The sequence below is a fragment of the Myxocyprinus asiaticus genome, chromosome 34, assembly GCF_019703515.2.
Source record: "Myxocyprinus asiaticus isolate MX2 ecotype Aquarium Trade chromosome 34, UBuf_Myxa_2, whole genome shotgun sequence".
Classification (NCBI taxonomy): Eukaryota; Metazoa; Chordata; class Actinopteri; order Cypriniformes; family Catostomidae; genus Myxocyprinus; species Myxocyprinus asiaticus.
Genome location: NC_059377.1, coordinates 7,175,445 through 7,247,533, shown reverse-complemented (window position 1 = coordinate 7,247,533; position 72,089 = coordinate 7,175,445). Strand labels below are relative to the sequence as shown.

The 72,089-nt window shown below is 38.4% G+C and overlaps 4 protein-coding genes across 7 annotated transcripts; all 4 read right to left on the bottom strand.

Annotated features, from left to right (window-relative positions):
• Window positions 1-16,340: 16,340 nt before the first annotated feature.
• LOC127425718 (syntaxin-12-like) lies at window positions 16,341-29,609 on the bottom strand. Of its 2 annotated transcripts, none has more exons than XM_051671981.1 (10): window positions 29,459-29,609; window positions 27,422-27,614; window positions 26,477-26,546; window positions 26,305-26,404; window positions 25,772-25,909; window positions 22,681-22,724; window positions 22,475-22,580; window positions 21,663-21,735; window positions 21,219-21,301; window positions 16,341-17,274 (listed from the first exon to the last, which is right to left on the bottom strand). In XM_051671981.1, exons 2-10 carry the CDS (start codon window positions 27,513-27,515, stop codon window positions 17,182-17,184), a joined length of 801 nt encoding a protein of 266 aa, XP_051527941.1. In that variant the 5' UTR covers window positions 27,516-27,614; window positions 29,459-29,609; the 3' UTR covers window positions 16,341-17,181. The 2 variants fall into 2 exon arrangements, with proteins under 2 accessions (XP_051527941.1, XP_051527942.1); XM_051671982.1 differs by having other exon boundaries at window positions 29,547-29,607.
• A 3,724-nt stretch (window positions 29,610-33,333) lies between these two features.
• Window positions 33,334-38,655, bottom strand: trnau1apa (tRNA selenocysteine 1 associated protein 1a). Of its 2 annotated transcripts, XM_051671979.1 has the most exons (9): window positions 38,512-38,655; window positions 38,264-38,361; window positions 37,800-37,899; window positions 37,622-37,674; window positions 34,749-34,880; window positions 34,545-34,664; window positions 34,138-34,309; window positions 33,993-34,026; window positions 33,334-33,755 (listed from the first exon to the last, which is right to left on the bottom strand). In XM_051671979.1, the coding sequence occupies exons 1-9, from the start codon at window positions 38,533-38,535 to the stop codon at window positions 33,577-33,579; spliced, it is 912 nt and encodes a 303-aa protein (XP_051527939.1). In that variant the 5' UTR covers window positions 38,536-38,655; the 3' UTR covers window positions 33,334-33,576. The 2 variants fall into 2 exon arrangements, with proteins under 2 accessions (XP_051527939.1, XP_051527938.1); XM_051671978.1 differs by having other exon boundaries at window positions 37,800-38,650.
• A 2,988-nt stretch (window positions 38,656-41,643) lies between these two features.
• LOC127425727 (SH3 domain-binding glutamic acid-rich-like protein 3) lies at window positions 41,644-48,218 on the bottom strand. The gene is made up of 3 exons (XM_051671992.1): window positions 48,053-48,218; window positions 44,421-44,588; window positions 41,644-43,737 (listed from the first exon to the last, which is right to left on the bottom strand). The coding sequence occupies exons 1-3, from the start codon at window positions 48,095-48,097 to the stop codon at window positions 43,672-43,674; spliced, it is 279 nt and encodes a 92-aa protein (XP_051527952.1). The 5' UTR covers window positions 48,098-48,218; the 3' UTR covers window positions 41,644-43,671.
• A 1,703-nt stretch (window positions 48,219-49,921) lies between these two features.
• Window positions 49,922-58,030, bottom strand: paqr7a (progestin and adipoQ receptor family member VII, a). 2 transcript variants are annotated; one of them, XM_051671962.1, is made up of 2 exons: window positions 57,814-58,030; window positions 49,922-56,303 (listed from the first exon to the last, which is right to left on the bottom strand). In XM_051671962.1, exon 2 carries the CDS (start codon window positions 56,068-56,070, stop codon window positions 54,988-54,990), a length of 1,083 nt encoding a protein of 360 aa, XP_051527922.1. In that variant the 5' UTR covers window positions 56,071-56,303; window positions 57,814-58,030; the 3' UTR covers window positions 49,922-54,987. The 2 variants fall into 2 exon arrangements, with proteins under 2 accessions (XP_051527922.1, XP_051527921.1); XM_051671961.1 differs by lacking the exon at window positions 57,814-58,030 and adding an exon at window positions 57,020-57,169.
• Window positions 58,031-72,089: the final 14,059 nt, after the last annotated feature.

Sequence of the window (72,089 nt, the reverse complement as noted above, 5' to 3'; positions counted from 1 at the left end):
AAGGAAAACTGGAAGAATGTATGGAAGTCCGGAAGAATGGAAGGAAGTCCAGAAGCAAAACTGGAAGCTTGTTAAGGAAGTCCAAAAGGAAGGAAGGAAGGAATGGGGTCATAGCAGTATGAAATAACAAGCCCAAGTTTGCTGACCTCACTGACACTCTTGTATGAAGGACGATCTAATAACAGCTCAGAGCCAAAGGCCTCATTGTGTCTACACCTTATTTTAAATAGAGGGCTCAGACATACCATTGGCTACATTCCCTAGTGCAATTCCATTGGCAAACTATTGTTCTGTGTTTTACAAAAAGACTTGATCAATGTTATTTATTTGCTATAACAACATATGTTATGTAATTCTCTTCAATTCACAGCAGTAGAATGAACACTAACAAAGAACTACCTAAAACTGCCTTGGTATGGTTTTTGGACATGTACAATAGTATTCTGCAAAGTACCATGTAAATACCATAATACATGAATTCTCAGTACCATGGTATATATCATGGAACAAAATTGTAAGAAATTTGTATAATAATAATTTATACAAATAATTTATAAAAAATGTTTTCATTATGAATTACCCACAAACCCTATTTTAAGAGTGCAAGTGATAAGTGCAACACAATGTCTGAAGTCATAAGTGCAAAGTCAATGGGCATGGCCATTAAGTTTTGGTATTTTCATGCAACAAATGGTAAGTGTAGGCGCAAGTGGGTGGGCAAGGCGCTAATTGGTTCAAGGGAGGTTCTTCTCTGGTCCCGTCTCCGTCCTATACAGTCCATTCCCTGTCCAGCACCAGCGATATAAACAAAGATAGCACATTCATAAGAAGTTGGTAGTGTAATTGGACTGTATGCAATGAATTAGAGGAATAGAAATATGGATTTACATTATTTTACAGTAACTGTGTCCTTGTTAATTGGGACACGCTCCTTTAAAGGCTCTATTAAATTACAGAGAATTTAAGAATTATTCATAATTTTCATCTACTGACACACAAATCATGGCTAGTATTAACAGTGATTGAATCGCACACACTTTACTTCTACTGGTCGACACTGATTTTAACAAATTTAATTCATGTATTGAAGCGCAAACATTTTTAACAAAAAATATTTCTAAATTCAAATTACACTTCAAACAAAACGAAAATGTTATCAAAATAAAAGTCGTCAAAAAATCATACTAAATCCAAACATTTTACTCTCACCAACTAATAATAATAATAATTGAAAAAATAAACCATGACCTCCATGACATAAATCTTATAATTTTTATTTTCAACAAACGGCTTCAACAGCGATTGAAGGGACATAATTTGATGTTCTGTACTTAGAACTTGGACATTAACTTTATTACCAGCTGCTGGTGAAATCTCCAAACTGCAAATGTAGGAACTGAATTTGGACTTTGTGCTGAGATAAGATGTGGTACTGAAACGTCTTAACGCAATGACCAAATTCTGAGGAAAATAGCAAATTGTGCTTTGCGCCACTTCATTTAAATACAATGCACCCACAGTTTGCACGCATATACCCACTGTAGCGCAAACACTCCCACCCACAGCCATTTGCGCTGGCATGAAAATTGTGCTTTGAATTAGCGCTCTCACGAAAATAGGATAAGACGTTGCTCACGTTTGTAGCGCGTTGCGCTGCACTTTGTGCACTCATGAAAATCGAGCCCATAATCATACACAAAACATATAGGGTATTTCCAAAAAGTATAAATGATCCTTAAAATCAATGTTAGAAATGCCACCTATAGAGATCTACAAACATATTTATATATTTAATTTATATACATTTCATTTTATTTAAAAAAATTGTGAAAGAATTTACTAAGAATTTACTAAGAATGATGCTCGGAGTCAGATTTTCTCTTTTCCAAAAGATTTAATAACAAAATGGTAGAAGTCTCAAATCAGCAAAGGGTACATCACATAATATAGTGTTGTTTGCTAACATCAATATAATGTTTGTGGCCAGAGGCTTAGCAGTCATTTTAAAAGTGGGGGGGACACAGCTGTCAGTAGGTGGCTCGCACAGACCCAACACTTACAGTGCAGTATTAATATATTACTGTATACACTGATCAGCAACAACATTAAAACCACTGACAGGTGAAGTGAATAACATTTATTATCTCGTTACAATGGCACCTGTCAAAGGGTGGGATATATTAGGCAGCAAGTAAACAGTCAGTTCTTGAATTTCATGTGTTGGAAGCAGGAAAAATGAGAAAGCGTAAGGATCTGAGCGACTTTGACAAGGGCCAAATTGTGATGGCTAGACGACTGGGTCAGAGCATCTCCAAAATGGCAGGTCTTGTGGCGTGTTCCCATTATGCAGTGGTTAGTACCTACCAAAAGTGGTCCAAGGAAGGACAACTGGTGAACCAGTTACAAGGTCATGGCCGCCCAAGGCTCACTGATGTGCATGAGGAGCAAAGGCTAGCCTGTCTGGTCCGATCCCATAGATGAGCTACTGTACACAAATTCCTGAAAAACTTAATGCTGGCCATGATAGAAAGGTGTCAGAACACACAGTGCACTGCAGATTGCTGCGTATGGGGCTGCGTAGCCGCAGACCGGTCAGAGTGCCCATGCTGACCCCTGTCCACCATCAAAAGCGCCTACAATGGGCATGTGAGTGTCAGAACTGGACCATGGAGCAATGGAAGATGGTGGCCTGGTCTGATGAATCACATATTCTTTTAGATCATGTGGACGGCCAGGTGCGTGTGCGTCGTTTAACTGGGGAAGAGATGGCAGCAGGATGCACCATGGGAAGAAGGCAGGCCTCTGGGAAATGTTCTGCTGGGAAACTCTGGATCCTGGCATTCATGTGGATGTTACTTTGACACGTACCATCTACCTAAAGATTGTTGCAGACCACGTACACCCCTTCATGGCAGTGGTATTCCCTGATGGCAGTGGCCTCTTTCAGCAGGATCATGCGCCCTGCCACGCTGGAAAAATTGTTCAGGAATGGTTTGAGGAACATGACAAAGAGTTCAAGGTGTTGATTTGGCCTCCAAATTCCCCAGAACTCAATCCGATTGAGCATCCATGGGAAGTCCAATCCATAGAGGCCCCACCTTGCAACTTACAGGACTTAAAGGATCTGCTGCTAAAGTCTTGGTGCCAGATACCACAGGACACCTTCAGAGGTCTTGTGGAGTCCATGTCTCGACGGGTCAGAGCTGTTTTGATGGCACGAGTGGGACCTGCACAATATTAGGCAGGTGGTTTTAATGTTGTGGCTGATCGGTGTATATTAATATAGAAGTATGATATAAGTATTATATTAATATATACGTTTATTTACTTTTAATATTTGTAGTATTTTAAAGATTCAAGTATTACAAAATAATTGCAAAATTAGCTGCAAAAATAAAGTGCATCTTGTGGAGCACTTGCTTCTGTTTCACACATGACGATAAAAGACGGAGCAGAAGCTGGTCCTGAATAAATTATTTAATCAATTACAATAATGACAATTGTGCACGACTGACAGGGGCCCAGTGAAACGATAAGCCCCGGGGCCCAGGACCACCTTAATGCTGCCCTGCCAATACGGTACTTTTTTGTAAGGTATGGGCGAAAGCAAGTCAAAAACTGAACCTCACACATGGCAGAGAGTAATATCATGACAGCTGATGTAGCAATGCATTCAGGGATATAAATGATCAACTCGCTTTACTTTTTACCACCCAGCAATTAATCAAGTTCTTTGGCTTATGTTCATGACAGACAGAGAGAGAGAGAAAGTGAGTGTAGGGAGTGGCTGATGACAGCACTTTGGACAAGTACCATTTTTGTGGTTCCACTACTTTATTAAGAGTCAGCGATCTTTGAACAGTTATAGTCCTAAAAAAATGCAGACACATCACACACCAGCACCTATATATACTGTGACTGTTGCTGTGTTTCAGAACAAAATAATTTCTTTTTTCCAACGAGCACATCTGTAGTACTTTAATAATGATAGTGACGTCTGTACAACCATTACACTGAATAATCCCTAAAGCATGTTTCACATGTGTCTTTTATAAATGCAGTTCCCTCAGTATTATGTGCTTTTTACCATTTACACCAAGACCAGCACTAAGTCTAATATGTGATGATAATATCCAACTTAGAAAATGTGGTATCCTCTAAACAATGTTAAAAACTGATTGGATAAACCATGTTTTATGCTGTTGTAAAATAGCGGATATACTGTACACACTGTTGTATACACACGTCAAATGAATTCTATATTCATATGGCAAGTATATTCATCTACAATAGTCACCTATAATTAGGCTGTACTACTATATAACTTGGTGGAATAATTTTGAATTGTGATTATTATTATGAATCGTTTTAATTTGTATTTGAACAGTGGTGTATGTTCAATATAAAATGTAAAAATCTACTGTATTTATACAATCAATCTCAAGATGTGTAAGACTACAGAACTTCTGATATATCATGTATATCTATAAAGACTAAGGGCAAATACATACTTAATGCACGTATGTGAACACAGATGCATCTTGCAACGCAAGCTCGATTTCTCATGTCATTGGGTTCTGAAATGTGTCAAGAGCTCAATTCATAAACCAACGCAAGTATGTGTTGCATTCTCAGTGTTGCCACAGGGGCGATATAGCAAGATAAGTGTGAACTGTCTACTTCTATTTCGAGTTGTCTCTTTTAAGTCAACTACTGTTCAGATGGAGCAACAGTTCAAAGAGATTTTGCTGAGCAGCTAAGTAAAAGTCAGTATATTTATAGCAACTTGCCTTAGGGTTAGGGTTAGATAAAACTAGTGCTGTTAGTTGATACAATTTTTAAATCACGATTAATCACATATTTTGAAAGTGTTGAAAACTGACTCGATATATACTTCTTTTCCAGTCAAAATGCATTTAATTCCTTTTTAGGAAAGAAAACAAAACAATGTGTAACAATATAATGCTTTATTAACATTTTCCAAACAAAGACTTCCAAACAAAGATAGAAATGCACTAAAATAGCATTAATTTAAGTAACATTAAATGTTTCCCAAAGTCTAAGTGGGAGGTTGAATAACTGAAAGATTTAGTCCCCATAGGTTTGATTATTCATTGCAATGGGCATTCAATCTCTTAAACTCTAATCCTCCTCATCCACAATATTAATCAGCTGGCAGACTGTGGCTATCCGCTTTGCGACAGGAATTGTGAAGCCGCCAAGAGGAAGCCACATTCACTATTTGCGTCAGGGTGTCAACGCCAGCATCAAGCACCACTTAGAACTCCACATGAAAAGCACTTGCAGACAAAAACATCTCATTCTGCATTTTGGTGATATTTAAGACTTGGTGTGCTTCTGTGGTAATTAAAATGTGCCTTACATAGGCTGAAAAATACTTGATTTATGTCACAAGTTCCATCTAGGCATGTTTTGTACAACAAATAACATTAAGAGCTCCTTTCTCCATCAGTTTACCACAGACACTGAATCACTACTGTGTGTATTTGTAGTGTGTGTGCATCAGTGTAATGATTTCAGGTGAACACATCACAAAGATTCCACCCTTCCAACCACTGGTTTGTGCTGTATTAACGGTAAATGCATTAATTGCAATTAAGAAAAATGAACGCGTTAAAGTTTTTAAATTAATCACATGCGTTAATGCGTTAATTTTGACAGCTCTAATAATAACATACTGTTTAATGGCACAGATGTTTGAAGGTAACTCTATCGCCCCTTGAGTACTGAGGTTGGGTCCCGCCACGGTAATGCAAGAACACGCGTTAAGCATGTTCAACTGGACCACGCATTGGTAATGCAGTGGCAAAGTGATCGCGTCTGCGTTTACGTACTTGCATATAGTATGTATAAAAACATTTCACCGTGGGCAGACTATAGAATGCAACAGTGCCCGGCCACTTTTTCAACCATCTGGGTTCTGGAAATATTGTCCCCATTCATTTCTTCCATAGACTTTTCATAAAATCCTTCATAAAAGAGTTGTAAGGCATAAACCAAACCAGTCACCTCAGAGGTAAATCACAACATCACAAACTTTGTTTTGAGGCAAAAATGTATTGGAAAATCGAACAAAAAGACAAAGGTACAACACTGTACTTACTGTCTTTAATGAAGGTACGAACTACAATACCATGAAGCACTGCGAATGATAAAAAACAATGGGAATATATAAAACTATTGATTTTAGGTTTCTGATTATAAGTATAGAAACAATATATTTTATGTTTATTACAAAATATTCTGATATGTACAAAGAGGTCAGTAGTTTAAGGGTGAAGAAACAACGACTCGACTGTGACTCGATTCACAGTGTGTCATGGGAGTGGGCGGTCGCTCTGAGGCACGTTTCGTGGGATTGGTTGGCCGCGGTTGTCTGATTGGTGAGACTTTCTCTGCTAGACCATGGATAATGTAGTTGTTTACCATGAATTCCACTATCACGATTTTAAAACAATGAAGTTGAAATAACACAGGTGGATGAATGGGATGAATGGGATTTTTACTTCCAGAACCAGAATGTTGCACTCTATTCCATGCCGCATCGTGAGGCAATGGATGGCTTTCTGTGTTTGGGTGGTTTGAGTTGTTACATATTAATATAATAATGTACTCAATAATGTCTTATACTGTATGTCATTACACTAAAGTATGGGCGTCACTAGAGGAGGAGTGGAAAGACAGGTCAGAGGTCATCTGTTAAATTGTCTGAAACATGGAGCTTAGTGAAGTCAGTGACAAAATTGGAGTGGGCACCCATGGGCCTATAGGATCCTTACACAAACCAAGGTGTAACCAACATCTGCAACCCATTGCAACCCCAATTATCCTCGGGTGAACCTCATGGAAAATACAACACAAGCAGCTGGAATGTAAACACAACCCAATGGGAACTCCCATTTATTTGCTCTCTTGCGTGAGCAGCAAACTCTATTTTCTTCTGTTTTTCTTCCTCTTTTTGCTGTCGGCTGTTCTAGTTTTAAAGTAGATAGACATCACAGTTCCCTTTCATTTGCACATATCCCATTGCAATTATCCATATATAGAATTGCTCCATTGTTTAGCAGGTGTTACCTGATTCACTCTCTCCCCTCTTTCCAGGAACTGTTGTATACTTAGCACACAGTGTTTTCAGGTTTGGTTACCGTTCCTTAATATTCAAGGTACATTGACTCTAAAATATCGAAACTCTCCATAGCAGTGAACCTGTGTTTGTTTTGATATTGGAGTCAACACCACGGTCTGCAGGCCACCTGTCTTCGATGATGGTCTTGCTTTTTAAGACCTAAAGATCTCACAGACACTGGCACATTTATCCCAGCAATCCAAACAAACCTCAATACCGGATTGTGCAAATCCCAACAATTCCAAATGCTGAAGTAATTATGGTGTGTTGACAGGGTGTGAGAAAGCATCGTCAACCAGTTCAGTTTGATTAGACTAACGGTTTTCAAACTGGGGGACGCCAGAGCATGTTAGGGGAGGCGCGGAGAATGATGCCTTTATTCACCAAGTAAAATCAAAAGATAAATAAATAAATAAATGTTGAAGACAAATGAAAATTAATAGCTTAACCCTCCTATGGTATTTGGTTATTTTTGACTGAAATAAATTTAATGGTTTCTCTTATCTGATTAGTGCAAGACTTGATGACGTTTCCTCCATTTGCCATCTGAACATAAAATAATAATAATAAAAAAAGTGGTCGTAACAAAAAAGTGACACCTTTTGTATTTGTGTTCAAAACTGCCCGACCATTAAAAATGAATGGGAAAGACCAAAAAAACGGAGCAATTTTTTTTTTGATCTGTCAAATACGATCAATAATTCAGCCACAATGCAGACATAAATTACAGGGTGAGACTCTAAAACATCCTCAGTGCAAAACATACACACCCACTCACATACATAAACACTTACATACTCCCAAAAATAAACTGGTGGGACTAACACAGAGGTTTTTTTTTTTTTTGTCAAAAAGAGCCTTAGTTTAAATACATTGCACTTAAATAAAAGATCATTGATAGAATGAAAAAGTAATGATGAAAATCATTAGTATTTAGAGGGAGACCACAAACTGATTAAAGCATAGTAATTAAGAAAAGAATGCAGAAAACAGATGCCTAAAGACCATTAGCATACATGATTAATGCTTTAGCAATTAACACAGGTGTGACTGGGAGTACAGCCACCTATATCTCATTTAGAAGGTTCAAGTATTTCTGTGTTTTCATATCTGATTTGGCCACAATACTATAGAACGTCTATGATGATCCTGTCTGTTGGAATGTAAGAGCTGCTTTTAGAGCAGCCGAAATGGCGTCAGCTCATATAATATTTACACAGAAAGCAACCAAGATGCTTATGCAAGTACACCTGGAGTTGACCTACTATTGTGTTTTACTAATGTTGTCATGTATTTAAAAATGTCCTTTTGAGTGTAGTTAAGTGTTAAGCGTTAATAAATAAAATTACACTATTTTCCATATCAGCTTGCTGTGTAAATATGACTAATATATTTACATTTTATATTACATCATCCTATTTGCATTTCCAGTTTAATTGTATCTAACTTGATTATGTTATAAATGTATTTGACACACGTAATGACAACTGAAATGTCAAAGATGTTTGAGGTACAAATTCAAAGTGTGATTCTGCACACCTGGCCCCTAATCAGGCTGATCAAGCCCGAAAGGGATAAAGGCGACCGGAGGCAGAAGCTCGAGAGAGAGAGAGAGAGAGAATTACAAGCAGCTGCCCTGTATGTGTTTGTCTTTTTGTTTAAGTTAATTATTAAATCATTATTTATATTGTCAAGCCGGTTCTCGCCTCCTCTTTTCCATTGAACTGTTACAGTGATGCTCACAAGATCACAAGAGTTTTGCATTACTAAACACAGGAGTGCCTCAGGGCACAGTGCTGGGCCCACTCCTTTTCTCGATATACACAGTTTCACAGGGCCTGATTAAAAAGGCAAAAGGACTCACTGCTTTACAGAAAATATGCAGCTCTACCCATTCTTCCAGCCTGATAACACCAAAATCTCAGATCAAATCTCAGAATAGAGGAAGGATCACCACCTTCATCTCAGTCTTGCGAAGACTGAACTCACTGTTATCCTGGCCAGTCCATCAATCGACCACATCATCACTGAACAACTGGGCTCAACAACACTAACACCAGCCAGGAGCCTAGAGGTAATGTTTGACAAACAACTTAACTTCACTGACCGCATATCAAAAGCCACCCAGTCATACAGATTAGTGTTTTACAATGTCAGGAAAATCAGACCTCGCTTGTCTTGAGGACACTGTGCAATACTTTACATCTCAAGACTGGACTATTGCAATGCCCAGTTAGCTGGCATTACAGCTAGTATGATTATGCCTGTGGCGGTGCATCGTCATACTCCTCTTAGTTTTGCTCCACTGGCTACCTGTAGTTGCCCGCATCCAAATTCATTGTGTATTATGTTACATTTTGTATGCTACATTTATGAGTATAAAGTGGTTTAGTTCCAGTTTTTCAGTTGTGATGTGGGAGTCAGTGGGTGTGTACCTGAAATCAAGTTCAAAAGAGTTTTTGAGTTCTGGTGTAATACTCCCAAGTGCTACCCCTTTAGGGAGTCCTGATGGCCTTACTCTGGTCTTAACCAACCATCCACCAAAAAAGAACAACAGAAAATCCTAGACAGAAGAAATGTGGGCGAGACCCAGGCAAGATGTGTGAGCTCCCTGTGGATAACAGAGTCCAGTAGCAGTCTTTCATCTCTCCTCTCACGCATCCATCCTAAGGGACCGTAATTAGATGTGTCAGAGCTGCAAAAAATGCATGCTGTTAGCCAATATTTGTGTGTGCCAGAGAAAAGCGAAGGGGGAAACGAGACATGATTGTTATAATGAAAGGGTCTGGACAACAAACCAAACTTCAGACAATCACTTGTGGCTTGGTTATGTAACACTGCAGCAGGAGGTGTGTGTAGCTCGGGTGTGAGTCTCTGTTCTTACCTCAATTAAAGCGAGAGAAAACGCCAAGATGAAACAGAGAACCAACTGCAAGCCAAGGTACAGATGGAAGAAAATGTGCAATGTCAAAAAGTGCTCATTGTCTATTACAATGATTTAATTGTAGCCGATACCAAAAAACACAAAGTAAATCTGTTGATTTAGCAGTTTTAAAGTTATCTTGAATCTGCAAAAAATGAAAAATGGATGTTTGAAAGCAGTGTTTCCACAAGTAGTTTGTCATTTAAGGTTATTTGCAATGTGATATTATTATTGAAATAAATGTGCCAGTTTTCTTAAAGGTGGTATATTCTTATCAGCTGACACCTCAAGAGCAGTACAATTAGGAAGTGATGTAATGCTGTAATGCCATCGTCCTATAAAGTCACACCCATGCTGGATCCCTGCTACAGATATTTATGTATATTCTTCATCAAAGAGAGGTAACACAATACCTCCCCTAATAAAAGAGAATCAAGCAAGAATCGTGCCTTTAACCATGAACAGACATGAAGGGCTTCAACATGCAAACCACAGTTGAAGGGCCTCAAAGCTGCACTAAAAGGTTAAAACCACTCCAAATGTGTGGAGAAAGTAGGTCAGTGCTGGATTCCTGCACAGTCAACACTAGTCATTCATGATATAGAGGTGCTGAGCCATGAAATACAATGATAAAATGAGAATGCAAGGAATGGGAATATGGAAAGACTGCCACAAAGAAGTGGGTTTGAATTATTTTTTGATCACAGTAAAAGCAGAAGTTTATTTTTCTGTATAGAATTGGATCTGCTGACCAATATGGCCTACCGATGCATTTGGATGAACACGCCAGTTGCCACTCAAAGATCCTGTCCTAAATGCCACCCTCAGCCCTTTCGATCCACCTCCAAGTCCACACTTTGGGGACATAATGCTGCTTATGGTACTTTTCCACTGCATGTTACGGTTCGACTCGACTCGACTCTGCTCGCTTTTCTGAGCTTGCTTTCCACTGCAGTTTAGTGCTGCCTCAACGTGGGTGGGATTATAGGCTGATCATCATAGTTGCGCCGCCTCTACTGCCATGACATCATCTTAAACGCAACACAAATATTACTGACCATAAACAATAACACGACCGCTAGCTGTTAGCAACTAACTCATTGTGCTGCATAAAACAGTGGTTGCATGGTGATTTTACACAAGTGTAACAGTTAAATTGGCCTGGTTGTTTTAGAAGCAAGCTTTCCAATAGCTGGTCAACTAAATAAAGTGAAGCTTTCAAGCAGAATATAGAGTTAACGTAACAAAACGTACCATCCTCCATCGTGGACTCGAACAACGCTGAGTCCAGGGCACTCTCCCATCCATTGCTTGCCAGTCTATTTCCATAGATAGCGTCCATTTGGTCGAACCACTCACTTTCTTCTGTTTGAACCACTCCGGCTGTTGTGGTCCTTGATGGTTCTGTAGTCAATTAAGTTTTTTTTACTTTTCCCTACACTGTTGGTAGGTCCAGTGGTAGTTGTGTGCAGCCAACAGCTGAGACACTTCCTGAAAGACTTTTTCGTTTTGCGTCGTTTTGTTCGTCGCTAACGTGAGGAACGTCTGCACCTCATTTATTGACCACGGCGTGGTTTTGCGCACAGCCATTTCTTTGTACAATTCGAAAGTCGCGTGAACAAATGATATTGCTGTCGCTGTTGATAACTTTAAAACTAGCGGGTTGATGTCCCGTGTCGCAAATCCAGTGACGCTGGTAGTGACGATTCTCTCTGACCAATCAGTGATCTGCAGGGTTTTGACGTCACATTTAGTATTGGCTCGGCTCGCTTGGAACCTCGACCGAGGTGGTACTAAAAAAAGTATCATGTACCAGGTACTATCCACAGTGGAAAACCCCCAAAAAGCGAGCAGAGTCGAGTCGAGCTGTATCGTGCAGTGGAAAAGCCCCATTAGACTGTCCAGCAGTAGTTCGCTGCAGTGTGCCCCAGAGCGGGCTTTACAGAAGTGTGCATTAAGGGCATTTGGCCCTGTCCCAGATGGCACATCTAATGTGGACTTGCGGTCTTGTGGATTTGCAATGACTGCTGCATCTGCATGTCCCTGAAGTTCACAAGACTTTAGGTTGTCCCCTTTGTCATTTTCGGTTTCAGTAAGTTGCTCACAAGTGCCCCCTTTGCAGCCATTATGCAGCCACATTGCGCACTTCGGCCAAACCCACGCTGATGCGCGATCTACAGCAGACTTCTACCCGACAGTCTGTGCAAAGTTACATCTCCAAACTGCAGACTCGGAGGAGAACCGCAAGGGTTTAAGGTGCCATTTGGAACAGGGCCTGTAATGGGGTGCTTATCAGCACCGTTCCATGTCTAAAATGACAAACAGGACACCCTGCACTTTCATGGGCTTCACAGATGCATGCAGGCAAAGGCCACAGGACTGCAAGTCCATATCAAGTGCACCATTTGGGACAGGGTCCAAGAGAACAGAGAATCTGAAGAAACCAAGATGACAATTTTTGATGACTTTCATAACCCAATATTCACTTTTTCTTTGTTAAAATAGACTCCTAAGTATCTTAAACCTTTGCCCAGGGGGAATGAATGCTTTTGGCACAAGTAGAATTTGAGCAAGTTTGGTGTCATTGCTAGACTGGCCTTTTGGAAGGATAATACAGTTTTGCAGTAAATACCCAGTCTGTCCTTATGAATCCTGAACTTCCAGAAAGATGAGTTTGATGTTCTTGGTGCACGCAGGGAAGGAGATCAAACAAGTGAGCACTCGGGGCCTATGGTGTCTGCTCAGCTGGAGGTTTGGAGGCAGATTAAGCAACAGATGCACATGAGGAGAACTGACTATCAAAGTCTTGAACCGGATCCATACCCATTATCCAGCCTGATAGATCCCACACCATTTCCAGGATTCGTTTGTGGACCCTGCTCAGCTATGGGGAGCATGACATGAGCAACACTGATGGGAAGTCTCAGACAAAGCTGAATAAGGTCTCCCCTGTGGCACACATCACAGTGTAACCAAGCCAGGAAATTCCCCTGCCACACCGACTTTTCACAGACACTGTATTTTGCTTCATCTGAAAGCTTTACCATGTTGTTCATATTTGCTAATTGCTACATGACAAGACCAGGAATAATAAAAGAAGGACTTTGGCAATCTTAGACATTTGGCGATGCTTTTCAATCTGTAATTGTTTTCTTCCAACATTAACTCATTGGACTTGCATAGTTTGCTGAATAATGACTATTTTTCTTGAACATCATTAGTCACTGACAAATAACTAAGGGCAGGATACCATATATCACTTGCATTTATGTATTAATGCTGAGAGTGTTTTCATAACCATCAGTCATCTGACAGCAAAGGGCAAGCTGCTCCTGGCATTAAACATCACTGCTCCACCACAGAATGTGAGCAGCACATCTATCATGAGTTCTGGGTTCACTCAGAGGCCCAGATCATTGACTCAGTCACAATAATATGGTGACAGTCGTTTTATTAAATGGCACCATTTAGGTTTATGCATCTGTTTTTAATTTTAAGAGGCAAAAGCATTTAAACATTACTTTTTCAGGCCCAAATATAGTCTGAAATTGGTTGGAAGGTGTCGGGTTCCCCATCCATCACATTAGCTGGAGTTTACCATCTTAAGTAAAAGTAAAATGTCCTAAGTACTGAGAGACATGCATAATAAGAAAAGCTGGTCAGTCCAGAGAGTTAGACCTTTAGTATAGGCAATGTATAAATAACCTTTTTTTCCCCCAAAGACCTGTGTTACACTGACATCTGCAGTTGAGTCTGTATTATTTATATTCTGACAGTATTAAAGTGTATATGGGTAGATTTTTAAATTTTCTGAAGAGAATGTGAGAGGTGCTTGCCCATGCAAAACAACGATTCTAGGATGTTGTGGGTTAAAAAGGAGGTTGCAATGCTGTTGCTGGTTTTCAGGGGTCTTTAGTCCTTTCCTATGTGGTTTCAAAGGTGTTCTGAAAGACCCCACCCCCAAGACAGTTTTCGCACCTGTAGTTCTTTGGTTTGTTCCAAAATGGGGTTTTAAATTGTAACAATGTTGCATTCTTTCCTTGTTTCTGTTCGCTTTTGCAAGGCAACATTTCAAAACAGACCAAAATTTTGTTAACTCATGTGAGCAAACTGACCACTAATTACTCAGAATGTTGTGCACTGTTCTGTGGTTCAGCTCATATACAGTATATATCGGTTAAGACAATATACCGGTAACAAATTTGTAAATCTGAACAAATTCTAGAGTAGGCCTACTATTTATATCGTGGTTTTGCAAAACGTCATCACAGGGAATCGTAGGCGCATTTCAATCAGAGCTACAAATAAATACCATCCAGCACTCAGACGGAGACGAGTTGTAAAATATGGTTATTTTTATCATTAGTAATTTTTGCATTATTTCCACATTAAAAAGTGCAATTTCTCATGGTCATTGAGCGTTTTCTCTCTCCCTCCCTAGACAGAAGGTCTACTGTGGCTCAAGTCAGAAAAGTTTAATGACTGTTATGGGAGGAATGTGTCACAAAACACAGTGCATCGCACCCTGCTGTGTATGGGGCTGCGTAAGCGCAGACCTGTCAGAGTGCCCACGATGAACCCTGCCCACCGTTGAAAGCCCCTACAATGGGGATGTGTCAGAACTGGACCTTGGAGCAGTGGAGTTAGGTCGCCTGGTCTGATGAGTCCAGTTTTCTTTTAAATCACGTGGACAGCCGTGTACGTGTGAGCCATTTACCTGGGGAAGTGATGGCAACAGGATGCACTGTGGGAAGACGTCAAGCCAGGGGAAGGAGTGTGATGCTTTGGACAATATTCTGCTAGGACACCCTGGGTCCGGCCATTCACGTGGATGCCAACTTGACATTTGCCATCTACCTAAACATTGTTGCAGACCAGATATACCCCTTCATGGCAATGGTATTCTCTGATGACAGTGGCCTCTTTCAGCAGGATAATGCGCCCTGTCACACTACACACATTGTTAGGGAATGGTTTGAGGAACATGATGAAGAGTTCAATGTGTTGCCCCTGGCCTCCAAATTCCCCAGATCTCAATCCGATTGAGCATCTGTGGGATGTGCTGGACCAACAAGTCCGATCCACGGCAGCTCCACCTTGCAACTTACAGGACTTGAAGGATCTGCTGCTAATGTCTTGGTGCCAGATACCACAGGACACCTTCAGGGGTCTTGTAGAGTCCATGCCTCGGCAGGTCGGCACTGCATATTAGGCAAGTGGTCATAATGTTTTGGCTCATCAGTGTATATAGTATATACATCGATCAGCCACAACATTAAAACCACCTGCCTAATATTGTGTAGGTCCCCCTCATGCCACCAAAAATCCCTGGAGATCAGCAGTTACAGAAATACTCTAATAGCCCATCTGGCACCAACAATCATGCTTTGATGAGAGTGATCAACAGAGAATGGCCAGACTGGTTTGAACTGATAAAGTCTACGGTAACTCAGATAACCGCTCTGTATAATTGTGGTGAGAAGAACAGCATCTCAGAATACCAGTCTGAGATGCGGGTTGGCGCAGTTTTGGTGGCACAAGGGTGACCTACACATTATTAGGCATATGGTTTTAATGTTGTGGCTGATCGATGTATATACTATATACACTGATTAGCCAAAACATTATGACCGCTTGCCTAATATGCAGCACTGACCTGCCGAGGCATGGACTCTACAAGACCCCTGAAGGTGTCCTGTGGTATCTGGCACCAAGACATTAGCAGCAGATCCTTCAAGTCCTGTAAGTTGCGAGGTGGAGCCGCCGTGGATCGGACTTGTTGCTCAATCGGATTGAGATCTGGGGAATTTGGAGGCCAGGGGCAACACCTTGAACCCTTCATCACGTTCCTCAAACCATTCTGCTATTCTGAGATGCGGGTTGGCGCTGTTTTGGCGGCACGAGGGGGACCTACACAATATTAGGCAGGTGGTTTTAATGTTGTGGCTGATCGGTGTATATACAGTATATAAACAGAAACCAGAAAGAGCTGATTGCTAAATTCAGTTATGCCTAAACAACCCGAACTAAGGGAGAAAACACACAAGGTTCCAAAACAAATGCTCCAATATCCTGATTGATCTCATTAAGTGCTTCTTTCACCGCTAAATGTAGCTTGAATCTTTTTTAAGAGAGAATCCAATATACGCAGAAATGGTTAAGACATGGTTTTTTTTGTTTTTTTTTACTCATGTACTCAAATAGAAGTCATATAAATCAATTTTTTAAAAAAGAAAATAATTTTAGCATGTTTTAAAAGTACAGGTGCAATTCTTTTTACATCATTTTAATGCATTGTGCAGATTTTTCATGTTGTAATATTCAAATCTGTTTCAGTCATATTGATTACAAGTTCTTATACAACACATTTACAGCAATATGATCACCATATAATAGACCTATATAATAAACATGAGTTAACAACATGTAAGGGATAAGCAAACAGTAATGAATCTGTTTAGAGATGTTTAAAATTGAGCTTGTGCATTAGGTATCATTGCTGCTTCATATTTTACCACTGGTCTGCTGTTATACGGTATCAACAACAAATGTTGTCAAGTTGAAAATGTGCGACTGATTTTGCAGCTCATCTAAGCATTTTATCTTTAACTTATTGGAGTGTGGCAAACTTGAAAACTTTAAAGGAGCTGAAATGTACAGTTCACAAGACATCTCCCCAAAGCCAAAATTATATTACAATAAGATGTAAGAAAAAAAGCTTCCACCCATCAAAGTGCCATTTTTACACCTTATCTCTGTACAATGAACTTATCAACATGAAATAACCTGCTTTTACTTCGAAATGTAGTGTTAATGCCACAAATACACCACAAGAATCAAAATCAAATCTTAGATTACTTAATTATTTTTTCCCGCCCATTCGCGAGCTCATCCTCTTTCATTCTGAATTAAAGGTCATGGGGGAAGGGACTGAGGAATGTTACATTCTGTTTAGCCACATCATACTGCATCTACCCCTGCAAACTTACACTGACAGATCTACAGGTGCTGTGAGAGCCTCTGATCTTCCTCCCCAAGTGGATGGCACTGGGTTTGTAAGCGAGAAAATAAATTAAATAAAGTGAAAGAAGGGCGTTTTGAGGAAGGTTCTTCACTTGGAGGCTTGCCAGATGATGATGCCGATGATGACGAGCAATAGGGAGAGGCCCAGTGCCAGGATGCACATCTTCTTACGGGACTTTTGCTGCAGTAGAGTAAAGGGCACAGAATATTGAGCATCATAAAACAGTCATATGTTTGCCATAAATATTTTAGTATCTGCCATCTTCCTACACACTATTCAATGGATCTCTGGAATACTTAATTCTGATCAGCCAATCAAGGCATTTTATGGTCAAATGCTGTTGTATTATTGACCACTGACCCAGTCGACCTATTTCCTACATTGTGGGGCTAATTTATGTCTCTCTAATCAATCCAAGGTCTCTTCTCACATAAAATAATTTCAACTCAGATGAATATTTCATGTCTATTTATTTATTTGCCAAGTAGTTAAGTTATTTACTACTTTATTTGGTAAGTAGTAAATAAGTTACCATACTTATTTGGCAAGAAGTTTCATAAGAGGAATCTGTCTGTGTTTATATCAGAATAAGGATGAGCTTTATTGCCAAATACACTTACACAGACAAGGAATTTTTCTTGGTAACAGAAGCTACCAGTGCACAAACAATACAGCAACAAGACATAGATAATAATAAAAAATTGTTTTTAAAAAAAAGCCAATAGAAAATAAGTATATATAGAAATACATGACAAAATATATAAATACTAATCAGATATATACAGTGCAAGGGAATGTAATGCAGAAAAGGCAGGATATGTTAAATAAATATAATTGACAAAGCTGTGTATTGCACGTAATTTTACACAATGGGGCAGTTTTAAATATTCATGAGATGGATAGCCTGAGGGAAAAAACTGTTCCTGTGCCTGACGGTTCTGATGCTCAGAGCTCTGTAGCACCAGCCAGAAGGTAACAGTTCATAGAGGTAGTGGGCAGGGTGAGTGGGGTCCAGAGTGATTTTTCCAGCCCTTTTCCTCACTCTGGAATTGTACAGGGGGGCAGGGGGCAACCAATAATCCGCTCACCCATCCGAACTGTCCTTTGTGGTCTTCTGATGTCCGATTTCGTAGCTGAACCAAACCAGACAGTTAATGAAGTGCAGAGGACAGACTCAATGACTGCGGAGTAGAACTGGATTAGCAGCACCTGTGGCAGGTTGAACTTCCTCAACTGGCGAAGGAAGTACAACCTCTGCTGAGCCTTTTTCACAATGGAGTCAAATTGGGTCTCCCACTTCAGGTCCTGTGAGATGGTAGTGCCCAGGAACCTGAATGACTCCACTGCTTCCACAGTGCTGTTTAGAATGGTGAGCGGGGTCAGTGTTGGGGTGTTCCTCCTAAAGTCCACAATCATCTCTACTGTTTTGAGCATGTTGAGCTCCAAGTTGTTATGACTGCACCAGTGAGCCAGCCATTCAACCTCCCTTCTGTATGCAGACTCATCGTCATCTTGGGTGAGGCCGATGACAGTAGTGTCATCTGAAATCTTCAGGAGCTTGACAGAGGTGTCCTTGGCAGTGCAGTCGTTGGTATACAGGGAGAAGAGTAGTGGGTAGAGCACACATTCCTGGGGGAATGCCAGTGCTGATCGTACAGGTGCTGGAACTGAATTTCCCCAGTCCCACTAGCTGCTGCCTGTCCATCAGAAAGCTGGTAATCCCCTAACAGACAGACTTGGGAACAGAGAGCTGGGTTAATTTATTCCATAGGAGATCTGGGTTGATGGTGTTGAAAGCCAAACTGAAGTCCACAAAAAGGATCCTTGCATATGTCCCTGGCCTGTCCAGATGTTGCAGGATATGATGCAATCCCATGTTGACTGCATCATCCACAGATCTGTTTGCTCTATAAGCAAATTGAAGGGGATCAAGAAAGGGTCCAGTGATGTCCTTAGGTGGGCCAACACCCATCTCTCAAATGACTTCATGTTGGTGTTTGTGTGAAGTGAAGTTCAGAGTGGGTGTGGGGTGTGAGACTGGGCTTTTCAAATCTACAGTAAAACACATTCAAGTCGTCAGCCAGATGCTGATTCCCTACAGTGTTGGGGGATGGTGTCTTGAAGTTAGTAATGTCTTTCAGGCCTCTCCACACTGATGCAGGGTCATACAACCTCTGAAAACTTGTTTTTCAGCTTCCCAGAGTAGCTTCTTTTAGCCACTTTAATTTCCTTAGTCAATGTGTTTTTGGCCTGATTATACAAGATTTTATCCCCGCTTCTGTAAGCATCCTCTTTGGCATGACAAAGCTCTCGGAGTTTCGCTGTAAACCATGGTTTGTCACTGCTGAATGTTAAATAAGTCCTTGTAGAGATGCACATATCCTCACAGAACTGATATATGATGTTCCAGTATCTGTGAACTCGTCCAGATAGGCATCTGCAGCTTCAAAAACACTCCAATCAGTGCAGTCAAAGCAGGGTTGTAGTTCCAGCTCTGCTTCATAGATCCATCTTTTTACAGTCTTTACTACAGGTTTAGCTGATTTTAGTTTCTGCCTGTAGGTTGGAAGATAAACCAGACAGTGATCAGAGAGTCTCAAAGCTGCTCTAGGAACAGAGCGATATGCATCCTTTAATGTTGTGTAGCAGTGATCCAGTATATTTCTGTCTCTAGTGGGGCTGTAATGTAATGTGCTGTCTGTATTTTGGCAGTTCACAGGTGAGGTTGGCTTTGTGAAAATCACAGAGAATAATAATAAGTGAGTCTGGGTATTGTTGTTCCGTGTATGTGACCAGATAATACCTGGATGACTGTACATTTCTTGCATGAACAGCTCTCTTCAGGTCATGCCACAACATCTCAATAGGGTTAAGGTCTGGACTCTGACTTGGCCATTCCGAGACACAAATTTTCTCCCTCTTTAGCCATTCTGTTGTTGATTTGCTTGTGTGTTTTGGGTCATTGTGTTGTTGCATTGCCCAACCTCTTTTAAGTTTCAGATGACGTGCCGCTACCCAGACATTCTCCTGTACAATCTCTTACTACAATTTTAAATTTATCGTTCCCTCAATGATTGCAAGCTGTCCAGGCCCTGATGCAGCACAGCAGTCCCAAACCATGATGCTTCCTCCACCATGCTTCACAGTTGGGACAAGGTTTTGATGATGCAGCACACTTTTTCCTCCAAATATAGTTTTCTTGGTTTCTGCCAAAAAGTTAAATTTTTGCAGGGCACCCACTCCCAGGCAAACTAGCAACAGTGCTGAATTTCCTCCATTTGTAGACATTTTTTCGTACTGTGGATTGTTGAACATCCAGGTCTTTAGAAATTGTTTTGTAGCCTATTCCAGCTTCATGCATTTCTACAATTCTTATTCAAAGATCCTCTGTAATGTGTTTTGATCGGGACATGGTTCACATGCTTCTTTAGAAGTTCAGACTCAGTACCAAGACTGTGCTGTTTTTATAAGGCAACGCATCTCTACAATCCACACCTACAATCTAAGCTCATTGACTGAAACACCTGCCTCCAATTAGCTTTATGGAAGTCGTTAGCCTAGAAGTTCACATCCTTTTTTAACCCTAGACTGAGAATGTAAATGTGAAGAACAAGTCAGATTATTTGTTTGTCATTACTTAAAGCAGACTGTGTTTATCTAATATTAGGATGAGCAGACCACATTTTAGGAATAATAAATGCAAAAATGCAGGTAATTCCAAAGGGTTCATATACTTTTTCTTGCCACTTTACTTTAGATACTTGTATTAATATATTGTTTTATTTGTGCAGTCATGTAATATCTTACCATTCAATGAATGAAGAAGCTGGTCATCTAAATGAAAACTCAAAAGCCATTTCTATGAGTTGTTGTACTAGACATGTGACACAATCAGTGCGAAAGGGACTGAAACTGATCCGGCACATTCGTGGTAGTTTCAACCACGAACCAATTATGATATCCTGATGCATTGCCATATATTGAATCATTATATATCTTGCGATACCCAGCCCCCTAGGCTTTGAAATAATTAACTGAGATAGTACTAAACCTGTGTGTTTTGCTGCTTTGACCTCCAAGTGTACATGCTCTAGTGTGTGTGTGTGTAATGCTGAAGCTCTCACCTGATAGTGAGCTGCTCTCTGGAGCTGCTCTGCTCCTCTCTCCACATGCACCTCTGCACTCTCCACATTAGCCTCTATGCTGTCTGTAATCACATAAATTACATCGGTAGCCAGAGGTTCATTCGCCTAGAACAGTAGTTGCACTGATAAAAGGACAATTTAGACAAGTTTACAAATCAAATAACAAACATCGTGTACAAGCTTCCTTTTTTGTGCATTTAAACCCTCTGGTACAATTGCACTTCAACTGTCAAAGCATTACTTGTTTTAAAATATTAGCTTGTTTTAAATTAACTGAGGGACAAGTTAAAGCACGTCACAGATGCCGTCAATAGAACTTCAGTTGTTTTGAATCTGGAACATTCCTTGGAAGTTGCAGTGGTGTGGAAATCCCAAACAGTTCTATCACTATATGCTGTTAGTTTATAATCAGACTGTACTTACCTATCATTTCACCCTGATCGTGGATCATCACAGCAAGATCCTTGAAAATCTGATTCACATCCAAAATGTCTGACTGCAACCACACACCGCAGAAAAATTTAGCAAAAGCACTCATGACTGCACAAAAACATAAAATTGCACTTCATGTAACAGCTACTGACCACAATCAGAACCGTGTTTTTTACGATCCTACGAGTGGTGAAATATAAAACATATTTAACTGCTTTTCGGTACTTCCAGTAAGGAGTTAGTTTGCATATACAGTGGCAAGAAAAAGTATGTGAACCCATTGGAATTAGCTGATTTTCTGCATTAATTGTGATCTCATAAAATTTGATCTAATCTTCATTAAAGTCACAAGTATAGACAAAGCACAATATGCTTAATCTAACAACACACAAACAATTATAATCTTTCATGTCTTTATTGAACACATCCCATTAAACATTAACCGTGCTGTGGAAAAAATAAGTGGACCCAAGGATTTAAGAACTGGCCGATCCTCCTTTGGCAGCAATAACCTCAACCAAGCGTTTCCGGTAACTGTGGATTAGACCTGCACAACGTTCAGAAGGAATTTTGGACCATTCTTCCTTACAGAACTGCTTCAGCTCAGCCATATTCTTAGGATGTCTGGTGTGAATGGCTCTCTCGAGGGTAAAGGGTTCACATACTTTTTCTTGCCACTGTATGTGATGCATTAATTTTAATCTCAAACACAGCCGTTATGAAACACGAATTAGACAAAAAGAAAAAAAAAACTGAGTAAAAGTGTGTGGGCATGTGCAACAGGAAGTGTAGTGGAATCAAACCTCAAGTTGTTGAATGGCAGTTTCTCTTTCTTTAATGAGCTCCAGATCTTCTTCTGTTATGGCCATATCTTCTGTCTGTGTGGTCATCTTCCCCCAATCATCATTACTGTAAACACACGCAAATCTGTTTACCCTGTGCTCAATTTTGATCTCGCAGCACTGAATGAATTCAAACTCTTAAAAATATTATCTAAAACTTTACTCACTTATCAAGGGACACCAGCTGCTCATCATGACCTCCATCTTCAGCCTGCAGTAAATCACAAATCAAAATCCACTATACAAGGTTTCTTAACATTAAATTCAATACAGGCGCACATTTTAACAAAGTGTTTAACTTCCGAAATGTCACACATTTCCAAGGGAAACATAATAGTGGGGTTCGGTGGGAAATAATGTAGGGTTTATATTAGTGATCAGTATTTGATTCGACTGTGTTTATTACGCTATGATTTTACTGATTAACCCTTCAAGTTTTGACCCTGTCAAAATATAATTATAATTATACAGACTCATTGAGTTAAATGGCACTCATTCTGCAAAATCTTATTACTAAAATCATATCTGCATGCTATGCAAACTTTTAGTCATTGTTGTGTTTGCATGTGTTATTAGTTGTTATGTACAATTATGTTTTATTTGTTTGGAGAGGCTTTTGCACACTTTTTTTGTACATTAGGATAAATTATTTTTTTAATCCTTTAACTTTTGCTTGCTTTGTCGTATCATCACATAATTTTACTCAGTTACAGGTGACATGATTGGGAACAAAACAAAAGCAGTTGTTCACAGCCACCTTATTAACACCCAGAGGTATATAATGTCAAATCTGATATTGTGTTATTTTGTATGTGTTTGAGATTTTTCAGCAGTTTCTTAGGAGTCTCAGAATTTATCATAACCTATATCACTGAAAAGTTTGCTTTACAATGATACCAAACACTTGACCCACTTTGTTGTGTTTATTTTATTTTTATTTTTTTTGTCGAGTTATAAGTCATTCATTTTAGGGTATGCCACTGAAACAGGAAATCAGAGCTTAAAGGGTTTGTTATTTTTGGTTACATGAGAAGAAAATTCCTTTCAGAGGCAGAGATAACATTTTGATAAAAATCTTTAGAATAATATGCACTGATGAATCATGCACAGTAAGACCATTAACGTATATTGAGAAAGTAAATTTAAAGTTAATTTTGATCTCATGTTGACCTTCAAGGTGCACTCAGTAATTTTTTTCCTCATTAAAAAAAGTTTTACTCCTAGAGACATTTAAATGTATGTATAAAATCATGAGCACTCACATAAAAGCTCCAGTCACATCCGTAACCTTATAAAAGCTGTTTTATTCTACATGGAGAGGGTCCACACATGGGGGCTGCCATGTTAGAATCACATGACCAGCCGAATACTACTCACTTAATCTCAGTAACCGTCCTGTTATTTGACACTTTCTCTCATTGATTAAAGTAATCATGGCTGACTGTGAATAGTGAATTTCTACAATGACATTGATAACGATTGATTTTAAATGATGCTGCATTCACACTCATAGGAGCCATTATAAGTCCAAGATGACATAACATTACTGAATGCACCTTTAAAGTTTCCTGATATTCTTTAGATGCCTAACATAGCTCTGACGCATGTGTTTTTAAGAACAGTTTTCTTAAAAAAGTTATCTTTTCATGCTGATTTGGGTAAACATCTGTGTTTTGCATTAACCATATCTTCAGATCTTAACTAGTTGTAACTACTGCTGTGAACATTTAACTAGAACATACTGAAAGTGTCTCAGAGAAATTATACATAGTTGATTCTCAAAGAAAAGAGAAGTGAAGCTTAGGTATAAATGTATCTTTACATCTGTGTGTGTGGAGAACAAATGCAGAAGTGTGAGCAACAAAATCATCTTGAAAAAATGTAAATAAAATTTACAACAAAAGTCTTGTCTCCTGACTAGACCTGGGTAAAAATATTGATGGTCCGATACATCGCAATCTTCATTTGAACGTTCTCAATTCATAAATCCCAAGATCGATCTTTTACTCTATGCACAACCCTCTACCTCAATGAGGGCAAATCACTCTCATTTGCAACCAAATTTCACGCTATGTGACTAAAAATGTCTGTGATTTGCCACTGGCTGATAAATGTTCAGATTTCACTCACCAGTGATTGAGTAGTACAGACGTTCAGCATCCTTTCACTGCGTGTTGAGAGTAAAAGTTTGGTTTGACTCGTTTTTTTATAATGTGTCAACGAGATCCACGCAATCCATTTGTCATTAAATAATGCCTCTTTTAATATCCTTTCTGTTCTTTACAGTTAATTGCTGATCAAAAACAACAGCAAATAATCATTTAATTCTAATCACGCAGAGCACGGATGAAGTAAAGAAGTCCCAATTGTTAATATGCGCTCATTTACTGATGCTCTTTACAGAAAAGCCAGTTTTCTTAAAGAGACAGTACTGGTATTTAGCGCGTGTTCAACAAATCAATGAAAAATTAGGGATGTACTGATAAGACAATTTTTAGCTGATACCGATACCGATATTTTGCCACAGACCTTATTTTGTCATCAGATCACCGTGTTCCTTAGGACTTATGCTTTAAAAATGTAAAAAGAGGTACAAAAGCTTTTTGTACTTTTCTAATAATAAATAATTTCCAATATATCTAATTTCCAACATATACTGCACATATATAATTTTCTATATCTCAGAAGTCAAAGTTTGCTGTCTTCAAAGCATTTTGGATGGTTTTACGCAGTGTGTAGCCTATAGGTAAGTGCCGCTTTCACAACCGTCACGTCCGTTTATACCGTTTTTATCTGCATTAACGTGTGCAACGTGAAGGAATGAAAATTAAATATCAAATGTTCTTGGAAGTGCCAACCCTTCAACTTATAGTGGCTATTATTATTTCTGATTTGTGCATTTAAATTCACAGAGTTTTTACAAAGTGTGTTACTACTTAATTGTAAATTATCCATCGGTTTTTCATATATCGACGTTTTCATGCTAATTACCGATATGCCGAGGATTTTAATTTGGTCAGTAACTGGCCAATATCGGCAACTGATACATCTGTGCATCCTTAATGAAAATACTTGTAAATAGTACAAATTATGCATGTAAGCACTAATCATGTAACAAAATTATTGAAATATACCCATATGAATCAACACTGAATTGAAATCATAATTGAATCGAAAGCTTGTGAATCGGAATCAATCCCCAATTACCCCCTAATAGTGTAATAAGTTATTGACAAGGGATCCATAAGTGTATCTTACTGAGAGGCGAGACCCTGCTCGAGCTCTGGCCACAGACTCTTTCTCTTTCTCTGCGGCTCGACGCTGCACCGCCTGGAAGTTGTTGAGAGCAGCAGAGAAATCGTTCATCAGCCGGTCCTTCTGGATCTTCTGCTGTCTCTATGTAGAAAAGAAAATCAAAGATTTAGACAAGACAGTTGTGACACACTACAATATGTAACACTAGCATAAAACTATTTTCCCCTTTCTCGATTTCAGTTCCTCATCCTAAACACATTTCTTGGATGGTTACAAAGCGAGACCAGGGAACTGAAGTTCAGATAAACACTGTTAAAAAAACTTAAAGGAATAGTTCACCCAAAAATTATAATTCTCTCATAATTCTCTCATCATCATGTCAAATTATATTGAATAAGGACTTGAATTAGGTCTGTTTCTCACCCAAAACCAATCGTATCACTTCAGATAACACGGATTAAACCATTTGAGTCGTATGAATTGCCTTTATGTCCTTTTTGAAGCTCTTAATGTGCTGAGCTTGCACAAATACACACCTGTTCAGACAGGGCGAAGGGTAGAGAGAGTGAGCCGAGGTCTTTCAGGTGTTTGTTGGTCTCCTTGGCCAGCTGATTTGTGTAGTGTTGCACCTGCTGACTGTAAACAAATCACACAATTTAGAATACAAGAGCAAATGCTGGAAATAAATGAAGAGCAAAACACACTCACAGTCTTTCCCGCAGGTCACTGGTGTCTTGTTTTGTTCCAAGTTGGTTTACCATGCTCTTGATTTGAGCCGCTAAGGGAAAAAAAAATGCAAAATAGCAAGTCAATTCAGCTCTCTCACAGTAGACATTGTGGGTAAAACTCACAAAGAAGTGCGTGGGTCATATTTCACCCCAAAATCAAAAGGTAAAAATAAGAAATTAGATTTTGGGTAAAGAAAACGGAGCCTATTTTTAGGACCATTAAGATTTAAAGGAATATTCCAGGTTCAATACAAGTTTAGCTCTATTAACAGTATTTGTGGCATAATATTGATTTCCACAAAACATTATTTTGACTCGTCCTTCCTTTATGTAAAAACCATTAAAATACTGTGGTAACAGTAAGGCACTTACAATGGAAGTGAATGGGGCCAGTCCATAAACGTTAAAATACACAATGATTCAAAAGTATAGCCTCAAGACGTAAACATCATACGTTTTAAGATTTTAGTGCAATAAATCATAAATGAACTATCCCTTTAACTTGTATTGGACCCATAATATTCCCTTAAAGATTATATATATATATATATATTACCATTATTGTAATACAGTAAAGAAAACCTGTCCGGACACAGTGATCTTTTTTTAATAACATTAGCATAATAGTAAAAAAAAATTCAATCATGATATATTAATACTTTACAGTATAAACAATATCTGTTTGTCGATAGCATGTTTTCCGGACACAGGTTTTCCGGTAGCGTTCATGCCCATAGCACAACATGCACAACGCATTACACACTTATGTTAAATCTTTAGAGTTTGGGTATGAGCCATCATAACAGTTATGCTTGCCTTTAGTACCTTATCAATAAGCACTAATAATTAATGGCAGCTGACTAGCACTTTCAGATTCCTGTGACAGAACTAAAGAGCACCAATCCACTGATGTGCAGAAACTCACTATTCTGGGTGATCTTTTGAATGTTGGAGCTGCACATTTGGATGAGACTGCTGAAGTCCTTTGGTGGGACGCGCTCTGTTCTTCCGTACGACATGACTGCTGGTTACTCCACTGGCCCTGGACGGGTGTCTCTCTCTCTCTAGAAAATGGGCGGGGCAAACTTGAGCAGGAAGTGTGTCAGTGCCAGAAAATACTGAGGACAGAGAAACATTTGGTCAGAATACATACTATGCAGTTGAGTTTATGCTGCCAATACTAACAGAATAAATCTCAAGGCTCCAGGCACATGTGCCGTTTTTCTTTACAGCTGCCGTGTATCTTTGATACAAGTACTCAGAGCAGTATAAATGTCACCTTTCAGCATGCATAGTGAGGATTAGATGACCAGATAAAACGACATGACGTTAAACAACACAAATCACATTGCTAATCTACAGTTTACATAAAACTTAGCCAAATACATTTAAACTCCGTTTTTCACAATTCCTGACATTTAATTGTAGAAAACATTCCCTGTCTTAGGTCAGTTAGGATCACTACTTTATTTTAAGGGGGGAAATGTTCAGGGGGAAAGGTTTAATATTATATAATATGATTCCACATTTTATCTTATGTTTATTTAATTTGTTGAATGGAATCAATAATTTTTTTTTTAAATAATAATAATAATAATTAAAAAAAAAAAGATCTTTGTCCCCATGTGCGCTTGTAAACTGTAGTCTGGCTTTTTTATGGCAGTTTTGGAGCAGTGGCTTCTTCCTTGCCGAGCAGCCTTTCAGGTTGTCGATATAGGACTCGTTTTACTGTGGATATAGATACTTGTCAACCCGTTTCCTCCAGCATCTTCACAAGGTCCTTTGCTGTTGTTCTGGGATTGATTTGCACTTTTCACACCAAACTACGTTCATCTCTATGAGACAGAATGCATCTCCTTCCTGAGCGGTATGATGGCTGCGTGGTCCCATGATTTTTATACTTGTGTACTATTGTTTGTACAGATGAACGTGGTACCTTCAGGCCTTTGTAAATTGCTCCCAAGGATGAACCAGACTTGTGGAGGTTCACAGGGGTCTTGTCTGATTTCTTTTGATTTTCCCATGATGTCAAGCAAAGAGGCACTGAGTTTAAAGGTAGGCCTTAAAATACATCCACAGGTACATCTCCAATCTGTCTGTAAACAACTGTCATTCACAAAGTAGATGTCCTAAACAACTTGCCAAAACTATAGTTTGATCATATGAAATCTGTGGAGTGGTGAAAAAATTTGTTTATGACCTCAGCCAAAGTGCATGTAAACTTCTGACTTCAACTGTATGTATGAGTGTGCACTTTATAGTTACAGCCTAGAACTGAATACGAATTACATTCATTCTTTAGTTATGGCAAGCTAACAGTTGGTGACTAACATAAGAAAACATTTAATTAATACCCTTACACATCTATTAAACACAGAAACAACATACTGACACAATGTATCTCAGCTGGCAAACTGCTTATGTTACCATTCAGTCAAACATACACTTTAACAGCTCAGTTTCGTTTTACTTACAACCACAGTGAATCTAAAGCACTAGTGTGGTTATATTTGGCCGGTTAAAGTTATTTACGTAAGATTGAACCCTTAAATAAAACCATGTCTCATATGAATGACCAGGCTAAAGTTATATGGAGATTTCAGTAATAATTAACAGTCAGTTCGGTTAATTTTACTGGTGTGTAAAGGCACTGTTTTATGTTTTGTTTCCACGTGAACACAGAACAGTGAAAAAGACGAAGAAACAAACTGTCATGTCAGTCATAACTGATCTCAGATCCGTGAGCGCTAAGCTCGTGAACTTCATAATTAAACTCAATAACAAAACTAACACACCACTGCAAAGTGCTATTACATGAAAAAATAATTATAAATAGAAGGCAAAAGCCAGAATTAAAACTTAACCCTGTTAAAGCGCAAAACAGCAACATCCGAAAACACCATTAGCATACGATAAACTGACAATATTACTATATCTTCAGATTAAAACGTGCATATCTAACCTCGTCTGAGATCTAGAGATGATTTGATGTCTGTTCCGAGGACACAATCCTTCAGTCAGTGTTTCTGTTTTTCATATAATGATCTTACTTGAACTCAGGGCCACTCCAGGCACGGGACAACTTCTTCTTCTTCTTCTTCTTCTTCTTCTTCTTCTTCCTCTTTTGGTTTGATTGGTGGTTGGCAAACCAGCTTGCAGGGGCATTACCGCCACCTACCGGACTGGAGTGGGGAACAGCAGATTAGCAGGAAAAGAAAGATGAGAGAAAACAGGCCTAAATTCTTTCTATTAGCCCTGTTTACTTCAGATACTCAATTAGGTGACTGTATATTCCCCATGATGCCTCTCCCAGAAGGTTTCCTATAATGACATTTAGCTAAGCTTTCTTTAAAAATGATATTAGTTCTTTCCTTTCCTCATCATATCTCCTACATTCCTGCAGCAAATGCTGAACAGATTCAGGGTGACCACAGTGTGCACATCTACCAGTTGGGTGTTTACCTATTTTATGAAGTGTCTGATTAAATCCAGTATGTCCAATCCTGAGACGGGTAATGACTGCCTCTTCCTTTCGGTTCCTGCCCAGCCTCCATCCAAAACCAACATGATTCTGGATATTATAGAGATGTCTGCCTGTATCGTATATGTCCCAGTACTTTTGCCATATTTTCCCCATTTGACTCTTTATAATTGTTTTGCCTTCAGCTTTACTCAGCAGAATTTTCATGTTTACTGTTTGCAATTTGAGTGATTACTTGGCTAGTTAATCAACAGCCTCATTTCCTTCTACTCCTACATGAGCAGGAACCCAAGCAAAGCAAACCGTCAGACCCTTATTGTGTAGTTTGTATATTAAATGATGAATTTCAAATAGAAGATCTTGTCTGCATAATTTCACGGATCTAATGCTTGTGAGTACTGCCCAACTATCAGATGCAATTAGAGCATTATTAATGTTGTTTTCTTCTAACCACTGCAAAGCTATTAAAATAGCTATAACCTCAACTGCATATACTGATAGATGATCTGTAGTTCTTTCCTTAATTGCTACCATGTACTGTGGGATGAAAACTGCCACTCCTGTACGTCCAGTCTCTGGGTCTTTTGAGCCATCTGTAAATAATATCAGCTTATCTACAAAGTGCTGTTCAATGTAATTTTGTGCTACCCTCCCAGCAGGTACCTGTTTGGATTTATTCCTCAGTTGTTGCAGTATATTTAAATCTACTGATGGCATCGCAAATAACCATGGAGGAATAACTGAAGATGGAACTTTCGGACTGTATTGTATGTTACACAAACCTTAGTTTTCTGCTTTTATATTTCCCATCCATCCAAAGCTTCTAAAATTGGTTTTATTGTGCTCCCAACAGTCCTCCAGGATGTTCTTTGTAGGGTGTGAGCTATTATGCCCATTCAGATTAATCCAGTATGCCAGCATATATTTCACTCTTCTTATCCGTAATGGCATTTCCCCCATTTCAACTTGTATAGCAGCTACTGGAGATGTTTTAAGTGCTCCACTGCAAATTCTTAGTCCTTGTGCCTGCTCCACATCCAGTTTATTAAGGTGAATTTCTGCTGCTGACATATAAGCTATACACACATAGTCTAATGTAGCTCTCATAAGGGCCTGGTATATATTCAACAATGATGCTCTGGTTGCTCCCCAGTCTTGACTTTTTTGCACTTGTCCTTTATCAATGTGGTGCTTCCAGGTCAGCTTTTCATCTAACAATACCCTGAGAAATCTGATCACATTGACCTGTTCAAGTGTTTGGCCATATAATTTCAAGGATACTGCCTTATGGCGTCTAGAAAAACATATCACTTGCGTACTTGCTATAGATAACTTAAAAGCCCATTTATTTGCCCGCTGTTCCACCATCTCAATTGCAGCCTGCATTTTCTTCTCTATATATTTTAGATTCCTCCCCCTTATCCATAAAGCCCCATCATCTGCATACAGCGATTTCCCTATATCTTTATCAACTTGCTCAAAAATATAATTAATCATGATGTTAAATAGCACTGGACTGCAAACACTGCCCTGTGGGGTTTCATTCCCTACTTGATATACTTTTAAGTATTCTGTACCTACCCTTACCTCTATTGTCCAGCCAAATAGGAAGTCCAGCACCCAGTTATATAAACTGCTGCCCACACCTAACTTACTTAATTTAATAAGCAGTCCTTCCTTCCACAACATATCGTATGCTTTTTCTACATCGCAAAAGACTGCTACCACTATTTCCTTATTTGTTTGGGCTTTCCTAATTTCGGACTCTAGGGTCCATTGTATTTCTACCTTTGCTAAAACCACTTTGAAAAGGAGAAAAAGGTCTCTACTCTCTAGAAAATATGTCACTCTCTCAGTTACTATTCGCTCCATAGTTTTCCCTAATTGTGATGTAAGTGCTATTGGTCTATAGTTTGAGGGGACTGATGGGTCTTTCACAGGTTTCAAAATTGGCATTATGATTGACTGTTTCCATGCCACTGGAATTTTCCCTGTGTCAAAAACTTTATTAAACAACTTTAATACTGCAAGGAGTGTGCTGTCTTCCATAAGCGCTAACACACTGTAACAAATGTCATCTTTTCCTGGTGATGATTGTTGTGTATTTAAAATGGCCCTCTTTAACTCAAACAAACTAAAAGGTAAGTCTACACTTTCTCTTGACGTAGTTTTCCTTACATTTACACCTGGATTCTGCGCTAGAGTGTTGTCCCTACACTGCCTAGCTCTTGCTGATAAATTTTCTGAACTGTGAATTTTCACTAATGTTTCTGCCAAAAGCTCTGCTTTGCCTGTGATCTTTTGTACTGAATTAATGTTTCTAAAGAATGGTGTTTCTTTAACTGTCTAAATGCCCTATTCCTTCTTTTTACAGCTTGCATATAATTTTCATCCCACCATGGTACTCTTTTAACTTCTGTTCCCTGATCCCTTTGTTATTGTTTCCTCTGCTGACTGTATAATGACTGCAACCATTTCTTTTTTTTTTTTATTGAATTCATTCCCATTTGACATACAGTATCTTCTTTAAGTAAATGTTCACATCTGTCCTCACTCTGTGCTTTAAAGGTTTCCGAATTGGCTTTGTCTAATTTCCATCTTGATATCTTTATCTCCTCTTTTTGTTGTACTTCTATTCCAAACTTGACTCTTATAGGATAATGATCACTGCCCATTGGTGACTTACTATACACCTCCCATGTTGTAACACCCACAAGTCCATTTGATACCAACGTTAAATCGATTGCACTTTCTGTTTTTTGAATACTGTTATACCTAGTACCTCTCCCATCATTCATACATACTAATCCCTTGTCCTTTATAAATTCCTCTATGATTAATCCATTTGCATCCATTCTCTTACTCCCCCACAGTACACTATGCGCATTGAAGACTCCACACCATATCACTTTACCCTGTATTTGCCCACCCACAGTATTCAGTGTATCGAGGCACATTCTATTACATGGATTATAATAATTACTTCTAGTTATTTAATCATTTCTGTCCAGATCTTGATTACTATTGATTCGTGTTCTTTTCCTAAATTTATCAGATTATACCTAGTACCATTTCGCACAAATGGTGCCACACCACCACCTTTCCCAGTCATCCTGTCATTCCTAATTGCTGTATAACCCTGTATTATAAAATCCCACTGAGGTCTTAGCCATGTTTCCTGTACGTATATTATATTAGGTTTATCCTGTAAGTTTGAGACAATTTTTTAAAATTCTTTACCATTGATGATGAGACTTCTTGCATTCCACTGTAGAATAATTAATACCATAATGTACCATCCCCCGTGACTGTGAGCTAGACAGAACAATGGATGGATAATTTATTTAAACTGAAACTTTTTTATTTCAATTTACTGACTGCTTTCTGTATGTATACCATAAAAAATAACACAAGCAAAATACTGACAAACAGAATTGCCAGAAAACAAAATCACTGAATTTATCACATTTACAGCAATGTGACAAATAACTGATATACATCTGCATTAGCTGCATTCTTTGAAGAAAAAAAAAAAACTGTCAAATAACATTCCTATATTTAATTCGTCTTCACACTCAAATAATTGGTGCTTGGCATCCTCAGTCCATCTCCTCATACTGATAAATTGGCTCTGGTAAGTAACATGTAACACTACAGGTGACCCCGTCCCATGACTCTGGAGGCTGGAAGACGCATCCAATCAGAGCACTGTACAGTTCTTCACTCTGGTCCATAAATCTCTCATTGGCCTCTGTCACATTTATCTCACAATCTGGGTCTGCAAGAGAGAGAAATGAGATACAGGTGTTACAGTAACTTTAGTGCAATTAAAGCTCATTCACAATATACAATGTAAACATAATGAGGCCAGGCTACAATAGCTGTTCAATTCCACAGCTGTGCTTTGTGAATTAATAAGCCAATAAAAAAGAATCAACTATTTTGATAGCATTTAGGGGGGAAAAATATTAAAATCACATAACTCCTCTGATCCAATATGCAAATAAAGACTTACACTCAAGGATATCATCTTCCATCTCTTCATGGCCCTATGTAAGATAAAGCATTTACAAATAAAATTCTTTACTATTTATTGTTATTATTTGTTTATGTCTTTGAACATCACCTGCAAAACAGTGCTCTAATAAAATCTCATCTACCTGTGGGACGTCTTGAGTATAATGCATGTAGTTGTAATTGTAGTTCCAGTCATATGTAGTGGAATGGCTGGCGTATTGTGTGTAACAGTACTGCTTCAGATACAAGTTATAACTATTGTGGTTTTCTGCAGAGAATTGCCCATCTTGGCTCTCTGTCGACTCTTTCTGCTTCCTAGAGATTACATGGTGAATTTAATACATTATATGTCAGTTTTTGTGATAAAAGTAATGCCATTACCGCAAACAAATCATTGTTGCATCCTAACTACACACTTTCTGAAATAGTCAAAACAAGAAAATAAAATATGGAATAGAAAAAAAACAGTACTATTGGACTACATAAAGTAATGCTTCTTTCTGGGTACAAACACACACACAAACAATTTACTACCGTCATCACTACTCACAGTTTGTTTGTAGCCAGACTGAGACGTAGAGGTTTCTTCCCAAGTCCAGATGCACCCTGTAGGTCTGCCAGAGCTCGTCTCTGATCTCGCTCACTCTCAAAAGTCACAAACCCGCAGCACCTACAACCAGCAGAGTCAACATTTACAGAGGGAAATGTATGGAAATGAAGAGCTGTACACAGGAAGCCAGATGTCACGTCTCACTTTGAGAATCCGCAGCTGTCCAGAATGATCTTCCCACTGGAGCAGGATGAGAAATGGTAATGAAAGAACTCATACAACATGCCATCATCCACATCTGGAGTTAGATCCGATACGAAGAGGGAGAAAGAAGATCTGCAGGAGACAGCAGTGTGACCGTGATACCAACATGTTCAGTTACAGTAATAGGGATATAATGAATCACTTAATAATCTAATCTTTCTTCCATCCATCCATCCATCCATGCAGCCATCCATCTGTAAATCTATCTAATCTGAAATGATCACATTTATAGTGCTTTATTAACTATAATTGCATTTGGGTCATTCTGTGTGTGAACTCAACCAGAGATCCCCAGCTCAAAATTGTAATAATTAATTTACTGGTGAAAGATAAACATAAATGATGATGAAAGCCAAAATATTAAATGCCATGGATTCATATTTACAGAATAATCCATTATTTTGTACAGGGGGAATGACAATTTTTGCCTATGATTTTAGAGCAGAACTACAGGTCACAAACATAAACTTATAAAGGTGGCAGCATCATTATTTTATTTTGTTACACCAGGATAGGTAAGTCTATTACTAAAAACAGCACCTCTTGTTGCATTATATACTAATGGTTTCCCGAAAATGGGGGAAAATAAAAAAAGAAATTCACATAAAAACAACAAAAATACACTCTAATTAAGAATAAGCGACACATGAGGCTCTTCATTTAGTGCAATACGTACAGTTTCTAGTTTATGGATTTCAGAAATGTACATCAGTAGAGCTCTGTAAAGCATTATTAGGGGTCCAAACACCAAAACAGGGCCAGATCTAGGGTGGTGCTGGGGCGAGCTTTGTCCCCCTGCAATTATCCCTATGCCCCCCACACGTAAGTGAATCAAAGGGTTGAATTGTATCGTCATGGCGCTAACTGTAACCATAACCCTAACGAAATGTGCTGGAACTTAAGACACGCGCAACTCTCCTTTCCCAACCCCCCACCCCGCTTCCAAAGGAATATACACGTGCACCCCAACCCTCATTTTTTTGTCATTTCTGTACTAATTTTATCATTATTAAAGGAATATTATGGGTTCAATAAAAAGTTGAGCTCAATCAACAGCATTTGTGGCATAATGTTGATTACCACAACATTTTATTTCAACTCGTCCCTCCTTTTCTTAAAAAAAAAAAAAAAAAAATCTGTTACAGTGAGGCACTTACAATGGAAGTAAATGGGGCCAATTTTTTTGAGGGTTAAAAGGCAGAAATGTGAAGCTTATAATTTTATAAAAACACACATTAATTCTTCTGTTAAAACTCATGTATTATTTGAAATGTACAGTTGTTTAAATCGTCATTTTTACAGTTGTTTTAGGGTTTGTTGACATTCATCGTCATGGTAATGAAGTTGTAAAATTGGCTATAACTTTACACAGAAAAGGTTACTAAGTGATTTTATCACACTAAAATCATGTTAACATTCATATAGTTTACACCTAGTGGCTGTACATTTGAAACAGTAATTATTTTAATGTTTACGGATAGACCCCATTTACTTACATTGTAAGTGCCTCACTGAAACCTTCATTTTTGCTTTTTTAAAGAAAAGGAGTGGCAAGTCTAAATACATTTTTGTGGTAATCAATATTACAATACAAATGCTGTCGATTCAGCTTAACTTGTGTCAAACCCTGAATATTCCTTTAACCAAGGGTGGACTGGCCATAGGGAGAACCGGGAATTTTCCCGGAGGGCTGGCAGCGTAACGGGGCAGAACAGGAGGCGATAAACTGAAACGGGCTGCCGCATTATGCCGAACGGACCGCGACTGGCTGAAGAGGGCTGGAAAATGGTGCCACGATATGCAGAAAAGGACAGCGACAGCCCCTTTCTTTCTTCTGCTGAACACAAACAAAGATTTTTAGAAGAATATTTCAGCTCTGTATGTTCATACAATGCAAGTGAATGGTGACCGGAACTTTAAAGGTCCAAAAAGCACATAAAGGCAGCATAAAAGTAATTCATAAGACTCCAGTGCTTAAATCTATATCAGAAGTGATATGATAGGTTTGGGTGAGAAACAGATCAAGATTTAAAGGTGCTGTAAGCGATTTTTTCATGGAAAGGTATGCAAAGACTTTTACTACTCCCTGAAAGATTTGAATGAAATAAGGGTCCTGAGATATCTCACCGGTCTCTGTAAAATCTCTGTACTCTGTAAACAGCCATCAAAAACATGTCCGCGGTTAATGACGCTTTCTACATTTTTATGCCATGTTGCTCATAACAGTTGGCAGTTGAGGGCGCTATTTTGCTGCTGTTATTTTTAACAACCATTTCTGCTCGTGTCGGTCACAATAAAGCTAATTTGTTATCTTTGGAGTGCGGGGTTTTGGGAAAAGGGGTGTTGCTAATCCAACGGCTCATCTTAGGGAAAGCGATCTAGAACAGCTGAAATTGTTTAAAGCACCTTTAAGTCCTTTTTTTATGATAAATCCCCACTTTCACTTTCACACTCTTCTTAATTTCTTTTGGCGATTCACATAGTAAAAAGGGACTTAAATATGTATCTGTTTTTAACCCAAAACTATTATATGGATTCTGAAGACATAGATTTAACCACTGGAGTCTTATGGATTACTTTTATGGAGCCTTTATGTACTTTTTGGACCTTCAAAGTTCTGGTCACCATTCACTTGCATTGTATGGACCTACAGAGCTGAAATATTCTTCTAAAAATCTTCATTTGTGATCAGCAGAAGAAAGAAAGTCATACATATCTGAGATGGCATGAGGATGTGTAAATGATGACAGAATTTAAATTTTTGGGTGAACTATCCCTTTAAGGAATATAAAAAAAGTTCATGGATTTCTCACCGGCTTTCTCCGTGTTTCCCATAAGTGGCACGACTCAACTTAAACCTCTTAGGCTGTAAAATATCACAATGTACTGTCATTTAGGGTGAGATTATGTTAGTAGTGTGTAACTCATATATTTCTCTATATGAATTGATCATCACTGTGAGTGATTATATAGTGTGTTGTGAATGATTACAGGAGTGGCACCAGGTAAAGGTTTTCCATTGACTTTGCGCAGGCATCTCTCTACTGACGTCTCGTCCATCAGCTCCACAAAACCATATCCTGCAGCTTCCCTAGAGAGATGACCATCAACCTGACACTTTATGAAATGATGAGGAATATACACATACAGCTGAATAGACAAAGTGCTCCCAAAAAGTATTTGGACACTTAAGCCACACTTAAAATGTATGAATATCATTGCATTTTGTGAGGTAAGAAATTATAAAGCAAGACATATAGGGTATGTGGACTCTTTCTTTTTGCCAAACATTAGTTCTAAGAAGTTCTGACATCGTGTATGCAGTAGACATTCCTTTGATATCTTGTTTTGATACTTACTGTGCAATGATATTCCTGCATATTTAAGTGTTGTTTCTGTCCCCATATACTTATAGAGAGAGAATTATGATATTAGTATATAGTACAATTTCTCACCCTGTTATTTTGTCTCGGATCAGTCTTACTCTCAGCACTGTTTCTCCCATGAGAGCAAAAGCTCTGCAGATGAACTCTTCATTCATGTAGGGCTCCAACTATCAATATACAAACCACGAACTTACCACCTGATACTGATACTGCCATGTTCTCTGACATCTCCGTTGTGAAATGGATTCAAAATGGCCCTAGTACACATATATGGATATAGAAAACAATGTGTATATGAGTGTATCTGTAAAACTCACGTTGCCCATCCACAGACTGCTCATTTTACATTCATGTGTTTTCTGGATTCATTTGAGTTTGTTGCTGTTTTACTGAGCTTATTTTATCGTTCAAATATTTTATGCTGAAGGTATGTAGAATTCCAAACCGTCCCGTCTTTACTAATGCAAAAACAGCTTTAAAAGACTCATAGCACGTGTCAATGTTTATAGTAAAGTCATGCTATCTAACAGCGCCACCATGAGGCGAGAATCAGTATTGAATCAACATTGTTTACAGTGAAATTATAAAATTATGATTTCTATGTATGGCCTGTACAGTTTTACTTTCCAATTGAAACGGGTAAAGCAGAAGAGTGACATTTATCAGACAATTTTAAATTTAAACATGTTGGCTTAAAAATAATTGCTCAATGATAGGAGATCCTTCGATTTCTCCTTGAACGTTTAAAGCTGAAACCCATTAAAGGGATAGTTCACCCAAAACTGAAAATTCTCTCATCATTTACTCACCCTCATGCCATCCCAGATGTGTATGACTTTCTTTTTTCTGCTGAACACAAATGAAGATTTTTAGAAGAAAATCTGTAGCTCTGTAGGTCCATATTACGCAAGTGAATGGTGGCCAGAATTTGAAGAAATTAAAAAGGACATACATATTGATCTGTTTTTCACCCACACCTTCATATCGCTTCAGAAGACATGGATTTAACCACTTGAGTCTTATGGATTACTTTTATGCTACCTTTTTGGACCTTCAAAGTTCTGGCCACCATTCACTTGCATTGTCTGGACCTACAGAGCTGAAATATTCTTCTAAAGATCTTTGTTTGTGTTCTGCAGAAGAAATAAAGTCATACACATCTGGGATGGTATGAGGGTGAGCAAATGATGAGATAATTTTCATTTTTGGGTGAACTATCCCTTTAATCCAGCATAAAACACTATTGGCAGCCATTTAAAAACTAGCAGCAGTTTAATACAATGAATTGAACAGTAAAAATTTGGAACATACAGTAAAATAAGAAACATTAAAAAGATGGAAAACAGATAAGGTTTATAAACCTATTAAATTATAAAGATATAGGCCTAGATATAAGATATTGATGATATTTACTCTGTAGAAGATCAGTTTAAAAATGTCTTTATTACTTTAATAATAAATTACTATCTTTCATATTATGACACTATTATAAATTGTTAACAGGAAATGTCCCAAATTGATAAATGCAGGCCTATGTTAAACTGCTGTATAAAGATTTGTAAAAAAAACTAAGAATGCCCATAAACCATTTGATGAGAAATGACTAAAATTCAGATTTACAGCAAATTTCAGTAACCCATTCAACAATTTTTAATTGCAAAGTTACTTTAAAATTTCCACAAAGCCTTTTATGGTGGGTTATGTGTATTTAATGGCCATTCTAGTGGTTTGATACAGCCTACTTCATGCAGCTCCAGTGAGCGCACATGTGATAGTGTTAATGAATTATTAACTACAGCTGCCTGATCATGTGTCAATATCCTCCCTGCTGAATTCAGGTGCAAAGATTATATGCAAAATACAAACATATCATCGAGAACACTACCGGGCTTTTTGTTTAACGCAGTCAACTAGATGCCAATGCATTACTGCACTTAACAGCAAGGCTACACATACTTCACCAGTCAAACTAATTAACACGGCCTGTATGTCTTGTCACATAGGACTCTCTCCATGTCTATGAAGTCATCATTATGCAATTATTTTTATGTTTGAACCTCTGAAACATTCAAGTAAGCCATTTTCAGTCATTGCATTTGCAGTAGAGACTGACAAAGGTTTTATCATGAAAAATTGTGTTACAGTATAGGGAAATTAAAGTTATCTTAAAGGTGCACTAAGTAACTTTTGTCGTTGTGTCATCTTGGACTTACACTGACACCTAGCGGCTTGGATGCAGCATCATTTAAAATCAATAGTTTTCAGTTTCAGATGCCATTGTAGAAATTTAGTATTCACAGTCATCCATGTTTACTTTAATTAATGAGTGAAAGTGTCAAATAACAGGACGGTTAATGAGATTAATTTAGTAGTATTTACCTGGTCATGTGATTCTAAAATGGCAGAATAAAACAGCTTTTATAAGGTTACTGATATGACTGAGTCTTCATTTTTATGTGAGTGGTCATGATTTCATACATATATTGCACAATTACAATTCATGTCTTGGGAGTTAAACTTTTTTAATGAGGAAAAAATTACTGAGTGCACATTTAATTAGCATAGTGTTAATCATAGCCTAATATTGCTCTTGTGTGAAAACTGCTTGTTTTTCTTATATCTATGTCACTTAATTAATAAACTTTCCTTAATCACGATTAACGCATTTACGTATAACAGTATTAACCAGCATAAACAATTGATAGAAGTGCAGAAACTTTATAATGTGTTGATGTGTTCGCCTGGAGTCATTTCACTGACGCACACACTTCAAACACACACAACAGCGCTTCAAATGATGGAGAATGGACCTCTTAGCGCTATTTGACGTACAAATCAAGCCCAGTTGGGACTTAGGCTAGAAATACTTGATTTCTATCACACGTAAGGAGCATTGTAATTACCATAGAAGTACGTCAAGTCTTAACTATCACCAAAACGCAGAATGAGACGTTTTTGTCTGCAAGCACTTTTCATGTGGAGTTCAAAGCATCATTTGATGCTGGTGCTGACATTCTGACGTGAAACATGAATAAAGCTTCATGATTGCTGTAGGAAAGCAGATAGCCACAGTCTACCAGCAGATTAAAATTGTGGAGGATGAGAGTTTAAGAGATTTAATGCCCATCGCAATGAATATGCAACCTATGTTGGGACTAGTTCTTTCAATTAATCAAACTCCCACTTAGTCTTTGGGAAATGTTTAATGTTACATTAACTGGTGATATTTTAGAGCATTGTCTTTATATTGTGGAAGAATTTGTTTGGAAAATGTTAATAAAGTATTATATTGTTAAATATTGTTTTGTTTTCTTTCCTAAAATGGAAATAAATGCATTTTGACAGGAAAAGTATTATATATAGTGTAAAATTTCAGCATTTTCCAAATCTGCGATTAATCGTGATTAAAAAAATGTAATCGTCTGACATTACAAGAATAAATTTAAACATTCTATAACAACAATATGCAATTTTATTGGGTGGGGGACATATTTTCTTTTGCACTTTTATTGGACCCACACATTGCAATTTCACAATCTTCTTGGAAGACAACAGCATTCATTTCCCTAATTATCATTCTTTTAATATGGCCAAAAAATGGTGTTGGTCCAAAAGCAAAAGCAAAAGCAAAGCAGTACAGCATAAAGAGACAACAAGAAATCATTACAAACAATAATGACAGAGGAAGATCACAATCATTTCATGAACCAGCTGTCAGTCCAACCCATTATTACGTTCACAGTAAAACTGACACTTGAGATAGAAGATTTAAGACTCACTGGGAGCAGCAAACATTAGGGATGCAAGATTAAGTCAAAACGTCAGACCATGACTCACAAGATTGTAAGACTGTGCCAACTATATAAATCAAGTACCACTATGACCAACATAATACATCTGAGGATAAGCTGCTGAAAATGTCAATGCTACAACCTCAAATGAACTCCATTTAATGACATTAAACACTTGATGGAATAACGTGTATTTGTGAATTATGCTACATGGAGTGATTTCGCTACTGCGAGATGATGAACACTGCAGTTGCGGCAGAAATACTGAGCTAATCAAAAGCTCAAGCAATGTTTATCTTGTTGATTATGGAAACCCCAACATTTAGTGCATTACCAGAATAACGTGAGATGAATTTCTGTGGTATAGCAGGAGTGGAGTATGTTCCTCACATATTCCTCCATATTCTGCTATAAGACTTAGGGGTGAATCTCATGAAATCTGTCAAGATCTTGTCTGGGTCATATTTCACCCCAAAATCAAAAGAAGGAAATAAGACATAATATTTAGCATGAACGTTTTCGGACGAGTATGATTTTTGGCATTTTCCCACAAATTATTTTTACCGTAATGCAAAAAACTTTATTACCATAATGAATCACCATTGAAATGAATGAAAATCACTCAAACTGTCCAGATGCATTACAGTAATTAAATTTTTAGTGGAAAATGTGCTGAATTGTTATGAAAACAATACACAAAATACAAAAAAAAATCTTAATGGTTTTAAATTTGGATTAATTTTCTTTATGCAAAATATGATGTCTTATGTTATGTTTTGATTTCAGGGTGATATGTGACCTGAGCACTACATTCAACCATCAAAAACACAGAATTTTAGATGCTGTAGACTTTAAAAAAAAAAAAAAAAAAAAAAGTGTCTCTAACCGCAGCTCAAGTTCTGTCATCAGAGAAAAGAGAAATATGCCCATGTGGAAAGTGGAAAACACATTTGTACAGAAACATATTGGCACAGTTTAACGCAACGGAACACTTTTCAATCAATGAATTTGGGAATGTTAAGCGGAAACTCTCTAAAACAGCATACCTGTGGCTTGAACACTGCTAAACGAAACGATACAATGCAGTGTGAGATATTAAATCCAATACAGCTGGTTCACATGTTGGAAATTAAAGGCCAGTGTTTTTAGTACCAACATACAATAAATCTCAGCCCACTTACAATGAACCACTCCAAATGATTTATCAGTACTAGATGGAAATAAAAAGTCCATGTTGCACACTGATTAAATTTTAACTCTTTGGTCCAGGACACAAAATGATTCTTGAACTGTGGATTAGTTCAATCTGGAATAAACAAGAGGTTGTGGCCCAGATTTAGTTGACCTAATTACTAACCATCCAATCACTCTGATCCAAACAAGATTAAGACAAATTAGTGGCATTTATGTGTCAGAAGCGCAAGAACCAGAGAGGACACGAGATAAAGCATGAGAGAAATAAAACAAAAGCACAAAAGAAAATCTGATTGACCACGTATGAAATTGGGTGGTATAGAGTGGGTGTGTGCATTTCTGTTGACTATTTTTGGCATGTGGCATGGCATTGAGACATGGGAAGGCAGGCACTGCCAGCGGAGCAGAGACAGGTACGGGCCAGCCTCCCTTTGGGAATGTGGAAATGGACCGGTAAGGGAAGAGGTGGTTGGATGCTACCAGGTTTGGCTTTCATGCAATCTTCAGAAACTGATCCACCGTGTCTGCCTCCACTGCCTCCGAAAACATTTCATAGTTCTGAAAGAAAGAGAAACAAACCCAAAATCAGTATTAGTTCCAATAAGAATATCGATGCATCTAACAACAGAGCGCAACTGTCTGGGTCCTGAAGAAAAACTCCCTTTTTTTTTTTTTTTCATAGTCAAATTCATTTTTAACAATAATTTATACATCTTTAAAGATGGACCTGCCATGAGCTCTGAGGTTTGTTAAAGGTGCTGTAAGCGATTTTAGCCATTCTGGAACTTCCAAGAGACTGAGCCGTTGAACTTACAAAAGCACTCTCCAATACCATTCTACTGTTGAGACCATCACTGAGCAGAAGAGCAGCAGTGCGTCTTCTCACGGTTGTTAACAGAACAGTAGCAAAATAGAACCCTCAAATGACAACTGTTATAAATCTAAATATGACATTAACCTGAATGTTCTGCTTCAACTACTACACTATGAAGATGTGCAAAATGATTGGCAGGCATATCAAAGTCTTCTGATTGGCTGATCAATGAATGTGTCTGTGTTTGCTGTTTACACAGTCTAGTGCTGCCAGGTTGACCAGTGAGATATCTCAGAACACTTATTTCGGGGATATCTTTCAGGGAGTAGGAACATTTTCTACAAAACATTCCATAAATAATAACCGTTTTTAAACTGGTTACGAAAAATTCGAAAGAATCGTGCACAATAAACAGGGTCTTTATTACCCCACAGTACTGATCTTCATTGAATATCTGAGGTGGGATTGCTGAGGGGTTGCCAGATTTACTCCTCATCTCATCCCGGACTGCCCCACCCACCGAGATGTCAATCAACTCATACTTGATGGTCTTACTGTCCAGAATCCGCATCACCTCCGCCTGCTGAGACTTCACCTGAGGAACAAGTTATAAAGTCAAAGGTTAAGGCTCCGTCCAAATTAGTCTGGATAAATCTGTTTTCTTTAACAAAACGTTTTTCATCCACACTGCCATTTTCAAAAGTTTTCCAAATGTTTACTGTCCACACCGAAATGTCTGAAAACACTTCAATCCCCTTACTGCACATGAGAAAAAAAACGTAAGAAGCTTGGCCCTGCGTCATTTCTGTGTACGGTCTGAAACGCAATTGTCCTTGTGATCCGCTGCCGGACAGCTATTCCGAGTAAAATTCCCATCGACTTTGAAGTAATGCTACGGAGCTCCTAAAACGACAGGGTGGGAATTTTTTTTCTGAAATAGTTTTGCATTCTCTCAAAATGGTTTGCAATCCCTCGCAATAAGTTTTGCGTTCCCTTGCAATAAATTTACCATGGTTTTACTACAGTAACCATATTTTAACCCTGATATTCGTAGTAAAACCGTAGTAATATTACAAAAAATAAATGAAAACTATGGTAATAAAAACCATAATGTTTTGGTTATTATGGTTTTACTGTACAAATACCATAGGTTAACTATGGTTTTACTATAGTAACATTGTAGACAGTAGCCATAGTTTTAGCAGAAATAATTTGTCTATTGTAGTAACCATGACTGTTGTAGGCTAACCTGTTTTGTTTTTTGGTGGAAACCATGCTTTTATTATAGAATATTTATATTTTATTTTCATTTACTTATTTCCGCATTTATACAGTTCATGACAGTTCAATGCATCCAAAATCACCTTTTTTTTTTAACTGTCCAAAAAGGAACAGGCTGAACCTTATCATGCCAACCCTTTTTTACCTCTATAATTTTATTTTCTCTCTTTAAATATTTCCATTTACAGTCCTATTCACAACTAAAGAAAACTAAATAAAGAAAAAAAATAAGAGCAAAATGGCTATATAACATTTATAAATTTAACTTCACCCTAACAAATAATAAATTATTTGAATCAAACGTAACAAAGTTTAGCGTTTGCTTTAACTGCTTCATTTCTACATGACACATATACATTTATACAAACATATATACATATATACTGTACATGATACAATGTTCTTATCAGCCCATTCTTTCATGTTTAAACCCATTTTTAAACACCTTAATTTTAAACATTCTCAATTGTTTTACACAATTGTAATAATTTTTTTAGCTTAAATACCATTGTATTTGTAGTAAAACCATAATAACCACAACATTTTTTGTATTACCATAGTTTTCATTTTTCTGTATTATTATTATGATATTACTACAAATATCAAGGTTAAAATATGGTTACTTAAGTAAAACCATGGTAAACTAATTGCGAGGGAATGCAAAACTTATTGCGAAGGAATGCAATCTATTGCGAGAGAACGCAAAACTATTGCAAAAAAATTCCCGCCCTGTTAGGGGCTCCGTAGAATGCAATGAGAAGGTTGTAGAAAGTAACATTTATCTTTAACAACGCTATCAAAATGGATAGCAGGCACAACAACGCTACTACAACATGGGCCGCCATCTTGATTGTTTTGGGTTGAATGGATCACATGACTGCATCACATGACAACAAATACATCATTTTTGAATATCTCCGTTTTCCTTACCCACACCACAACGCAAAGATGCCGTTTTCAAATGTATCCACTTTGGATAGCGTTTTCGAAAAGCTCAGATTTAGCTGGACAAAAACAGTCTCAGTGTGGACAGAAGTCCAAAACATAGCTAAATGAATGCATTTTCAAACAAAAATGTATTAGTGTGGATGTGCCCTCAGTCTTTTTCCTTGGCCATTGCTGCTTTTAAGCTAAAAAAACTAAACAAAACAGCAGCAATGTACGCATCATGCAAAGTTTTACAAAGCTCTCCATTGATCTTTTAATAGTGATTATTACAAAGGTCATTTGTGACAAAATATTATCTACTTCCTCAAAAGTCACATGATCTTGAAAAAACATTATGGGGAAGTTAATTTGCTTCAGTCATGTATGTACTGTACAGTTGAAACATAACACAGCCACTCCTTCTCATCTGGTCTTTTGAATTTATCAGCCATATCAAATCAAAAATGCATGAATGTGGCTCACTTTAAAAGGTGTACTTTAACATGAGTAGGTAACCTAAAAATGAAAATTGGCATCATTTAGGGTTACTCACCCTCATGTTGATTCGAACCCTGCTGTTGTTTTATTCACAGAGCACAAAGCAGAAATTTCAAAGAATTTTTAGGGTGCTAAAAAGGAACCAAAAATACGGCCATAGTAGTCCATACAACTTGTGCACTTTATTCCAAGTCTTCTGAAGCCATATGATAGCTTTGTGCGAGAAACAAGACCATTCAGTTTCAAAAATAATTCACTGACACCAAACACTATTAGTTGGTGCATGTGTCATAAGTTAACTCTACATGGACTACTTTTATGGTCATATGGTCCTTTTTAGAGCTCGACAGAAATGGTCACTACAAACTGTCCGTGTTTACAAAGAGTTGTATAAGGATTCTCCAAAAAATAGAATTTTGTGTTCCATCAAATAGCAGCATACAGGAGTAAATAATGACAGAATTTTCATTTTTGTGTAAACTATTACTTTAAAAGCCAGCTGTCTCAGTTTAAAATGCAGAGTTGATGATTAAGAATGAAACACTATCCGACAAGTCTGTCTTCAGGAAGTTGGGAGTCATATCTGCAGAAACCACACCTAATGTCAGAAGTTAAACGTTAACTCTACATTAAAATAACAATAAAACTTTAAGGAAATCAAAGACTCATAAATTAAACATGTTTCCAACAATACATTAAATATCTACAATATGGAATCAAGCATTTTAAACTGGCAGTCATTGGATGCCTTGCATGTAGGCCCAGGACTTCAGAAATACTGACACTAAAAACGCATTATCTGTATTCCTAACAGATGTTGACACAGTGCACACAGACTTTGAATGGCAATGCAACTGTAGTGTATCCTTCAAGTGGACATTGTTTGCCAATCTCATTTGCTATCATGACGTGTACATGGTTTAGTGGTGACTGTTTTTATTCACGCGCCAGATCTAATGAGTGCTAGTGCCAAAACAAACAGCTCATAAAGGTCAGTCTTTCATGCAACATTAGTAAATGAAAGCGTTATTGCATTCATTTGCAGAGGAATGAAGCGAGATGCAGAGACAGACAATATTACTTCCGCTCTCAGTGCAATGCGAGTTTCCTCATCTCTTTAAACATCGACAAAAATAAACACTGTATTTGCATTTTGCAATCAATTACTACACTTTGCATGTCTTAATAATGCATTTATGAGCGTTATAATTCCGCCGTAGCGTTCAGCTCAGTCTAGATGTGATGTTAACAGCAGTTGGGTGTGTCTTGAGCCTAATCCTCCATTTCACAAGTATTGTTTCAACATGCAATGCATTTAAATGTTAGTCGCCCTGCTAACAGGTTTCTTCTCACCTCTCTTGATGCGGTGACGGTGGTGTAATACAGTTTGATGCCCATAGTGTTGTCTCGTAATGTGTCTTTGTATGTGTCCTGAGGCGATCAGTTGGCCGTTCTCTTGTGCAGATCTCTGTTCCGCTACTGTGATCCCACTGTTCACTCATTTAAAGAGACAGCGCCTTATTTTACATAAAGAACTGCTATTCACTGATGCTCGTTTCAAAGGTGTTAAATGCAAAACAACACAGCATATACCAGTATTTATGTTGTATTGCGAGAAATAATATAAAAATAACAAAATATAAGAATAAAGAAAATTTATTTGAGCCAGTAATTTTTTTTAAAACGTTGGTTTAACATGTTTTTGTGAAACCTTTCTACCGTTTTTAACAAACGTTTTATTTTATGACTGTAAAAAGTCATAACCATCTAGTAAAAAAAGAAATGTTTCCTTACATGTTAAAGGCTACATTGTGAGTGGACACATCTTAACCAATACACAATATATATATATATATATATATATATATATATATATATATATATATATATATATATATATATATATATATATATGTGTGTGTGTGTGTGTGTGTGTGTGTGTGTAATCTCTTTTCTCTCCTTTTTGGCATTTTTACTTCTGCTTTAGCTTCCACTTACTATTGAAACTTGGCAGTGTGATACTGCAGGTATTGTTTGCTTGCGATGTTCCTCACTTCAAAGTCAACATCACTTTGGACAAAAGTGTCTGCTAAATGATTAAAAGTATTTGTATGCAATAATTATTTTCAAAAAAGTTGTGAATGAATACACTGAAAATAAATACATTAATGTTTCCTTGGACTTAAAGGGATAGTTCACCCAAAAATGAAAATTCTCTCATCATTTACTCACCTTGATGGCATCTCAGATGTGTATGACTTTCTTTCTTCTGCAGAACACAAACGAAGATTTTTAGAAGACTATTTCAGCTCTGTGGGTCCTTATAATGCAAGTGAATGCTGGCCAGAACTTTTAAGGTCCAAAAATTACATAGGTCAGCATAAAAGGAATCCATACGATTCCAGTGGTTTAATCCATGTCTTCTGAAGTGATATGATAGGTGTGGGTGAGAAACAGATACATTTTTAAGTCCAATTTTAGTCCAATATCACCATTCACTTTCATCTTTTGTTCCTTTTCAATTAAAGTGAATGGTGACTGAGACTGAACATTCTGCCTAGCATCTCCTTTTGTGTTCCACCAAAGAAAATGGGTTTGGAACGAGGGTGAGGAGGCCTAAATGATGACAGAATTTTCCTTTTAGGATAAACTATCCCTTTAATACTGAACCAACCTTTCCATGTCTTAAAATGGTAAAAATTAAGAAAATTATGAACAATAAGGAGAGACTCAAACCAAAATCCTGACTGAGCATATGCATATTTACGTTTTAATATTATTTGTATTATAATTATTATTTTTGTAAGCTTAGTAAATAATCTTTAAAAAGTATGTAAAATCATTTTTTATACTTCTCTCTACATTTAATGGCAGGAGTTAATACTGAGACCTGAGTTCACAAAGAGCCCTATTTAACTTAACGTCTTTTGTTGATACTACACAGTAAATCCCACTGAGATTCAATCTCAGATTAGATTATGTTTCAGGAATTGCTGAGCTGCTGGTTCTAAACAACAACATTTAATATTCAATTGACAAGGAAAATAAGTGAACAGACAATTAATTTAATATCCTGTTTAGTGAAAATCCATGCAAAACCGTTTTTAAGTGTAATTTTGAATTGTGGTTTTAACCAGTTATGCCATTTATTATAGGTTTTTAATAACAATTTTGTTTAAAAGAAAAACAATAATAAAAAAACAAAAAACGAATGATGTTGGGATCAGTGGCTTTTATGTTTTTGTAATGCTTTCATGAAATTCGTCAGTGGTTTGACACCTCATGACAATAAAGACAGAGTGAGTATAAGATAAAAAAAACAATGTTTTAAAATAAATGTAAAATTTTTTCGAATGAATTCATCTTTTATCTCATTTAGTAGATTAAAACACTAAATAATGACTGTTTATATGATGAAAGATAAATGAATACAGTTAAAAAATTCAGATGGTAATACCATCGCAATTGTATAATGACCCAGTTATAAAAAGGGACGTTCATTCACATAAGCTTTATCATTGTTTTGGCAGTGGAGAATGTGGTCCAATCCAAGCACAACTCTGCACTGCCAATGGTGTGTTTCCTATTAAACCTGTCACATGGGATGTTCAAATTTTACTTAGATATGCCTTTTTCCCAAACATAATTACAACACTTCACATTTGTGTATTACACAATTGTCATTATATGATCTTGCCATAAGCCCCAACATAATAAAACAATTCTTATTTGCATAGGCTGAACCTTCCAAACACAACACAAGAGGGCAGTTCAGCATCACTTTGAGTTTAATCAAACCACAGGCCCATCTAAAAACAAGTCAGTGTTTCTTTAATAGAATGTATTAGTCAGGCAGTTCCCATAGCACAGTTTTGCACAACAAACAGGTTGTGAAGATATCACTTACAGAATTTGTAATAGAAATGTGTGCAGACTGGTTCGGAATAGCATACTACAAGACTATTCATACTATTTCTACAGTATGTACTGTGCACAGTATGCACATTTTCTGTACCCACAGAATATCCGAATGGCCTACATTTGCCAAAATGTGCCGTTAACACAATGCAATTAACTCGACTTGATCTTTTGTGATGAATGAAACGGAAGTAAAATCAGCATTATTATTTCACTAAACTCTCATGAACATTTTTTACACAAAACTTGATTTAAAATGCAAAATTACATTTTTTATTTGCAAGATGATTCCCAGACGCCACTTACATGCAACTGAAATCTTGTGACATGTTTATTGTTGCATAATGCTAACTCTTGAACATTTTTGTGCTGCCACCAACAATTTTTCACACTCCAATTTAAAAGCTCACCATTCACACATACTGTGGACTAATTGCAAAAAAAGAATCTGTCTTATTTTTCAGAAAGAAACTCAAATAAAAAAAAAAACTACAATTATTCATAAATAATATTGTATATGTTTATAATCTATAATCATAACGTTTAAAAAAATCTGAAGATCTGAAATGTAGGTGGCGCTCTAACAAATTTTATGCCCTCACAGATGTGCTCATCCATAGACATTCAGTCTAATTTTCAGTTCATGCACTACCCTCATTGTTTCATTGAATATCTCTGCCTCTGAGTGGACTAGAAGCTGAGATCCTCCCCTTTGTGATGATATATAACTGTGACGAGGAGGAGGGCGTGGCCGGGCCATGAGGGTGCACGGCCAGCACTGAGTCAACTAATCAGCGGGAGACAGAGATAAAGGGGAGCCGGAGATGCTAGTTTGGGAGAGACACACATGGACGCTGTGTGTGTGTTTGTTTGTTTAAATTCAATTCTGTCATTAAATTTATGTTGACTGTTTTGCCAGTTCTCGCATCCTCCTTGCCCATCCTGAACCCATTAAATTGGTACCGAAACCCGGGAAGGAGGAGGGATGCACTGCCGTGGAGTCCTCGCCGCTGCCGTCCACCAGGGGAGGAGCCGCGGCCGTCTGCTGGGGGTTGGAGGAGTCGCTGCCAGCCACCGGGAGTCAGAGGAACCGCTGCCCTCTGCCAGGAAGGGGAGGAGCTGTTCCGTCCACCAGGGGTTGGAGGATTCGCTGCCGTCCATCCGGGAAGGAGCGGCTGTCATCCGCCAGAGGGCGGAGGAGCAGCTGAGGACCAGGCGATGGCTTGTCCGGGGACCGGCGAGCAAGTTTTTCTCTCCCTCTCCCCTCTGTGTCTCTCCTGCTCGCCCTTTCCCTCTCCCCTCTCCTTCCCCTCGTCTTTCCCCAGGTTCCCAGGAGGCGGGGTGGACCATCAGCTGGCGGAACGGCTGGAAGGGCAGCGTCTCTCCTCCAGAGATGGGGGGTGTAGGCCAGCCTGGATGGCAAGCCGGCCTGAATCGGGCGGGGGAGGAGGGTGCGCGACCGGCACTGAGTCAACTAATCAGCGGGAGAGAGAGATAAAGGGGAGCTGGAGATACCACTTCGGGAGAGAGAGACACACGCTGTGTGTGTGTGTTTATGTTTGTTTAAATTCAGGTCTGTCATTAAAGTTATGTTGACTGTTCTGCCGGGTCCCACCTCCTCCTTGCCCATCTTTTACCTGTTACAATAACATTCTATCAATAGTCAAAAACATATTTTTCTGATGATTTGTTTAGCATGCATTCCTGCTGGACCACATATTTTGTTCTGGACATTTAAGATATAACATTGGATTATTTAGCCAAGCAAGCTCACAGAAAAGTAAAAAATGGCAAATTTTTTAGAAAAAGGTAAGAGTAGATATAAGGTTTTTGGCTACTTGGGGCTTACTTCAGCAATTTTCAGCACATAAAAGAGACGTTTGTATTTGATAACTTACAGAAATCATATTTCACTTTTTGATTCTTTTTAAGATATTTTAAATGGTGGTATAAGGGCAACAAAATAAATTGCACAGTCACATTCCTGAGAATGAGAGCTTTCATTTGATGTATGACTTGTTCATTTAGGTGCTATCTGAAGGACTTTTATTTTCATGTAAATATTTCTACTCCATTACCTCTAGGGGGCACTAATTTTCGACGCAAATGTTTTGTGGCCTTATTTTGTTATTTTATGTAACATAATGCAGAAGTGATGGTATTCTCTGAAATAGATTCTAAGCTTTCAAATGATACCTCATATGCCTGAATTTTGTATAAGGGGACTTTAACGTTTTAAGCGCAAACTTTTTTCGTGATATAGCGCATCCCTTTGGAATCCATAGAGTTTAAGGGGTTAATTTACAGTATAAACTGTGCTGTATTCAGTAAGTAGTACGCTAGTATTCCTTACAAACAAACCCATCTCATTCTTGACTCATTATTTGATCCGACTGACAAGAGTTAAGAGAACTTTACACAAAATTGGATTACATGCAACATGCAAAACAATCATATAACAGATGCCGCTTACTAAAGTGAGTGAATTGAACATGCAACATGATTAGGCCAAGTGACAATAATGTAGCATACTGCTATTGATACATTTATCATTGCATACTGCTTACTGTTTTTAAAAAAACAATAGTATGCAGTATACAGCACATACTGCACAGCATTCAGTAAGTTAGTATTACATTCCAAACACAATTGAGTAATACAGAGAAGGTGCACTCTCAAATTAGGTCTTGCCTTAATCACAAGATATCCAATCAGTGCATTTAATATCCCTTTTAATTGGCATACATAGTACTTGAATACAATACAGTGCAATAAAATAAGAGACCAGTAAGTGCAGTGAAAATCAGACTATGGCTATTAAATGCAAACTACCAATAAAGCTCAATAAGCGCAAATGTTTGTTATCCTCTACAGAAACATGTGCAGTTAAAAAGTCATTTATGTTGCTTTCATTCTAAAGCAAACTAAGGTGCAAATTATTCCAAAAGTACAACAGAGGGTGTTCTTGCACTGAGAATACAGTATCTTTTGAGTACAAGTGATACATTAAATAGATTAAAGATTAATGTCCTATTCTCATTTGTCCATGATAAGTACATAAGGTCTTATTTGTGCCATAAAATTAAAATTGAAATTTTCAATATAAAGTACTGTACTAATTTTGTATGCTGGCTTCATAAGAGGTCAACTTTCTGGCTGGTGTGTGATAATTACTAGACTCTCAGAAAGGCACTTAATAAATTCATGAATACATTCAAGAGTACTAACACAATAAGTTTAAGCACTGAGAATTTTCTCATACTTAAATACGTGAGGCTTGGCCCACTGTTAAAATATACATTCTTAAAGGGATAGTTCACCCAAAAATGAAAATGCTGTCATTATTTTTCTCACTCTCACATCGTTGCAAAAGCATATGACTGTTTTTCTTCCTTGCAAAATTATTTTACTTTCTTCCAAACATAAAAGGAAATGTATAGCGGAAAGAAACGCACTAACAGACACTTTCATTGTGTGGTAAAGCACAGCATCAACATTCTTTATAAAATGTCCTATTGTCTTCCATGAAAGAAAAAAAAATCATACAAGTTTGAAACGACATGATGAAGAGTAAATGATGACAAAATGTTAATTTTGGGGTGAATTTACCATTTAACACTAAAAGGAATAGTTCCCCCAAAAACTATTTGAGAGTTGCGATTTTAGTGTTAACTGTTGCTTCAAGCATCTGTCAAAATATTCTTGGGTGTTTCTTCAACTTAAGGCACTTTTCCTTTGGATTTCTAGAAAGTAAAGTCTCGTTAAAACATTTTTCCACATTCAAATTTATTTTTTATTTTTTTGGTAGATGCTATTTGCACAAAATTATTGTATTTTTTTTACTTCGATCATCACTTGTCTCATTTTTCACATCAAGCACGCCCTTCAGTGACACTGATTAAGCTCAATAAGCTGACAACATGTGGTTATGTAAATGCAATAAACAGCATTAGAATAAACCGATCGAGACAGGCAGATTATTGCCCATTATACCAATCCGCATTGCATGTAAACACCTTTACCAGCATGCTTACCGGCTTATCCAATGTGCGCACATGTTGTGCACATGCCTCTTCACAGTTTGTCGGATTTTTGCTGATTTTTGGGAGTAATCAGCGTATTGCTATTCATGTAAACAGGATCATTGAAAGTCTGGGTCAAGGCTAAAACAGTCAAAACTATAGGCCTACATAAAAGGCATTTGAAAAGTACCAAAAATAAATGTTGAAGGCATAGTAAAAAAGTTTCTAATTCAGTTTGAATGAGACCTTACAATATAACTAAAAGAAAAAATTGAAATCTGTTTGTTTTAATAAAAATTAACCCCTGGGACATGAAAGTTCCAAGTTGAAGAAACACCCTCCTACTTTTTACTTCATTTTTTCCCGGCAGCCGAGCAATCTTTTTACTTTCCCAAGCATATATAAGGCTATTAGAGCACATGTGACCACTGTTAAAATATACAGAACAACAAAGAACAATGCCTCGCCACCAGAATGCAGATGAACGTAGAGGTGTCGTCGGTTCAGGTAGTCTAAATATGAAGCATGGATCTGGCACAGTGTACACAAAACCAGCAGCACATGGAATACTTGATGACCCTGACCCAGGAAGTCACAGTGACCAGGGAACCAGCGTTCTGGAAAAGGCTGGGTGAAGAAAAACGCACTGGAAAGAAAGAACGCCACCTGGCCAAAGTGAAAGGTCAGTGCAGGAATGTCTCTGGAATCGCCCCTCACCCAAGAAAGGAACCAGAGGCCCAAACGATGAAACACAGGGCTGGTGTCCCAACCATAAGCTAGAGCTGAAGGCAAAACTTGACCTACTTTACGAACCCAAGGAGGCAGACTGTAATTCCGATACTTCCCGTAACAGCAGCCAAAGCAGGAAAGGCAACATAGGAGACCAGCAATAGGCATGAAACAGCCCTGGACACATGCATGCCAGCTTTCTTCAATGGCGTAGTAGTAGTGTACCACTGCACTCCCATACTGATACATCGCCACACCTACATAATCCAGGAAGAAGAAAGAATAATGGCAGAGCTCAGATTTTGACGCCAACAAGTGGGCTATGGCACTGAAGGTCAAGTAGCCTGTTGATGACAAGAGAAGGATGAGTAGAGCCCAGGAATGAGGGTCACTGATGAAATCTACAGTCTCAGTAAGTTGGGCTGTCCTTATGAGCATCACTAACGCCCCGACAAGGTGCGTCCAAACATTTATGGTCTCGTTGTGGCGGCGTAAGAGAGACAGTAAGTAGTAGCGCCAGTTCTGGTGGAGTGGCCGATAGCCAGAGTGGATGTATCGCTCACGGAAAAAACAGGGCACCTCAGTGTCACGTAGGGTGCCAGGCATTGAAGGCAAAGTGTCGGTGAGCATTTGGGGAACTCGCCTCACCTGCTGCAGGTTAATGAAGAGTCGACCGATCTTCTCCATAACAATTGTTGCCATGGTGATATCTGGAGCACCGTCTAAGAACTTAAGTGGAGCACTTCAATCAAATTAGCGGGAAATAAGACAGAGCCAGACAGTTTAACACTTATAAAGGGCATCTAATGAAACATCTTGTGCATGTTTTCCTGACTTTTCTCTGCCTCTCTGGAATGTACAGTATATCCTAAAGAAGTGACAGCTACAGGAATTCCAGGTCAGAACTGAAGACACACTGATGTATCCAGGAAATTCTACAGAGAAAAACACATGGAATATATATGAATTATACTATTATTTTTGATAATGAATATATAAAAATGCATGCTAAACTTATTTCGTGTTCTACAGAAGATTAACGGTCAGACGGGTTTGAAACAAAATGACGGTGAGCAAATGTTGACAAAATTTAGATTTTTGGATGAATCATTCATTTAAAGCTGATCTTCATATTGGTAGCACACAGGTCAACTGTCAAAGTAAACCGGTCACATACTGTACTGTACTTTGTACATGTCAACATTTAGATGAGGAAAGAATCTCTGAAAGAAGAACACGTCACAGGACTATTTCAAGTTCTAATAGTTGCAACAGGTGGTCAACAAAACAAAGTTACTGAATAATAGTATCTCTACACAATACAGATAGTCAGACATAATACATTTCAGCTTAAAATCGTGTTCTTGTTCTGAAAAACACAATGACGACATCAGAATGAAAGATTCCGGCAGTTAATTCATGCATGAATAAGACGTCGAACAGCTACTTTCACAATCTTGCAAAATCGACCCTTGTTGTATCCTAAATGTCTTAAAATATGATCTCATGAGGCTAAAGTCACACAGTTCGGTAAATGCGGGATTCTAATCATTCATAACTGTGCGAATAGTTACACCTCGAGTCTAATACCTTGTATAGCACTTTATGACAAAAGGCACATGAAGCAGTATAAAGAGGCGAGGCCTGTTACCTCTTTTATTGTCTTCTGCAAATCTGGCAGTGCAAATATCCGAAAGGATAGCGGCTAAATATGCAAAGAGACTGGGAACTGTCTTCTTCCTCCTATGAGTTTCTCGATTTGAGTCATGTCTGTTCGGTCACGCCTCTTGGGTCGGCTTCATTGCGCGCCAGCGACGCGAGATGCTTTGGCAATGAAAGCTGATACGTTTGTTTCGACCATAAATGTAAATAAATAAATTATATATATATATATATATATATATATATATATATATATATATATATATATATATATATATATATACATACATATACACGTTAAAAGAAACAATAAACGCATTAAATAAGAGCTGCTTTTCCCCCTCTACACAATTACGTGCATGAAAAGTGTTCTAAGTTTATTAATATTCTTATAACTTATTAGCAATATATGTAAAGTACAGCGTGATATTAATAGAGGCAGATCAAGATTACCTGTCGCGTACAAGGATGTAGACTGAGCTAAACTTCCATCATTCTCTTGACACACACACACACACACACACACACACACACACACACACACACACACACACGTGTGTTTTTGTACGCAGCCTGTTGCATAAATATGTTTTGTTTGGATATCTTTTTTTTTTTTTTATCTACTTATTTATTTTAAATATAAATGTACATTTCTGAGAGCTTACCCTGATAGCACACCTACCTGACCCAGATGTCTGTTTGATGTGTGTGTGTACATCTGGAATACGTAATTGTAAAGCGATAGTTCACCCAAAAATGAAAATTCTCTCATCATTTACTCACCCTGATGCCATCCCAGATGTGTATGACTTTCTTTCTTCTGCAGAACACAAACGAAGGTTTTTAGAAGACTATCTCTGCTCTGTAGGTCCATACAATCAGGGTTGCCACCCGTCCCGTAAAATACGGGATCGTCCCGTATTTAAAGATAAAATGATGGGTATTTAAGCTGGTCAGATGGAGTCACGGTGAAATCGTTCCAGATCACCAATTTAACATTGATACAAGTTAGAACATTTGTCTATGGTGTAAAAGGGACCGTCTGAAAAGTCCACACGTTGTGCTAAAACGTGCTAATACTGTGGAGGGTGTGGTAAGGGACCGTCTGAAAAGTCCACAAATGGTGGTAAAACTGTGGAGTTTTTTTTCTATATAAATGTTCAATAAGATTAAACAATGTATGAGTACAATCATAAAGACAAGTACAGGTGAAGGAAAAAAATAAAATAAATACAAATTATAACATTTAAAAAAAAATATATGTATAAACCATCCAAAATGTATACATAAATAAGATAAAGAAGACAAATAATCGAAAAAATTAAAATGAATATATTTTTAACATATAAATAATGTTTTTTTTTTTTTTTTTTTAAGTCATGGGTCAGGAAAGTTATCATTTTAGCATATAAGAAAGGATATACCATTTTTATTAATAACGCATATTAACTCAATGCATTTATTGCTAAAACTGTGGAGGATGTGGTTAGGGGCCGTGATTCCCCCCCACCCCACCTTTATTCCCTGTCCCTTATTTTAAAACTTCAAAAGTGGCAACCCTAATGGTGACCAAAACTTTGAAGCTCAGTATAAGCACTTTATGTTATGCTTTCTCTGATTCAAAGCATTGTTGAATGAAAGGGCGGTAAACACTGTATGTTGTTGTCTTTGGTGGTCAGATTAGCAAATTACCACTGTCCATTCCAGTGGTTCTGAACTGTGGGAGTAATGTGTGAGGCCTATGATGTTGAAACTAGTAACTGACAATCTTTTCTTTTTGCAGTTTGTCAGAACAAGCTCTTCTGTGGTTCATTGTATGATTTAATGGACATAAACATGCTCGGTTCAATATATGGCAATCTTTAATTTGTGTGATATGAGCAATATTACTGTCCTGAATTTAAAACAATTTGGTCATGAAGTTCGCCACTGTGACATAATTGTTTCCATTGACTGGTGGGTTCTAAGGCAACAATTTACGTCAACAACATTTCCGCGACATTACACTCACCCATATAACGTGATTTGGGCACAGCGTTTAATAATGTGTATTAAAAGTCTTTGATGCTTGCACAGTCTGAAAGCCGACGGCACATGCCTGGAACAGACCAAAATGTAACTCATTTCAAGCTCAATTACACTTCCTAGTGCTTGACGCACAGAGTTGGGCTGTAACGAAATACATGTAACGGCATTACAAATTCAGAATACCATCTCAATCTCTGAAAGAAGAACACATGACACAGGACTATTTTCTTCATTTCCTGGACCATTTCTATTTTCAATAATTGAAACAGGTTGTCAACAAAAATAGTTACTGAATAATAGTATCTCTACACAATATAGATAGACAGACATAATACATTTCTGCTTAAAATCATGTTCTTGTTCTGAAAAACAGAATGACGACAACAGAATGAAAGATTCCGGCAGCTAATACAGCTCATACGGTAACAGTGTCCACAGGGAATGACCACTGGATCCTTCAGTAGATCTAGACACACTTGCTTCTGCCATTTTACTAAATAAACACAGAGAGACATAACACAGCTAAATAACAACTGGGATACAGTATTCAGTGCCATGTGCTCTGCTGTAGCTGTATACTACACATTTTGGCGAATGTAGAGGTTCATCTAGTTATTCTATGCATACAAAAAGCAATAATAATAGTGTGGTTGTATGCTACTCCGAACATAGCCTAAGTGTACCAGGGATGTCCCGATACCATTTTTTTTTTTTTTTTTTTTTGGAGAACGAGTACAAGTACCGATACTTCCTTTTCGGTACTTGCCGATACTTTATTTATTTCCATATTCAACAGTTTATTTAAATTTGATCATCAAAATGGGGTCTAAATAAATGAATTCATTAAAACTGTAAACAAATGAAAATAGAACATTTACATTTTCAACATAATATTGTATTATTTTTATCAAATGAAGTGCTTTTGTACAGAACCTCACAGCACAATCCAAAAAGCAACATTGGAGTTATATTTGTCAAATAAAGTGCTGCACAACAAAGCATCACAGTTATGAGGTATTGCTTTAATGTAAGATATTTATTATTGATTTATTAGGGGCCAAGCCTTGAAGAGGCTGTTGCCCCTATTGCATCTGTTAGTTTTTTGTATTATTATTATTCTGGCTGGGAGTCTATGGTAGCCCATAGAACTGTACGTTGGAAAATGATGAAATGTGGCCCACTGGTCATGAATAGCCCCCTTACCAAATTTGGGGTCTCTAGGACATACTTTATAGTGCCACCACCATGTCAAAATGCACTTTTCTTTTGGGCATATCTTTTGAACCATTTGTCCTAGAGACAAAATTATTTTTGTCTGATTACACTTCTCTTGATGATTCCAATGGACCCCTTACATTAAAACTCTGCCCATTACAGTGGCCACCATCTTGGATTATGATGTTTACAGTTTAAATCTTTCACATCTTTTAAACTTGGTCTGATTTTCCCAAATAGTGGCTCAAAATAATCTCTAGACCGAGCCGCACAGATATGACTTCACTTCATTTTGATTTTTGCAATTGTTGAAAAGTTACAGCATCGTGAAGTTAACGAGGTCGACTTGAAATAAGATTTAATAATAAGCTAAATCTCGACAACACTTTGTCCTATCGAAACAAAACTTGGTATGCTTCATCAGGACCATGATCTGAGGGTCCAAGCACAGTTTGGAGACAGTGCCACCTATGTGTCAAGAAATGTGAAAATTTTTGTTTTTGCCCATAACTTTTTCAAGTTTCAAGTTTTATTGTCATTCCAGCCAATATACAAGTATACAGTGGAACGAAATGGCGATTTACCAGGTCTGTGGTGCACAATTACAGATAAAATAAGGCACACTTCACAAACATAATAAACAATAAACAAGAGCTTAAGAAACAAACACTATGAGCAATATAAATCTATATATACATATGTACATATCCATACAGTTCTGGAAAAAGTGTCTCTGAATTCCTTGGGTCATGAGGATTTCAATGATACCAATTTTTCGGCCATACTGCCTCTCTGCCTTTTTTTTTTATATATATATCTTTTGAATGCATTGTCGGATTTGAAAGAAAATTGGTATGCTTCATCAACATCATAGCCTGTGGATACCTGAGCAGTTTGGAGACAGCACCACATAGTGGTCAAAATGCTTATTCAATATTAGCTAAAATTTTGGTGTATTATTGTGTCCTTATTCTAAGTTTTCAGAAAATGCAGAGAGAAATTACAAAATGTATTTATTTATTTTTATTATTTATTTAAACTCTAAACTCAGCTTGTCTCTTTGCCACTCACTGAGCATGTCAACTGAGTGGCACAGTGTGTTAAGCACTGGATTATAATTCTAAAATTCATGTGTTTGTATCCCCACCTAAGCAGGTCATCCGGTTTGAGTTCTCTTTTACTGGAGTCTTTGTACTGTGCATACTGAATGATTGCAGGGATAATTGAATTTTGATTTTCATCTTTGTTGTAAAGTTACTTCAATATGAAGTTGATCATGGTAACCACTGTGTTTGGCTGTGCTTACTGTCAGCAAGGTATGACACTCTGGTGGCTGTCAGCCACGAGGCAGCATAGTTCATTGGATTGTGCACAGAGCTGTAATATGGAAAGTTACAGGTTCAAACCTTGCTTGGGATGACTTGTATACCAGTGTGCATTTGCAAAATACACCATAGCCACTCTGAGGGTCCTGTAGTCCATATAGGCAATTTAGGGGGGCTTGTTCCCTTTCTGGCTGCTTGCAGCTATATTTCTTATTAGTAGTAGTAGCAGTAGTTTTACAGTAAATATTACATAACTAGATACAGTTGTGATATATTTCTGTCATACTTATTTCCATTTAAATGGAGCTTTTATATTGCCAGAAGCTTTTATTTTGGTGTGAAGCCATTTCCGTTTCTGTGTGTTTTTGACGGTAGCTTCTCACCTCTGGAAAAGCAGGTAGTTAGTATCCCAGTGTGATTATTATACCGCAAAAAGCTGCTATTTCATTAAATAAATTTGTAGTCTGTATGTGCCTCGAGCTACAGAGTGAATCACCGATCTGCTCGCTGTCATCTGCTACAAACAGAGCACATGATGCTCATGATGGTGTTTAAGAGCTCCTTAGTATGAGCAGCCGGCTTCATATTTACATTCAAACATTCTTAAAACCAGATCTATTTACTTTGAAGTGTGCAGCACATGCAAACTATACATTTATTTCATTAAATCGCAGCGTTTATGGTTTAATAATCACACTAGGACATAAAGTGATTTTAATTTGTGTGTTAAATGTTTACACAATGACATTCATACGTCAAATGATATCAGTTTCTCTCCAGCAGGAGTTTACTGTATCCTTTATTGCTTTATTGCTATATTATAACGGTATTATACCTCATAAAATGCCACTTGCATGTTTGCATCTCTTTCAAGATGTCGTTCCACAAGTGTTCTCTGTGCAAGTGGCACATCCCACCGTCAGACCAACATGAGAGCTGTGATCGCTGCCTGGGCCGCGCCAATGCCGAAGCGGCTCTCATTGAGACAGACTGCCCTCACTCCGAGGGCATGAGTCTCAAGACACTGCGCTCCAGGATTGTTCTGAGGGACGATTCAGCCTCATGCACCCTCCCACTCACCTCTTCTGTGTTAAGTCCCGAGGAACCACATGAGGAGGTATGACGGGGCCATGAGGTGGAGATGGATTATTTAGAGGAAGACCTCATGCTGGCACAAGCCCCGTGAGGCTTCTGAGCATCAGATGTAGTGTATTCACTGCTGCATTACAAACATGATGACCTCCGGCCCTTCGTTGGAGCGCACAGTCTAATCACGTTTGGTGGTACTGACAATGGGGATGACACCGTATCCATCGCAGCCTCAGGTGAGTGGTCCATGGAAGAAGTCACCACTCCTTCCTCCGCCGAGGGTGAGAAGCGTGCACAGGCCACCAATAAGGAGCTTCTTTGTGTACTCACGAAGGCAGTCAAAGAGCTCGGTTTAGAGTGGTCTCCTCCCGAAGAGCCGGAGAAATCCCACTTGGATGAATTTTTCTTGCAGTCTGGCCGCTGTCAGCAGACTACAGCCTGAAGACACGCTCCATTCTTCCCGGGGCTCCATAAAGAGCTCACAAAGATCTGGCGTGAGCCCTACTCTTCACGCACCCAAATTGGAGGGACGGCCATCCTCACCTCCATGGATCAGGCGGATGAAAAAGTGTATTACAAGCTTCCCCCTGTGGAACAGGCAGTCGCGGCCCATCTTTGCCCAAACTCACACATTCATTCAAACCTTGTCAACTGACATCCGCACTGACTGGAAAGGCATATATAGTGGCAGGCCAAGCTGAATCTGCATTCCACAGCATGGCAGTGCTCCAGGTCTTCAAAGCCAAGCTCCTCAAGGATTTATATGAGCAAGGCCCTGATCCAGCAGCGTTTAAGAAGCTTCACACCACTAAGAATCCCTCTTTCGGGGGCCTGGGTAGCTCAGTGAGTAAAGACACTGACTACCACCCCTAGAGTCGCAAGTTCGAATCCAGGGCATGCTGAGTGACTCCAGCCAGGTCTCCTAAGCAACCAAATTGGCCCAGTTTCTAGGGAGGGTAGAGTCACATGGGGTAACCTCCTCATGATCACTATAATATGGTTCTCGCTCTCGGTGGGGCGCGTGGTGAGTTGTACGTGGATGCCTCGGAGAATAGCGTGAAGCCTCCACACGCGCTTTGTCTCCATGGTAACATGCTCAACAAGCCACGTGATAAGATGTGTGGATTGACAGCCTGAGACGCAGAGGCAACTAAGATTTGTCCTCCGCCACCTGGATTGAGGCGAGTCACTACGCCACAACGAGGACTTAGAGTGCATTGGGAATTGGACATTCAAAATTGGGGAGAAAAAGGGAGAAAAAAATAAAGATTCCCTCTTTCACTGCTCAAGCGCCACCAAAAGCTGCTGCAGAGCCAGCAGTAAAGCCGTGCAAGCCGTGGCCCAAACAAAGGCATCCGCCGTTCCAACGCGACGATTGGCTTGTGCTAGCCCAATCAGAGACTCTACTGAGCGAACACAGAGACTTATTGCTTTGCCATCTGAACAAACTGGGCCTGGATATTACTGGGCGAAAAGCATTTTCCCTCAGCGAGCAAATTTCCTTCTTAGGGGTTCAGCTCAACTCCGTGAGCATGCATGCGCACTTCATGGGTGAGTGCGTTCAAGCCGTTCCTCAGTGTCTGACTCAGTTCAAACTGGGGAAGACATATCCACTGAAGTTTTTTCAGAAAATACTGGGCAGCAGCATCTGCCATCATACTATTAGATCTGTTACACATAAGACCTCTCCAGTTTTGGCTCAGACAGCATGTACTGCAACATGCTCGGTGCCATGGGGCGCATGCGCATTCAAGTAACTTGCCATTGTCTGGCTGCTTTAGCACCTTGGACAGCTCCAAATGTATATCAACAAGGGGTCATGCTGGGTCAAGTATTCAGATGAAAAGTGGTGACCACGGACACGTCCAACACGGATTGGGGCACGATGTGCAACGGCAGGCTGGCTTTTGGCACTTGGACAGGTGCGAGGTGCTAATGGCATATCAACCACCTAGAACTGCTGGTTGTATTTATAGCCCTCAAGACGTTCCTTTCCGACATTCTGAATCAACACATCCTGGTTCATTCAGACAACACGACGGTGGTAATGTACATAAATCGCCAGGTCGGAGTCCAGTCACCACAATTGGTGAGCATGCCAAAACACCTCCTCCAATGCAGTGGCCGTCATCTCCTCTCTCTATGCGCAACATATGTTCCAAGCCATTTGAATCATGGAGCGGTCCTGTTGTCGCACCAGGGAGCATTACTGGGAAAGTGGTGGCTCCACCCTCAGATGGTTCTGAGGATTTGGGAAATATTCGGCTAAGCGGAAATCGACCTATTTGCCTCCACGGAGAACGCCCACTGCCCTCTTTGGTACTCCTTGTCCCAAGCCCTGCTGGGAGTGGACGTGTTGGCCAACAAATGGCTGACGAAAAGCAAATATGCGTTTCCCCCGGTACATTGTCTTCACTCTGTAATCAGCAAAATCAGGGAAGATGAGGAAACAGTTCTGTTAGTTGTGCCGAAATGGCCCAACCAGTCATGGTTCCCGGAGATGATAGAATTGTTGAATGGCCCCCCCTGGGAAATACCACTGAGGAGGGACCTCCTTTCACAAGCCCAAGGCACAATTTGGCATCCACAGCCGGAGCTGTGGAACCTACACGTGTGGCCCATGAACGGAGCACATCGAACCAGCCGGAACTGACCCAATCAGTATTAAACACCTTTTTACAGGCCAGAGCACCGTCCACAAGACGTCTCTATGAAGGCGCTGTCAACTGACAGTTCGGACCAACCTTTCAAAAGACATGATTAAACCTAGAAGGGGATACGTGCCTAAGGTTTTATCAACACCCATCAGGCCTCAGGTGGTCCGTTTGGAAGCCTTCTACCTCACACCTTTTAATTCAGACGAAGAACAGTCACTGCATTTGTTATGCCCTATGCGGACATTACAGACATATGTTGAATGCACCCGTCAGTTTTGGCTGTCGGACCAGCTCTTTATTTGTTATGGAGGCCGCACAGAAGGCATGTATGTCTCAAACAGAGGCTCTTGCACTGGATTGTAGATGCGATCCCCCTCGCATATGAGTCGCAAGGTGTAAATTGCCCTATCGGGGTCAAAGTGCATTCAACTAGAGGCATGGCATCATAATGGGCATGGACAAGCGGAGTGTCTCTACAGGATATATGTTGAAGCAGCAGGATGGTCATCATATAATAAGTTTGCAAAGTTTTACAACCTGGATGTAACTTCCATTTCCTCTCAAGTCCTCTCTTTTTAGGGCACTTTTTATATCCAGTAAATTAAGCCAAAAACCCTCTGTTACGGGTAGGCTGTCATTTGTATCATTTTAATATTACACTATGTGCATTTTATAAAATCCCCAGATTATATTAATTCCCAGCTGGTATTTTCACGTGGATTAATTATTCATATACATACAGTATATAGCCAACATATATGTATGTATATATACAGTATGTTGGCTCAATTAAACTGATTTAATTTGAATGAAATAGATTAAATTATTTCTCAAATTCAATTAAGTAAGGGTAATGAATTCATTTTTTGAGTGTAGGTGTGGGTGAGAAACAGATCAATATTTAAGTAAATTTTTGCTTGAAATTCTTCTCCCTGCCCTGTAGGGGGCGTATGCATGAAGAATGTGAATCACCAAAAACACAAGAAGAAGAATGTGAAAGTTAGTGTGTGTTCACACTTGTAGTTCGGTTCTCTTGGTCCTCTTGGTCCGGACCAAAAAAGAAAATGATACATTTAGTTCTGGTTCGCTTAGCGTTCACACTGGCATTTTTAACACCGAACCTAAAGATATCAAACCAAAGGCATCAGGAAAAAGTCACAACCTGATTGGACAGCTTTTATCACGTATATTTTTTGATGGAACTTTCCGATCATCCAAAACAATGCTGGCTGCTGGGCGAAATGCGCTCGTTAGATTTATATGTATATATGGTGGTATTTTCACCAGCTGAGAACAAACGAAAAGCTAATAAAATGTGTAAAGGAGTCAAAACAGCACCAGGAATTCCTCCGTTGCACACATAAACGAAGATATGCTGCAAGGACGGTTGACGGTGGTTCCGACGCCTGTACCGAACTGTAATGGGCAACATAGCTCCTATGATGAGAAGAACCAGGTATGCTTGAGGTCAGTATAAGGCAAATTACTTCCTGTTTTTGGTCCGTTTAGATGTTTTTGGGCCATGTTGCGTTCATATATCAATCGAACCGCTCCAGAGTTCGTTTGGAAGAGGACCGAAACTCACTATTCAGGTGGTCTTGGTCCGCTTGTTTGGTGCACACCAAGGTTCGGATGGCAGCGTTCACACTTGTTCAAATGAACCACACTAACAGAGCAATCGCACCAGAGTTTGTTTTAATCAAACCAAACCTGCCAAGTGTGAACACACTCTTAAAGTGGAGACTGACTGAGCAGTAAAAAAGGACTTCAATATTGATCTGTTTCTCACCCACACCTATCATATCATTTCTGAAGATAGGGATTTAACCACTGGAGTCATATGGATATACTTTTTTGCTGATTTAAGTAATTTTTGGAGCTTCAACATTTTGGCACCCATTTACTTGCATTGTATGGACCAAATGAGCTGAGATATTTTTCTAAAAATCTTTGTTTTCTGCTGAAGAAAGAAAGTCATACACATCCGTGGTGGCATAAGGGTGAGTAAATGATGAGAGAATTTTCATTTTTGGGTGAACTATCCCTTAGATATTTTTACAGGAAAACAACATTTAAATTCTCATTAAGAATAAAATTTTGTAGTAAAAAGTTATGCTCTAACGTGAATTTTCTTAATAGAATTCATTTTCAAATATAATCACGCCTGGTAACAGGTGTATGTAAAGACAAGAAATAGCATTTTAGCTTAGCATAAAGCTAAATGTTCACATGACAATTTACACAAAGTTAACTATTTTTGCTGCTCCTAAATTAAAAACCCATTGATTGTACACAATGACATCCTTTTCTGATCGTATGTGGATTCTGTTAATAGAATGAGGCAGACAATATATTATTTGTAGCTTTCTATACATTGTTAAAGGCTACATTGGTTAGCATTTCCTGTAAAAATACCCTAACCATATAAAAAAAAAACATTGGGCATGTAATTGTGTATTTATTGGATTTATTTTTCATCTGTTTCTAACTGTTCTAACCTTTTCACTCACAACAACGTGAAAGTGCTCATATAAATAAAACAAATCATGAGAAAGTGTTTCATCGTTGTTCAAAAGCTCCTTGGAACACATCATTCATATAGATAAATGTTTTCCAACTGAATAGACTAAATATTAAATGAAACAAATGACAATAAAATGCAAAGTTTTGTGTACGTTTTGAATGTAGCTGTATTCTGATTATCAACTACTTAAATTGTAACTAGTGGAATACAGTTACTAATATTTAGTATTTTAAACACATACTCCTGTTATCAGTATTTAGGCAAATATCAATGATTATCTTTATCCATCTCAGTGCTCATAAAGAACCCAAATTGGAATAGAGCTGTCACATTTAATTCGATTTTAAAAATCTTCAATTACAAACTGCCTTTTCAACAAATTGCCAATAAGGCTCAAGTGAGGCAGTCCACGGACTAGGATCCAAGCAACAAAAAAAGCATCAGCTGTGGAAGCATTTTACTTTAGATAAAAAAAAATTTTTTTTTTTTTAAAAACAGTGTAGTTCAGTCATGATAACTCGTGAAATAAATTTATAGTGTTATAATGGATATGATAAGTAAGAAGGTTTGGTCTTGGCGGACTAGATCTACTACGCTACTGCTGCAGAGCAAGGAGGAAGACTTGCTACAGCTAGAACATACACAGACATGTAAGACATGCTGCTGCTGCTGCTGCTGCTGCACAATCCCCTTGAAGCACATCTAACAGGTGTTGCTGGGGAGGAGGGTTTCAGAGAGAAAACTCTCTTAGCCTGCTGCAGTTATCTGCAAACAACTAAGGCAGTTTAAATGTTAGAAAAAGAGAAAGTATGCAAGTTGATTGGCTAACAGATTACATGTTCAAAGGATCAGCTTGCACAATTGTTTTATGACTTATTGTCTGTCAACACTTAAGTAATGTAAAGTATCATAACAGCCAGGGATGTGCACAGACATTTTTGGGGGCAGGGGCTCAAGTGGAAAAAAATGGCACTTCTAATAATTATCTTTTTAAACAAAACATTAAATATATTAACACAACTCTGACTTCCTTACCAATTTATTTTAATTCCCTCACCCTCACGCAATTACTGATGGTGACAAGGACTTAGTTTCACATTTGAGGGAGGGCTGTCTGTATCATGTAAAGATCTGTCAGCATACAACAAACTAATAGAATGGATAGTTATTAGATGAGGAGCCTACGATCAAAATTATGAAGTTACCGTTTAAGGCAGGACACTTTTTTTCATGTAGTGGTCAATTTTGAGATTTTGGTCTATTTTGCTTCCATGTCTTCTTTTACTCTAATGGAAAGAAAACTTCCAAAATACACATTTAGATGGTGTTTATTTTAAGACTACTAGCCTCCGTCTGTTTGCATCTGTAGATTTCTTCTAAATTAACCAAAACAAGCTAATCTGCATATTTAAACATAACATTTCAGGGGAAAAGACTCTTGATGTAAGTCATTAACTGGGGAAGTTCTGTGGTGATACGCTTTAGTTATTTTGTTGATCCTATTCACCTGCAGTGCCTTGTCAAATGTATGCAAATTAGCACATTTTAACTAGTTAACACCTAATTTGCATATCAATGTGGTGGTTGTGATGACGTTATTAGACACACATTTTTACTGTATTCACCTGTAGTGTCTCCATTAAGTACAGTACATTTGCCTGTATGGCCATGATATTTTGCCTTAGCTAAACTTTAGCTAACTTATTACATTAGCTAGTAGCTCATGAGTCATGCATGTTAGCAAGACGCAAGTTAACTATATTTGTCTTTTGGCTAATTAGCTGTAAAGTCGATGCACTGGTAGCTTAGTCTTTTGTTCATCACCACTCACCTCCGCACAAGCCAAGAAAAACACAACCGGGATAAGAGCTGGAAGGGGCTGCTGCCTGCCTGTTTGTGTCTGATGTGCCGATGTGTGCTCCACGGAGATGCGGAGAGAGAGAGAGAGGGAGGGTGAGAGAGGAAGGGAGAGAGAGAGGGAGGGAGAGAGAGAGGAAGAGAGAGAGAGGGAGAGAGAGAGAGGGAGGGAGAGAGAGAGAGGGAGGGAGAGAAGGAGGGAGAGAGAGAGAGGGAGAGAGAGAGGGAGGAAGAGAGAGAGAGGGAGAGAGAGAGGGAGGGAGAGAGAGAGAGGAAGGGAGAGAGAGAGGGAGGGAGAGAGAGAGGGAGGGAGAGAGGAAGGGAGAGAGAGAGGGAGAGAGAGAGAGAGAGAGAGGGAGAGAGAGAGGAAGGGAGAGAGAGAGGAAGGGAGAGAGAGAGGGAGGGAGGAAGGGAGAGAGAGAGGGAGAGAGAGAGAGGGAGAGAGAGAGAGAGGGAGAGAGGGAGGGAGAGAGAGAGGAAGAGAGAGAGAGAGAGGGAGGGAGAGAGGAAGGGAGAGAGAGAGGGAGAGAGAGAGAGGGAGGGAGGGAGGGACGGAGGGCATCGGAACTCGACAAAGTCTCATCTCCCAACCTGATATTTTGATTTTTTATTCAATAAATATATTTATTTGACAGGGAAGCTGTGCGCAAACAAGAATATATATATATATATATATATATATATATATATATATATATATATATATATATTCATTTATTAAAAAAAGCACCCCAGAAAAAAGGTCACTTTCTCTCGAGGAAGAAAAAGGGCAGGTGCTCAAGCCCCCTTTGATGTCTATGTGTGCACGTGCCTGATAACAGCACTTCTGCATTGCAACAGCATTTGAAAAGACAACATCCAGCTGGACAGCACGATAAACTCACTCCAAGTGATTACGCGGCAGTGAGAGAAGTTTTGGCACTGAGCCATTGGTTGCCACACTCTAAACCTATTTGTCAACACAGTCTTCACAGTCTTTTGCAATTTAGTTCTTATGAAGAAACAATTTCTATTTTATTCTGTTGAGAAACTATTTCTATTTTATTATTTTACCCTTAAATGCATGGGAATTTCACCAAACGCTCTTATATATTTGGGTCTTTAGCGACCCAGCACTTATATCTATAAAAAATTGATCTACAAAATGCCCAGATAGTGTAACATTTTCTAAATATTTTCCACACAATTAGACAATAATAGAATAAAATATATTTTGATGTTTGATTTTTCATACGTATATCAAAGAGAAAATGTAAAAAATCAGGACAAATCAAGAACAGGATTCCTTACTTTCACACTGACATTTCATGAGACGTAACTGGCTGTTAGAAACATATTGAGGCACACATATCACATAAGCTACAAATACGTAAGTTACAAATAAGTATTTTCTCAGGCATCTATTGAGTGTAAATAGATGCACAGCTTACATTAATTCAGTAGTATACCCAAATGCCAGTAGTCATATTATACTTGCTATAGTTTACTTCAATGTTGTTTTTCGTCAAATAGCAATGTCAAATGTAAATCAAGTCAATCACTGAAACATCAGTGCCACCTTGAGTAAGAAATAGCATGTATAATATGTATGTGTACACTAGGGTGGCCAGATGTCAAGTCTTTCCCGGGACAGTCCCGTATTTAAGCACTTTTTCTAGTGTCCCGACTTATTCTGAAAAAAATCGTGTTTTGTCCCGTATTTCCCCTCTCCTAAAATTTCTCTATCGCCTATGCGGCTTTCTCAGTCATGTGAGTATTCAAATTAAAGGTAGCCAAGGATACGGCTTGTAAAACCAATAAAAAAAGTACACGATTGAATTAAACTATACAATCAATATCCCACATCAATAGATGTCTAGTTAGTGAACTGATTAGAGAGTCAGTCTGAAAGAGCACACAGATGAAATTGCGGCTGGAAAAACATCAAGGAAGCGTGCATGTACATTTAATGAGGATCTTCAAAAAGAGTTAAAATTTCTAAAAAAGGAGTCACAGACAGAGCCTAGTAAAGTGAGGTGTGAGATCTGTGGAGTTCACTTATCCATTGCCCATTGAGGCCGCACCGACATCGCACAGCACATTCATACAAAAAAGCATGTGGATGCTGCTAAAAGTAAGTGTGCCACACCAAGTGTTAGCGATTTTTTTGTGAAGCAAAGTTCTGAATCTGACAAGGTGCATGCAAGTGAAGGACATAGCTTTGCACATTCATGACCTAAGAAAAGTCTCGCAGGCCAGACTGGAGGAATCATTCATACCCTTTGACATTAAAAAGCAGTTGGATGCCCTGGTTGAAGCTGGTGACATGTGAGCGGATGTTTTCTTTTGTGCAGTGAAAAACTTTCATTCAGCATCAGTGGATTA

Coding starts and splice junctions, on each gene's coding strand:
- paqr7a (XM_051671962.1), bottom strand. CDS start 56,070: ATGGCAACAATTGTTATGGAGAAGATCGGTCGACTCTTCATTAACCTG.
- trnau1apa (XM_051671978.1), bottom strand. CDS start 38,027: ATGATATTCATACATTTTAAGTGTGGCTTAAGTGTCCAAATACTTTTT. Junction 37,675..37,799: donor CTTTACCTGGTGCCACTCCT/GTAATCATTCAC, acceptor GATATTTTACAG/CCTAAGAGGTTTAAGTTGAG. Junction 33,756..33,992: donor GGAAGATGATATCCTTGAGT/GTAAGTCTTTAT, acceptor TCTCTCTTGCAG/ACCCAGATTGTGAGATAAAT.
- LOC127425718 (XM_051671981.1), bottom strand. CDS start 27,515: ATGTCGTACGGAAGAACAGAGCGCGTCCCACCAAAGGACTTCAGCAGT. Junction 26,405..26,476: donor AGTGACCTGCGGGAAAGACT/GTGAGTGTGTTT, acceptor ATTTGTTTACAG/TCAGCAGGTGCAACACTACA. Junction 22,581..22,680: donor CAGCTGGTGTCCCTTGATAA/GTGAGTAAAGTT, acceptor GTGTGTTTACAG/TAATGATGATTGGGGGAAGA.
- LOC127425727 (XM_051671992.1), bottom strand. CDS start 48,097: ATGGGCATCAAACTGTATTACACCACCGTCACCGCATCAAGAGAG. Junction 44,589..48,052: donor CCGTCACCGCATCAAGAGAG/GTGAGAAGAAAC, acceptor CTTGTTCCTCAG/GTGAAGTCTCAGCAGGCGGA. Junction 43,738..44,420: donor ATGAAGATCAGTACTGTGGG/GTAATAAAGACC, acceptor TCTTTCTTTCAG/AACTATGAAATGTTTTCGGA.